We start from the raw sequence: 72,089 nt of genomic DNA, 5'->3' as shown, positions 1-72,089 counted from the left end.
ATGGACTTTATCACCAAATTGCCAAGGACTGCGAGGGGCGTCGATGCAATTTGGGTGATTATAGACCGGTTGACGAAGAGCACTCATTTCCTCGCTATTAGCGAGAGCTCTTCCGCAGAGAGGTTGGGAGAGATGTATGTGAGGGAAGTGGTAGCACGGCATGGAGTACCGATCTCGATTGTCTCAGACCGAGATGTGCGTTTCACCTCTAGATTCTGGAAGAAATTCCATGAGGAATTGGGTACTAGACTGCTTTTCAGTACCACGTACCACCCCCAGACTGACGGACAGAGTTAGCGGACGATTCAGACGCTCGAGGATATGCTCCGGGCATGTGTGTTGGACTTCGGTGGGAGTTGGGACACGTACTTACCCTTGGCGGAGTTTTCCTACAACAACAACCATCATTCGAGCATTGGTATGCCACCCTTTGAGCTGAGGAGGTGTCGGACAACCATTTGTTGGGGAGAAGTGGGGCAACGTGTGATGGGTAGTACGAAGATAGTGCTTCAGACGTCAGAGCAGATCTAGCAAGTCAGGAAGAGGTTGTTGACCACTCAGAGTCGCCAGAAGAGTTATGCTGATAGGCGACGATCCGAGCTCGAATTTCAGGTCGGTGATTTGGTGCTTTTGAAGGTATCTCCTTGGAAAAGAGTGATCGATTTAGAAAGAGGGGCAAGCTGGGACCCCGGTATATTGGGTTGTTTAGAGTGATCGCGAGGGTGGGCAGGGTAGCGTATCGCTTGGAGCTACCTGCAGAGTTGGGTCAGATTCATGACACCTTCCACCTGTCGCAGTTGCGAAAGTGAATAGCAGATGAGTTGGCAGTGGTGCCATTGGAGGATGTTCAGGTGGATGTGAGCCTGAATTATGCTGAGAGACCGGTGGCGATCAGGGATCGGAAGATCAAGGTTTTGAGGAACAAGTAAGTGCCTCTGGTTTTGGTTCAGTGGCAACATCGAAAGGGGTCCGAGATGACTTGGGAGTTAGAGTCGGAGATGCGGGGGTAACATCCAGAGTTGTTCGAGGAATGAGACTTCGGGGGCGAAGTCTGGTTCGAGTGGGGGAGAATTGTAACACCCCGAGATTCAGGTATACTTCTTTCATCCTGGTTCTTTGTGTTTGGCCATGTTTAGCCCTTGGGTGAACTTTTTTTTAGCAAGTGAGTACGTTGGACGTACCATAGGCGTACGCTGGACGTACCATAGGAGTACGCTGCGCGTACTCAAGCGCTTAAAAAGAACGCGTTATTGCCAAGGTACGTTGGGCGTACCAAGTGTTACGCCGGGCGTACCCGGCCCAGGTGCAAAACCCTAATTCTGTGTTGTGCACTATTTAAAGGGTGCTAAGGCTCATTTCTTAGCCTCCATATCAGTGAGTGAAACCCTAAAAGAGAGCCCCCATCGACCTTAGTGTGTGAGAGTGTTGTTTTGAGCTTTTTGTGCCTTGGTGACTTAGTGAAGAAGAAGGAAAGGAGTTTTTGGAAGCTAAAGCTTGAGGTGCCATTTTGGATCTGAGATCTACAGAGCAAGGGACTACACTTAGAGGTATAAAGTTCAAAACTTTCCTCTTCTTTTGATTTGTTGTTGCATGTGCTTTTGCTATGGCTAAAAACCCCAAAGGTGGAGACTTTATGATTGTAAAGTGCTCCATGGTCCGAGATCTGTCCCTATTCAGTGTTATTAGCGATTTAGAGCCATAAAGCTTCCATCTTTAGTGATTCGTTGAGGTCATGCTTGAGTATAAGCCTTCTAGAGTTAAAGGATAGAACATTGTGAGAGTTGGTGACTTATCTAGCCATGCAAAGGCATAAAGTCATCAACTTTATGGACTAAGAGGCTTTGATGTGGACAGATCTAAATTTTGGACGTGGGTCTTAACCGTTTAAGACCTAAAAGAGTTAAGGTGCTGAAGCTGGGGGTACGTCGGGCGTAATCCCAGTATGCGCCGCGTACTGGGTAGCGTTCCCCGATCCTAAAAGGCAGTCGGGTACGCCCAGCATACACATTTGGTACGCGCAGCGTAACCCGGAAAGTTGACTTTTGAGTTGACTTTTAGGGTATGGTCTATTGTGGGGCCTTTGAGTTGTTAGAGGGGTAAAATGGTCTTTTACCCTTCTGAGAGTGTCATAAGAGGACATAGTCTAGCCTTTGAGAGTTATAATAATTAGGGTATTTATCTTTATTAGCCGGAGGTTAGACCAGCGTTACCGAGTAAGAGATTACCGAGATACCAGAGGTGAGTCTTCCCACTATACTTTACCTAGTGTGGTAACAGAGTTACGTGATAGAGTATTTTAGAGTTATATGCCAGTGTAATTGCATGTTATTTACGTGCTATGATTTATTGTGATACGTGCTATGCATGATTCAGAGTTACAGAGTTAGGACCTTCGGGTCCACAGAGTTAGGACTTTAGGGTCCACATAGTTAGGGCCAGAGGGCCCATATAGAGATGGGGCTGGAGGGCCCTACTGAGACACCTAGACCTGAGGGTCAACAGAGTTACAGCCTCGAGTGACTATTATGTGTTAGAGTGGTATTTTGGGGAACTCACTAAGCATTTATGCTTACAGTGTTATGTGATATGTGTTTCAGGTACCAGTGATGATCGCGGGAAGGCGCCGACATGATTCGTACACACACACACCGGAGTTCATGTATTTTGATCTTGGGTTTTGTACTGATACAATGTTTTTATTTATGATTACAAATGATATTTATTGTGTAACGACCAAAAATTTAAGACCAAAATTTTCTTTTAATAAAACATTACTTAAAGCAAATTCATCATTCCAAAACATAATATGAGTATAAGTTTTCAAAACACATGTTCATTATCAGAGTAAACATTCCCAAATTGTCTAATCTATGGTGTGTGCCATGCGATCACCCCGAGCTCTTCCCTCCGCTACCGGAAGTACCTGAAACCAAAACTGAAAACCGTAAGCACGAAGCTTAGTGAGTTCCCCACCATACCACATACCATGCATAATCACATACTGTACATACTGGGCCACGCCCACTATCTTAGGTCTCGCCACCTACCTCGGGCCTCGCCCGCTACAACGGACCCGCCGCTCCAGGCTCCGCCTGGCTTCGAGTCCGGCTCGGATACATATCTATTTTACTTAGGCCTCGCCTGCCAACAAATAATAACACATAAACATATCACAACACATAACTAAACACATGCAACTGGTTCTGTCCTAAGGCCTCGCCCATGTCTTGCTACTGATGAGTCATGGAACCCCATCCACGCCTCTAATGGTAGTGAGATACAGGCCCAACCCACTCTCACTCATGTTCTAGTTTGGGCCTTGCCCCTGTTCTGCTACTAATGAGACATGGAACCTCATCCACACTCTGCTATTGGTGAGATACAGGAACCCGCCCATATTCACCTCCCTACCAGGCACATACATGTATCACACAGACAACAAGTATAATCTATCATATAAACAAATCCTTAGGCACCCGCCCGCTATTACTAGACCTTATCCTGAATATCATACTAGTATATTGTGCCTAGGGCTAACCCCCGGGTCTTCTACTCATAACTACATGAGCCGGTATTGTGGCCTTAGACCCATTCACACAAAGGGAAACTCACCTGTACTGGCTGAACTTGCTGATGATCTTACTAGCTGTTGCCGGCAACTCACTGAACTCCTGCTCCCCTTGCTCCCCGAACTACCAATATCAAAGCAATACAGAGTCTAACTGACCCCCGAAAGACAACCAAGTCAACCCTGGTCAAAGTCAACCTTCCAGGTCAACCCTACTCGCCGAGTCACCCTACCGACTCGCCGAGTTCAAAATGTTCAGATTCCTTCCATTCGCGTCTCGACTCGCCGAGTCTACCGATTTCTGAGTCCTGACCTGTCCAACTCACTGAGTCTCCACCCGACTCACTGATTCGAGTCTCAACTCCAAGGGTTTGGGGTTTCGCAACCTGACTCGCCGAGTCCAAGAACAGACTCGTCGAGTACAAGGCAATCTTCACCTGACTCGACGAGTTGTTCATCCCAATCGTCGAGTTGCTCCACACCTTCATGCTACTCGCCGAGTCCACTCAAAGGACTCACCGAGTCCATTCAAATCCCTTTACATGCAGAGGGCTTTTGAGTCATGCATGGACTCCAAACTGTAGATCTACCCTTCCCAAGCCTATTCCTCACGTAAAGTTGCAAACTTTACGTGTAGGGAAGGAGATCTAGGCAATATACACCATAAACTAGGGTTTAAGACAACCATGCTCCACCAATATACCAAGAGCTGATACTTTATGGGATTTTAGACCAAAATAAGCATGGATCTGAGGTAGCAACCTCAGATCTGAACCCCTAGCTCGAATGGTTACTCATATGCCAAGAATGCCCAAAACACACACATAGATCTAGGTGCAAAGAGGGGAAAATAGCAGCTTGTTACCTCCAAGATGATCACAACTGAAGTAGATCTTGGATCTACACCTCCCCCTGTAAAGCAACTTTCTTGATCTTCAAGTTCCTTCCTAAAGTTTCCTTCCTCCAAGCTATTTCTCTCAATTGATGGAAGCCCTCACGAAATGAAGGGTTTACAGGTTCTCTAGGGTGATATGGGGGCTGAGGGAGGGACATATCACCCTTTAAATAGGATACAACTCCCGGGATTAGGGTTTTTCCTCGTTCAGACCAGACTCGTCGAGTCACCTTGGCCGACTCGCCGAGTCGGTCACTTACTCCTCGACCCGGATCCCGCTCGGACTCGCCGAGTTCATCCTTGGACTCGCTGAGTCGCCCTTAAAATTAGGGTTTTCTTTCTTTTCTTGGCCTTCCAAACTTTGGGTGTTACAACTCTCCCCCACTTAAACTAAACTTCGTCCTCGAAGTTTGCTATGATCCACTGACTGCGATCTGCCTCCAATACCCCACCGTTCATTCTAACACCAGCTGCCTACCTTCGCTGGCCTTCCGCTCAGTCATTCAAACTAATGTCAATCCTTATAGGTAATAATCTCGGGTCCATCCTAACCCTGAACATTCTGGAAACGCAACTTACTCAACCGACAATCTTTCTGATAATCTCCAAATACTGCGCTGACCCCGTAAGGGTTCACCCCTTCTTTCCTAGCATGATTTCCTTGCCTTCCCAAGGCGATGCTCCATAACCACCTATCTCCTCTACCACTGTGAAGACCCTGCCTCCACCAAATCTGTTACTCCCGTTACTCCCAGTACGGGTCATCGTCACCAGAATCCACTGGGAATTCTTTCTACTACCATTTGGTGTCGTGAACCCCACGATCAACTGACTGAATCCTACCATACGCTGCATACTCGCAATGCTACTGACTAAAAATTCTGTTATTCCATATCTGGCTTCCGGATGAACTGAGACCACCTTGGTCCCTACCAACCTATCAATATCTGCATTACCGGCTCTCACCGATCGCTGACTCAATACAACCACTAGTCGCTCCCAGCGACATTCGAAGAAACTTCTGCCACCTATGCTGCTCAATCTATTCTACCATTCTGGCACTACAATTTCCTGGGATCCCCGATCCCCTTATCTAGACACTAAGATCCTTACCAGGTCCCACCTTTGCTGCTAAAACTCACGGGCCTCGCCCACGAGTCTCACCCAACCCTACTACTGAGCAACCTTGCTCTAGGTCTCACCTATACTACTATTCTCATACGGGCCTCGCCCACTGGTCTTACTCGACTATATTCTAGAGCGGCCTCTCCCAAGGTCTCACCTCTCAAGGGCTATACAGGCAACTCCTCACCATTCTCACCCATTCCCGATCCCTATCTGAATGCTAGGAGATAAGGGCCTCGCCCTGACTCCGCCAACGAAGCTACTACGGAATGCTATGGCTGCCCCGTAGTCTGACAACACTTCCCACCACTGACTGCTAGTGAATGCTACGACCGCCCCATAGTCTTACATCACTTTCTACCATTGACTGCTGCTGAAGAAAGCCAAGGCTCTCCCGCCACTCTTCCATGCTCTACATGTTGCTTCTGCCATTGACTTCTAACACGAAAGCATCCCATGCTATTTGACCTCAAGATCTCCATTCCGACTCACACGAGTCCTACAGGCGACCCTTCACCGGAAACCGAACCACATACTCACCATTACCATTTACACGCACAGACTGATGGGGAGTTTCTCAACCCCCCCAACCCTGAACTACTCAATCCATCCAATGCTGAACTACCTCTTTTCCTTCTCAGAAATCGCGTACTCGTTCTGGATTTGCGTGCTCTTACCCTTGTACACTCGGAGGATTCTCCCCCACTTCGATCCTGCTTACACCTCGATGCTCAATAAAGAGAAATCGCAATCCTTGCTACCATTCCATAATCAATTCGCTGAGGAATCCCAAGCTTACCATAGCTGGGGATATAACCTGTCCATTCCAAAACTCATACGACTCCGAACTAGAGAGACATACCGAGTCCCTCCAAGGCATGTTACAGTTACTGCACCCTAAGTAACCTTCTCCAATAGAACTCATCCCTTAACCACTATCCAAATATCCAAGGTATGCAGATAGCATATAACTCGATCCCAATCAAACCGCTCAAATGAAATGCTCATACAGATAATGATGCAGAACCATAACAATATAACATCATGCACAAACAGAAGAACTGAAAACGGAAATCGCATACCTGCAACGTCCGGCGCTGCTCGCATCTCCAAGGTAGCCATCTGAAAAGCCATGCCTCCTACCGTAGGCGCCTCCGCACGGCCCTGACGGCCGTCTGTGATCCTCAAGGTTGCAGGGGTAGGTGCCATCACCCGTCCTGCTGACAACAAACTGGGGCACTGGGCATTCTTGTGGCCCCGCTGATTGCAGTGAAAACATATCAAGTTTGATCCCTGAGTGATGGTAACAGTACAATCTCTGCTAAAATGACCAGTCCGATCGCACCTCAAGTAGCCAGACTCACCACCACTACCACTCCTGCACGTGCCCCCGTGCGCCCTGCCACACTTTCCGCATCGACTGCGGTCCTGATAGTCCCTCGATCTCGAATACGATCCCTTGGGCCTTTTGCCCGAACTCGCGGCTACCTGAACCTTATCCGGTTTCCTTTTCCGGATCTGCTCCAAATCAATTCCATCTCCCTGGCCCGAGAAATCATATCTTCCAGCGTCTTACAACCGGACCTGCTCACGAATTCCCTGATGTCATCCCTCAGCATCTCGTGATATCGGGCCTTCTTCATCTCCTTATCCACGACATACTGCGGAACAAGAAGGGCCATCTCCCTGAACTTGGCGGTGATCTCCGCCACAGTCTCAGTGGTCTGCGTCAAATCCTGAAACTCCCGGGCCAACTGTTGTACCTCAATAATTGGTGAAAACTCTGCCCTGAACCTAGCTGAGAAATCACTCCAAGTCATCGCGTCCAACGCGGCATCATCAGCCAAAGCATGACCAATCTCTTCCCACCAATCCCTCGCTCTGTCCTTCAGAAGACAGGAAGCGAGTTTGACCTTGTCCTCCTCAGGACATCGGCTCGTACGGAATGCGTTGGCAACATCAGCCAACCATCTGCTGCTAGCGATGGGGTCCCTAGCCCCATGATAATCTGGTGCCCCGCAAGCCCTAAACTCTCGAAATGTCAAGGTACGCGCTCCCAACAAAGCCATCATCTCAGTACAGAAGGCTCCCAACCTCTCATCCAAAATCTCCAATATACCCTCATTGACCGTGCCAAAGATCATAGGAGTTTGAGCTAGAATACTGCGCGTAACCTCGGCTGATATCAACTCTCTCATTCGCTCCTCGAGGTGCTTGGCCCCTAAACCCAAGCCCAATCCCTCTCCGGCGCCTGATCCGCCCGTTGGTCCCTCTTGCAATGTCACCATACTGAAACATATAACATAACCATTATCAGAATACTCCTCACTGTTGTGAGACTAAACATACTCACTACCAGGTTCTCGGTCTTGTCTCGGCCTTTCCCGAATCGAGTACGGATCCTCTGTTTTCAGTAGTACGGGACCATACTACCTTCCACATCTATCCGTACTTTCCTCAAGAACTGGTTTGACTCCACCAGGTCCCTTTTCTACTACTACTGCACCCAGCACTACCTCATCCTAGGCTTACCCTAAGGAAACCTCTGACTCAACCCAAATCAGCCCTCAGCTCCTGAAGGTCTCCTTGTGATGCCAATTAGCCATCACCTGGATACCATCACATGTGACGAGGCTCAGATAATCCTTCAAGTAGAGGACTCGTTCCTACAACGGTTGGACTCAAACAAGAGCTGCACAATAGGACCAAACCCAACACTCTGAGATTATTCAACCCTGATCACATGTGACGTACCGTATCCACTTAATGGCTAACTCCCATCACTCAGAATCCCACAATGCACAAAGCAAGCAACATTCAGACAAAGGGAAAATCTAACCATAACATACTCAAGCAATCATATCCACACAGCAAGAATCTGAACTAGCATGCAACACAACTCATAAACTCAGGCATAACCTAAACAGGCTATCCTGCTACTATCTATTCAGCACTATCATGCAGATCAAAAGCACATATAATAGGCACATAAGGCATCATCCCTAAATCCTCAGTCCTAATCTAGCATGTTGTTCTATTAACTGGTAATCAAAACATAGACTTGTATGGGTATTTTGGGGTACTTACTTGAGCTCGGTTGATTGCATGCACCACACCTCTTTTCTTATTTCAAAGTTCTTTTCTTTCTGAATTCTTTTTACTTTTCTAAAACCGTTTTCTTTCTCAAAACTCTCTTTTTACAAAACTGTCTTTTCGTTTTGAAAACTCCCATACCAATTCCTCAGTTTGAGTTCAGACACACCCGAGGGCATGTCCGAATCCCTCAAACCAAGGCTCTGATACCAACTTGTAACGACCCAAAATTTAAGACCAAAAATTTCTTTTAATAAAACATTACTTAAAGCAAATTCATCATTCCAAAACATAATATGAGTATAAGTTTTCAAAACAGATGTTCATTATCAAAGTAAACATTCCCAGGTTGTCTAATCTATGGTGTGTGCCATGCGATCACCCCGAGCTCTTCCCTCCGCTACCGGAAGTACCTGAAACCAAAACTGAAAACCGTAAGCACGAAGCTTAGTGAGTTCCCCACCCTACCACATACCATGCATAATCACATACTGCACATACTGTGCCACGCCCACTATCTTGGGCCTCACCACCTACCTCGGGCCTCGCCCATTACAACGGCCCCGCCTGGCTTCGAGCCCCACTCGGATACAGATTTTTTTAACTTAGGCCTCGCCTGTCACAGGGCCTCGCCCGCCAACAAATAATAACACATAAACATATCATAACACATAACTAAACACATGCAACTGGTTTTGTCCTAAGGCCTCGCCTATCGTGGGCCTCGCCCATGTCCTGCTACTGATGAGTCATGGAACCCCGTCCACGCCCCTAATGGTAGTGAGATACGGGCCCAGCCCACTCTCACTCATGTTCTAGTTTGGGCCTCGCCCCTGTTCTGCTACTAATGAGATATGGAACCCCGCCCACACTCACCTCCCTACCAGGCACATACATGTATCACACAGACAGCAAGTATAATCTATCATATAAACAAATCCTTGGGCACCCGCCCGCTATTACTAGACCTCGTCCTGAATATCATACTAGCATACTATGCCTAGGGCTAACCCCCGGGTGTTCTACTCATAACTACATGGGCTGACATTGTGGCCTTAGACCCATTCACACAAAGGGAAACTCACCTGCACTGACTGAACTTGCTGATGATCTCACTAGCTACTGCCCGGTAACTCACTGAACTCCTGCTCCCCTTGCTCCCCGAAATACCAATATCAAAGCATTACTGAGTCTAACTAACCCCCGAAAGACAACCAAGTCAACCCTGGTCAAAGTCAACCTTCCAGGTCAACCCTACTCGCCGAGTCACCCTACTGACTTGTCGAGTTCAAAATGTTCAGATTCCTTCCATTCGCGTCTCGACTTGCCGAGTTAGTCCATGACTCGCCGAGTCTACCGATTTCTGAGTCCTGACCTGTCCAACTCACTGAGTCTCCACCCGACTCGCTGATTCGAGTCTCAACTCGAAGGGTTTGGGTTTTCGCAACCTGACTCGCCGAGTCCAAGAACAGACTCGCCGAGTACAAGGCAATCTTCACCTGACTCGACGAGTTGTTCATCCCACTCGTCGAGTTGCTCCACACCTTCATGCTACTCGCCGAGTCCACTCAAAGGACTCGCCGAGTCCACTCAAAGGACTCGCCGAGTCCATTCAAATCCCTTTACATGCATAGGGCTTTTGAGTCATGCATGGACTCCAAACTATAGATCTACCCTTCCCAAGCCTATTCCTCATGTAAAGTTGCAAACTTTACGTGTAGGGAAGGAGATTTAGACAAAATACACCATAAACTAGGGTTTAAGACAACCATGCTCCACCAATATACCAAGAGCTGATACTTTACGGGATTTTAGACCAAAATAAGCATGGATCTGAGGTAGCAACCTCAGATCTGAACCCCTAGCTCGAATGGTTACTCATATGCCAAGAATGCCCAAAACACACACATAGATCTAGGTGCAAAAAGGGGGAAATAGCATCTTGTTACCTCCAAGATGAACACAACTGAAGTAGATCTTGGATCTACACCTCCCCCTGTGAAGCAACCTTCTTGATCTTCAAGTTCCTTTCCCAAAGTTTCCTTCCTCCAAGCTATTTCTCTCAATTAATGGAAGCCCTCACGAAATGAAGGGTTTACAGGTTCTCTAGGGTGATATGGGGGCTGAGGGAGGGACATAATACCCTTTAAATAGGATACAACTCCTGGGATTAGGTTTTTTCCTCGTTCAGACCAGACTCGCTGAGTCACCTTGGCCGACTCACCGAGTCGGTCACTTACTCCTCGACCCGGATCCCGCTCGGACTCGCCGAGTTCATCCTTGGACTCGCTGAGTCGCCCTTAAAATTAGGATTTTCTTTCTTTTCTTGGCCTTCCAAACTTTGGGTGTTACATATTGGGTTCCAAAAGTGAAAATTTGTTCAAATTTTTACGGTGTTACAAAAGTGCAAACGAAGTAATAGAGTAGGGAGAAACATTTAGCAGCCATTTCAAGGTTGATCCTATGAGGGTTGTGTTGGATAAGGTGTCTAAGGCAATAATTGAATTAGTATATACTTGAATTATTATTAAAGTCATTTTGGTTTTCCCTCAAACCTAGTAATTGAAGAATATGACTTTTAGAGAGAGAGAGAGAGAGAGAGAGAGAGAGAGATACTGATTTATTGATTAAATATATTATTAATAAATAACAATAAATAAATTTATTAACATATTTTTTTGGGCATACCGAACAACAACACGAGCGGCGACAAAGGAAAGGCCCTATAGTTTAGTTTATGGGTTAAAAACAGTACTGCCATTAGAATTGATCGTCCTAACAAACAGAAGAACAAGCGAAGACATAGAAAATAATGATGACTATTTAAGATAAAAACTTGATGTATCATGGAAAGGAGAGAAGTAGCTGCAATACGACAAGAGAATTATAAGAAACAAATAGAAATCTATTACAAACCAACGGGTCAAGTGTCGTTGTTTCAAGGTAGGTGAGAAGGTATTAAGAAATAATAAGGCCAACAGACAGGAGTTACAGGGAAAACTGAGAACAACATGGAAAGATCTATACATAATACACCAGGCAAACAGGGACGGATCATATGTCCTACAAACAATGGAAGGTGAAACAATACCTAGAACATGGCATGTCAAAAACCTAAGGAAGTTAAATGTTTGTAAACCTAAAGAGAAGAGTATTGGCTGATACGAGAATGAAGGGAGTGAAACAAGTTATAATTAGAAATTATATATACCATGAGGACAATAAAGAAAACCAAAGAAGTCCCAGCTATTCTATGCACAAAATAAATGTAGGTTGCTCGCTTAGCCAAAGAACACACTTATTCTTTACAAAACATGTAGCTTTACCCGCCGACTACATCCATGCATATGTCGAGTATCATTACTCTGATATGTGCTACCTGATTAGCCAAAGAATACACTTATTCCTTACAAAACATGTAGCTCGGCCCGCCAACTACATCCATGCATATGTCGAGTATCATTACTCCGACACATGCTACCTGTTTAGCCAAAGAATACACATATTCTTTACAAAACAAATAGCTTGACCCACCGACTACATCCACGCATATGTCGAGTATCATTTCTCTGACACATGCTACCTGCTTAGCCAAAGAATACACTTATTCTTTAAAAAACATGTAGTTGGTTTACCGACTACATCCATGCATATGTCGAGTATCATTTCTCCAACACATGCTACTTGCTTAGCCAAAAAATACATTTATTCTTTACAAAACATGTATCTCGGCCCACCGACTACATCCATGCATATATCGAGTATCATTACTCTGAAAAAGGCAACTCGTTTAGCCAAAAACAATACACCTACTCCTTATAAACCTTTATCCTACCTAGCAGATTACAACCACAAATATGACGAATATCAATATTCTGACATAATCTATCAAGTTTTCACAAAAAATATATTTATGGGGTACATAATCCAACTGGTTAACCACAACCTTTATAATCATTTAAATCCATCACCAAATTAACAATTTCCATCAACAACAACCATACATGACAATAGTCACGCAAAACAATGACATTTCATACAAACAAAATGTTGTCCTAAAAAGATCAATCACAGGACACGAATCGGTTAGGCACACAAGCAATACAATAAGTTCATGCTTGCCCAAAAAACCAAAAAAAGGGGCACAACCAATCCATATAAATAGCACAATTAGGAATTAGAGACAAGCTAAGCATGAAGTATGTCGTTCTCTTGAAGGAAAGTTTTGTAGTTAGTTTTGGACAAGAGTCTTCTGATTTTCCAGCAAAGCAACCTTGGCCATAGCGTTCCGATGACGAATTGATAGGTCAGCATACATTTCCCCGACCTTCACCACCATCTCTTCACTCGCAAGCTTCATACCCTAGGCAACCCATAGATTCACCTCAGCTGCTAAAAACTGATCTGGTACGGTCAACAACCCATCAAAAAACTTAAAATCCCGCCCAAGCATGGTAGAAATGATTTTTTCAGCACAACTATAAAAAGACATGGATCGTCCAATTCTTCCTCAAATAGAATGAAAGATGGGAACCCATCTACAGGAACCAGGAAAATAACATTAGCGCAACAAAAATATCATAACAAAGTCTAAACCATAGGTGTAAGCACATATAACAATGGCATACCCATAAAAAAAGAGGGGCAAAGTGTTTACATACCATCCGATTTGGGAGCAGTATGACCCAAGGGAGACACCACAAGGTCCTACCTAGGAGACTTCATGTGAAAATTGCTCAAACGGGTAGGATGTAAGAAGTCGCATACGCTTTCGATCAGGAGATAAATTATTTGTGGGCAAACCTCCTACTGAGCTGGAGGAACCACCGTGTGAAGAACCAATCGCGGGACAAGAAGTCTCCAAAAGTTGATCAACAAAAAAAGCATTTGGTCCAAATCCCGGAAGGCTAACAGGAGATTCAGGAATCACAATCAATGGGTCAACATCCTGGTTTGGAACTACATCATCCACCATAATAAATTCTAGAGAAACGTCACCAACCAAATATGATGTCAATTGAAATGAGCATTTACTTCCATCTACAGCAACAAATGAGCATATAAACAAAAACCATCTGCAGGCAGCATTTATACCAGGAGATTACATGCAAAGGAAAAGACTTTGTGACGGTGCAAGCATTTATTGTGCCCCATGCGACGGACGTTCCAATACCCAAGGAGGATCTCCAAGTTTGAACGGAAAAAATATGTTGGCAAAATTCTTTCACCCTTCAGACTGTGGGGCTTAATGGTGTACACGGCCGGTAGTCCGATAAAATCCATTATCAGCCTAGTACTTACCAAGTCAGCGATAAAAACACCACAACCTTTCACGAACAAATTTTAATTCAAATAAATCATACACAAGTATCGGAACGATATCCCAGGAAACATGCACAAAAGATGGTATGTAAAAATAAAATAACAAGGACGGGACAAGAGATGTGGCTACCTGTAGACCGGATAATAGATGAGGGACCTGACAAAACTATAAACCTTTCTAGGAACGAGCAGCCTTTAAATACCCCAACGATAAGATGTACAAAGGAGAGCAAGGTAGGGCCAAAAACATTGTATATCACATTAAGACAACACTAAAAATTTCAATCTAACTTAGGCATTGGAAAGCTATGCCGGGGTCCAACCCTCTTTATGGTTGTTTGACCTAGCACTTGTTTTACCTTATGCAGAACGGATTCTCGGATGCTTATTACACTAAGTGTAACACCCATAAAATTCATGCCAAATTTAAACTTTTAGAACATTTGAAAACCAATGAATATTAGAAAGCTTGTTTCCAAAATAGTATAATGTTAGGGTATCCCAGAATCAAATCATAAAATCATAAAATGTGAGGAGTTGTACGATCACGCCTTCCCCTTCCTGCGATCATTAGAAGTACCCGAAACATAATCAACAATTGTAAGCCCGTAGCTTAGTGAGTTCCCCCAAAATACCAACGACATACAGATATAACCATATCATATAAACAAATACAACATGCATGATGAGCCATCAATCTGACTGGACCGCCTCACAGGCCATCAGTCTATCTGGACTGCTCTTCGAACCTTCGACACGTTTGGACCGCCTCTCAGGGCCTTCAGCCTATCCGGACTGTTTGCCGAGCCTTTGGCCTGACTATATTCCCTTTCGGGTCTACAGTCTATCTGGTCCGTCCTAGGTATCTTGGCCTACAACACAAAGTAGGACCTGCCTCAACCTAATCCCCCAAACCAACAAACAGGTACACATACATATAAACAAATAGTCATACAAATATAACATATCACTAATCATGGAAACCATCCTATAACCAGGATACCGATCTAACCAATCTCTAGCATAGCAACCATCATATTACCAGGATACTAATCTAACCGATTTCTAACGTAGCAACCATCCTATAACCAGGATACTAATCTAACCGATCTCTAACATAGCAACTATCCTATAACCAGGATACTGATCTAACAGATCACTAACATAGCAATCATCCCATAACCATGATACAAATCATAAAGCATATCGTGCAATAAACCCGGGTACAAACCCGAAAAGGGTCGGCATTGGTGCCTTCGACCCTAGTAGTATAGTGAGAACAACGCACCGACACTACTAAAGTCCCGCGGATAAAACTCCAGCTGTTGGTTAACAAATTCCCGAACTGCCAACATCAAACAATACCCAGTTAATAATTAGGTTCCAAGCCCAAGGTCTAACTCACACTCCAAAGGCCCAACAGTCAAGTAATGGGCCAAATCCCATCATATGGACCAATTTTCCAAATTGGGCCCAACCCTTGACATGGGCCTTACCTTAAGGTCCAACCACGTATCCTAGTCTAAACACTTGGCATTCCAATTGTCTAATATATCATAATCATAAAGGCCCAATTATGGCCCATCTATGACCGAATTTTCCAAATTTGACCCAAGTCCCCCACATGAGCCTTACCCTAAAGCCTATATAAATATTTTAGCCCATTTACTTATTCTTGGAAAGCCCATCAATAGCCTAATCACCAAAGCCCAAAAGAAAGGCCCAACTCAAGGCCCAATTGAGATTAGGGTTGTCACATGAAATAACAATTAGGGTTTAAGTGTTCCTACTTAACCCATTAAGGACCTAATCCATTAAGTCCAATATTGCCTTAGGTTAATTACAAATGATTATTAATTAATATTTTAAGTTTAATAAATAACTCCCGTGTGGGTTCCAATAAATCCCTAAAATTAGGGTTTTCCAAACCCTAATTAAGTATTCCAACCCACATACTAGCCCATTAGTTAAATGGTTAGGCTTTTAGGTAAATTAGGGCTTCATTAGGCTCATTAGGGTTAAACAAGTCGGGCACCACCTAATACCACCTCGGGTAGTGGAGGTCAATGGTGGCTCACGGCGGTGGTCACCACCTCACGGTGGTGGTTATGGTTCTAGTCCTTTTTTTTCAAGCATCCCAAACGAAGTCTAAACACAAACAAAGCACACTGCCACCTAACACAGCGGCTGGTAGCGGCAGCCACCACCTCACGGTAGTGGTTATGAGTTTTCTTTTTATTATTCCTATCCGATTACAATTTACAACACAAAACCCCGAATAAACACACACACACGGACACCCTTGTAGTGGTCGGTGATGGCACATGGTGGCAGCCACCACCTCACGGTGGTGGTAGTGGCTTTTTCTTGTGGAATTCGGCCAAACAACCACCTCTACGGTGGGCTCTCTATGGGCAAAAGCACACCCAAACACTTGTTCGGAAAAATAAACCCAACCACCCATCTGGTGGTTCACGGTGACGGCAGTAGTAACACAAACGGAAATAGCGATGCCTACAATAGACTTTATCGGCGGCGGATGGAGGTGGAAGGCGGTCACAGCAACGACTAACAGCGACGGTGGCTTGTCCCTCCTCACTCCCGACGTCCCACCGTCGGTCTTCGTCCTCCGCCTCAACAGAAACGGCGAAAACTTAGTCTTCAACGGAAATGGTCAGTGGCGGTAACGATAGAGTAAGGAAATAACAGAGAGAGATGAATAGGTAAGGAAGGCGCCATTACCGGAGAGGATGAGGTAGCAGTGACCCCTCTCTTCGCCGATCTTCTTTTATCGCCGACAACAGCAATGGTGATTGGCTTCAGTGGTTGAGAGGCTCCATGATGACGACTGGAGAGAGCAAGGTTGGTGGCTCACATCTTCAGCGCCAACAGAACGACGTCGGTGGTGGAGGCATAAGGGTGGCAGCGGCGCCGGAGACGAAGGTATATAAGGTGGTGGCGGTTGGATGTCTCTTGGGTTAGGGTTTACCGGTGTGATGGGTTACATACCCCAAGCCTCATACAAATTTATCCCATATTACCAGAATTGGTCCCTCTTTCCCACGTTTCTTTCAAAACTAACCCATAACTTACCCTTTTAGCCCCCATCATTAAAATCCATTTCAAATTAGGTACAATACTTACCAAACAACCCTTCATTTTCGAAATTCTTTGCAAAGTCAATCCAGAAATTACCCTTTCAACCCCCAAGATCTTGATTATGACATATTCAACCCTTCCTTCTCTTTTTCTTTCAAATTACCTTCAAATTTACCCAAATAGCCGATCCTCTACAAAATATTTTCAATATAAGTCCACGAACTACATAACGAGCCAGATTGATTATCTTTTAGCCGTATGTTCAACTATTCTTTCCACTACAAACCTCGAAGGCACTCTTTAGTCCTTCTTAACAAATTATAATGCCAATTACACACTTTTTCACCAATATCTTTATTTAATTATATTCATATATCGGAATAAAATAATACATAAAACACATCTTTAGCTTTTAGATATTTTCTTGGAAACGGGGTGTTACACTAATACCTTTTGTAACGCCCCGATTCTCAGGTATTGATTTATATAAGAATTTTATTGATTTGAAGGTCTACTCGACGAGTTGGTTGCCTTACTCGTCGAGTAGCAGCGGGTTGGTCCACGTGTTTTAGTGATCTACTCGCCGAGTCCAAGAAAGGACACGAAGAGAAGGAGCTGGCAGATGAAACCCTAAATTCCAGGGTATTACACCCTATTTAAAGGATCACTGGCCTCTCCCAGACTCCCCTTTACAGCTCCTTGGCACCCTTAAACCCTAAATCGTGTGTGTGTTTCTTTGCTGAGTTAAAGCTTGGAAAATACATCTTGGTGACGAACTCTTGGGAAACAAGTAAATTGGAGCTAGGAACTCGTGGGAAGCAAATATCTACTTCAGTTGACACTTTCTGGAAGGTATTAGGTTGTCTCCTTGGCTCATCTCATCTTTAATCTATTTTTGGGTGGGTTTTAGGAAAGGTTTATTGTGTTTGAGCCAGAATCTGAAGTTGCAACTTCAGATCTGGATTTCCCTTGGCCTTTAGAGCCATAAAGCTATCAGATTTGGCAAGTATGAGCCTTCCCTCAGTGTTAGACTTCATTGCAACCTTAGTTTTTTCATTTTAGGGCCTTAAAGATTTGCATGCACGTAAAGTTTGCAACTTTACGTGATAAGCATGTCTGGGAAGGTTGGATCTACAATTTTGAGCCTTTACATGGCTTAAAAAGCATCTGTATGGATGAAGGTATGAAGGGAGTCGGCGAGTGGCTTAGTCGACTTGGCGAGTCCGATGAAGATGGTCATGAGCTCGGCGAGTCGGATAAGTGACTCGGTGAGTCCATTGAAGATTGCCTTGGGCTCAGCGAGTCAGCTAGGGTCTTACCGAACCTTGGACAATGCACGAACTCGGGGAGTTGTAAGGGAAATAGACGGGTTAGCAAGAGAGTTATCGATCGTAAACACTAGGAACTTGGCGAGTCGCTCGGGGGACTCGACGAATTGACAAGCTATGCATGGACTCGGCGAGTGGCTGGATGCACTCGACGAGTCAGGTCAACATGGACTGTTGACATTGACCTTTGGCATTGGCTATAACCTAGGATTGCTTATGTGACTTCTGGGGGTATCTTGGGAATTTATGATATTTGTGATGTGTTGGATATAGGTGGTGGAGTGTGTGGCGGTGATCTGAGAGTTGAGCTTTCTATTTTCAGTCAACAGTTGCAAGGTGAGTTATCCTCACTATACTCAAGGATCTAAGGCACCAAGGTCGTCCCTTTGGATTGTTATCTGGTTATGTATGCTATTATGATCTGTTAGATCGATATCCTAGAGGGTAGGATAATACTATGTGGTATGTGGTATGATCGATTAGATCGGTATCCTGGTAGATAGGATTGTATTATGTGCTATGTCGTATGATCCGTTAGATCAGTATCCTAGTAAATAGGATGTTATATGTTGCTATGATCCGTTAGATTAGTATCCTGATAGATAGGATGTTGCTATGCTGTTATGATCTGTTAGATCGGTGTGCCTGTTTATAGACTGTCATGTGATTATCTGTTATATATGCGCACATGTTTGTTTGGCGGTTGAGGCTTATCTGCTTTGTGTGAAAGCCAATAGACCTGGGCATTCCAATTAGTTGGTTGTCGGCCGTGAGTATTCCATACTGAGGATGATAGGACTCATAGCATGTGGGCATTCCAACATGTTGATTGTGGGACTGGGGTATTCCATCCCGAGGATGATTGGACCCATAGTACGTTAGCAAGCCAACCTGTTGGTTGTGAGCCTGGGGTATTCCAACCCGATGATTGACTGGACCCATAGTATTTTGTTTATGATTATATGCGTATTGTTGTGGCTACAGGTATTTTGGGGGAACTCACTAAGCTTTCGGGCTTATAGTTTCAATTTATTGTTTCAGGTACATCAGGGGATCGCGACAAGGCAAAGGCGTGATTGTACATCTCCTCACATGTTGTTATGGTTTCTGGGAAAACTCTGATATAGACTATTTTGGAAACAAATTTGTAATAACTATTGGTTTTAAATGTTTTCGAAAAGTTTAAAATTGGATTGAAGTTTATGGGTGTTACACCTTTCGGTGATAGAGCTAAACATGCACCTGAAGTTTGCCGAAACAACAGTTAGTTTATGTGACATATAGCCAATTCAATTTATTTAGTAATCAAACATTGGTATATCATATCCCTACTTCTTTAAAATAAAAAGTTATATTTTAAAGTATTTAGAACACATGCAACATTGAAATCATTAAGACACACATCGATTTCATAGATTACTATGACTTAGTTAGTGTTATGGAATATATTTGATATATTCGTGTCATGGTTTTGTTTTAGTTGTTAGCTTGAGTTTTTTAGAATTTAAGTATAAATATCAATCAATAACTTAGATAGTTTAAGGTCATACATAATATTTTCCAAAATATATGATTTCAACCCTCTTCATTAGGTTATCACGGAACCAAATTTGAGATAGTCCAAGATTCATACACAAAATACCATGCTTTGTTTTGTTGCCTCTTTGAGACATAAATTTTGCACAATAACGATAAGAGACGTGTAACATCCCAAGTTTAGAAGCAGGAGTTTAGGGGTGCTAGGTGTAAATAAAGGAGCAAACTCGATGAGTAGGTGTCTTAACTCGTCGAGTCAGAGCGGGTGTTGGGCATGTATTAAGTGACCAACTCGACGAGTCGGCGGCTGGACTCAGCGAGTTGGTGCTGGAAAGAGAAAACCCTAAAATTTAGGGTTTGCACCCTATTTAAAAGAATTATGTCCTCACCTCGGCCCCCCTTACTACCTCTTGACGGCCAGAAGCAACCCTAAACGAAAGCCCCATTTGTGAGTGAAAGAAGGGAGAAAGTGTGTTTTGAAGCAATTGTAAGAAGAAGGCTAGGAGGATTTGATCATAGAAGAGCTGGAGGATTCGACTTTTTTTTGTTGTGGGCATCAGTTTGAAGGTAACAAGTTAATACCTTGACTCTATTGCATTTAGAACTATTCATGAATGAGATTTGGGAGTGGACCAGGTGCCAAGGCTCAGAGAGTGGACCAGACAGACTGAAGGCTCGGTGCGGGCGGTCCAATTATACTGTAGACTTAGGGAGTGGATCAGGTGGACTGAAGGCCCGGTGCGGGCGCACCAACCACACTGTAGACTTGAGATGCAAGGGGCAGAGCCCCTTTCAACAGTCCTAAACATCTCATGTTTAGTACTTGTATTAACCAGGATTAATACGAGAGTTCAAATTTGTATTGTAGCTAACGTTGAACTCTCGTATTAATCCTGGTTAATACAAGTACTAAACGATTTGATGATATCAAAATCACCAATAATTTTTATATCATTAATTATCAATTTACGACTAATTTTTCGTCGGGTTTTGTTCATACTTTCTTCTTTGGTGGATGCAATTTTGCCGTGTCTTCTTAGAGATACATCTTCCTTGAATCAAAGGATTGTGTACAAGGAACATGGACATATAGAAAATTAGAGATCTATTTTTGATGGTAGGGGCATCATGGGAATATGGACTTTCCTCTAAAAGTGAAAAATCACCCAAAGTTTGTATTAGACAATGTCACCAAATTATTATGACATTTGACTACAAGCGGTATTCCATTTTGACCTTCCAGTCTTGTGATTTATGATTTATACCTTAGACAACTAAACTTTTTTTACCCTATTTAGAAGCATTTACGTTTTTAAAATTTAAATGTGAATAATAGTGTGAGTTGGTCATGAAATAATTACACCTATCTACCATAATAATGAAAATCTTTTTGCCATAAATCACTTTCTTCTTTATTTTGATACATATCATTTTATAGGAGTTTTAAAATTTTTATTATCTATTTGTCATTATTTTAAGATTTCTATTTTCTTAAAATAAAATTTCATAAAATTATAATGGGTTTCATAAGGAAAGAGAGTTATTCTATATATTAATTTGATAATATACTCTCATAAATGCTCCAAACAATTTGATTTTTTTATAAATGTTCCAAAAATTTATATTTTATTATGTAAAAATATTAATCATTAAAATATTTAATATTTATATATTAATATTATTTTTTTTATTTTAATAAATCTGTATAATACACGGGTTTCATATCTAGTGTATAATAAGTCATTTGAAAAAACTTAAGATGGCATAAAACTATATAGAACAAATGTTTTATTGGATTTAAAACCTTAATATTAATATTAATAAAAGCTAATACTTAGCACTTAACATATGTTTTAAAAAACAATTTTTGTAAAATCATAAAAGAAATAAGTTTCTTATATATTCTTAAAGTTTGGGTTGCATAACATACAATATTCCAATATTAAAAACGCTTGTTAATGTTTGTTTATAATATTTACATTAAATCAATAAATTAACACAAATATATAAACAAACTGATTTTTGTGTTAGTTAAGATGACAAACTAACACAAACGAATAAATACATTTGAGATGGTGCCCACGAACATATTCACAAGCGTATTAATCTACTATAATAAATAAACGTTTTTTTTTGTCACATGTCCTCTTCTCCTTCATTTGGATACATGATATTTTCTAACATTTTTAAATTATATATTTTTCACTTGTCATTTATTGTATTTTTCATTCTATTAAATTAAAATTTTCACATTTAATATGTAAGGTAATATATATATAAGGTATTTATTAAAAAGGGTTTATATATGTAATGTATCCAATACATTAAAATCTTATTAATTTTAATAATTCAAAAGATTTCTCATTTTTTTTATAAATTTTAATTTTTTTCAAATTGTTAAAATTGTATATTTAATATTTTTTAAATAAACCCATGTAATACATGGATCTCACACCTAGTAAATGATAAACAAAAGTAATTAGCAGTGTATTCAAACTTTTGGAACAATCATAATATGAAAAATATTGAACACTATAATTGAAATCCGAAAATCTCAGTTTTAAACAACTTTCCATTATTGATCCCAATAGAGAATTAGGTAATAAAAAAAATTGTAAATAGCATCTTCCATAGCAACATAGACTATTCCTAACGAAAAAATGCGTACCTTAACAATATGGACAAATATTAACGAACAAGTTACCAAACCTTCACAAACGAGACATTTTTTGTGTACATTTATTTACAAAATAAATGAACATAGTCATTTGCATATATTTGTTCTGTCCAACAAATAAAAAGGCAAACAAACTTGAAAAGACACAAGGATTGGCTTTTCACACGGCGAATTCTTTGTTGTTCATATTTAAAAAGGGAAAATACATTGCCTATATGATTTTATTTTTTGATGATATTAATCCATACAACATATTTTTATGGATCATATGTTGATAACATTATCCTTACTACGTCTTCTATGGATAATTTGAGGCATATCATCACAACGTTGTTACGAAGTTTGCAATGACTGATATTCTTATCTTATTCTTGGTATTGCGGAAATTAAGAATAAATCCGGTCTTCAATTGTCCCAACGCAAATATGTCATTGACTTACTTCAGCACACTAATATGTTAGATTGCAATCCTTGCCGGACACCAGTCGATACCCAATCAAAACTTGATCTCTCGGGTTCTCTAGTCTCATGCTCTCCTTTATACTGCAACCTCGTTAGTGATTATATATATTTAACCTTCACCAGGTCAGACATTACCTTTGTGGTTCAACATATATGTCTCTACATGTACAACCCATGAGAGTCTCAATTTCATGCTTCAAACGGATTCTCAAATGCATTCGAGGTACATTTGACTATGACTTTCAACTTCACGCATCAACTACTTCTTGCCTGATTGCCTATTATGATGTTGGTTGGGGAGGTTGCCCCGCTTCCAGACGACCTACTAGTGGTTATTGTGTTTATATTGGGGACAACCTTATCTCTTCATCATCCAAATGACATGTCACAGTTCCCCACTCTAGTGTTGAAGCCGAGTAAAGAGGGGTGGCTAATACGGTTGCCAAAACTTGTTGGCTTCATAATCTTTTACATGAGCTTCATTGTCCTCTCTCGAAAGCTACCATTGTTTATTGGTACAACGTTACTATAATGTATCTCTCAACCAATCCCATCCATCATTAACGAATGAAGCGTATTGAGATTGAAATGCATTTTGTTCAATACAAGGTCGCCACTAGGCAAGTTAAAGTTCTACATATCCCTTCAAGTCTCTAGTACCCTGACATCTTCATTAAGGGACTTTCGTGTTCACTGTTCATAGACTTTCATTCCAGTTTGATTGTTCGTCTTTATCTTCACGCTCCAACTACCAAGTTAGTGTAGGCCCAATGTATATCTTGGAATGAGACATCAACATATGTTCCTACACTTTTATATTGTTCAATGAACATTCAATCATCATACAAGCTTACTTTATAATGTTCATCCACAAAATTTTGTTAGTCAATTTCTTTTGTTCCAAAAAAAACAATTGTCATATATACCTTCTTTTTTTCTTTTTCCATCATCTAGTTTTTAAAACATTATTGTAAAACAAAAATAAATTGATGAAGGAGGGCTGATTTTGTCTCTAAGTTTTGAATTATAATATCTTATTATAATAGGAATGAAATTTGAAGGACGAATACTAGCTACCAATATGCTTAAACCATAGTGTTTTTCCATCAACGATGGTTAGGAAGTAACAAGCTCCCAACAAGGAAGGTATGTGATAATTACCACATATGTTGTAATGTATTAAATCAAAATAATCGAAAATTTTTATTGATACATATGGAAATGATAATATGGTGTGCTTAGCTTTTACATTAGAATCACAAACTCTACCACTTACAACATGAGAAAACTACCAAAAAGTCAATATGATGGATTTACACTTGAAGGCATATGTCAAACGTTGATGTTGGCCGTAGCCATAATTGCCCTAAATCCATTCGATAAAGGCCATATTTGCAATCACCAAATCCTATTAGATTCATCAACTGTAAGCCTTGTATGACATAAGAAATAGAAAATGTCACATAATAATTTAAATATTTTGTTTTTTTTTTAAAGGGAACTTTCCTAACGAGGGTTTCCAGGCTAACTTTCGCGCACTGATTAATTCCCCGCTGCAAACATGAGGCTTTGCCTCATGTCTTGGAGTCACTGCAAGCCGACCTTCATGATTAATAAAAGAGTACATTTGAATTTCGGGATATGCAAAACACTTTAAATTATTAATCCATTCGACAATGTAAAACTATCGGATCCCTCAACTTATGTTGCTTCCCTATTAGGTATGGTAATCGACATTCCATGGTTGCACCCTCGTTTGGTTTTGAAAAACTCATAATCAGAAGCCATGTGATCGCTAGCACTAATGTGTATAATCCATGCATTATTGAAATTAGCCTTACTAGCCATATTCATAGAAGGAGATTGTCCCGAGTTAAGTGGTTTCCCTTAGAGAAGTGTTTTACTACTATGAATATCCTATTATCTTGAAGTAATTTCCATAATTTTGTTCATTTTCCCACATAAAGTGCATCACTCGACTTCTTCCTCGTCACCGATTACCTTTGTAACATTATATTGCGTTGAATGTTGGTGTCTGTCCCAACCTCCTAGCATCCATATGTGTGCATCTGAAAGGTGATTTCCTTAATGGTAGGTTTCTTTATAATCGAGATAACTCTTTGATGTACATCTTCCGCAAAGATGATAGTTCATAGATGTATGTGTCGTTTCATTGCCAGGATTTGAGTTCCTTATGGTCTTGAAGTTGCTATTTAGTCCCATCATGAACTCTTGATTCAATTAATATTCTCTTAGTGCTACGTGTGTAATTGCCATATGCATCGAGGTGTCAAGGATACCAACGGTATTTCATCCCATAAGGCATGTTTCTTCGTATAATGCGGAAATGAAACCCTTCTTGTGTTGTGTTATCCTCACTACTTTTTTTGGCTTTCATGGACTTTCCAAAATACTAACATTTTGATTCCATAAAACTCAAAAAAGATGACATTTATAATGCAATTTTTTTTTATAAATGTGCAATAGATCTTATCCGTTTATATGTCTTAGTAATTTAGTTATTAAAAAAAATTAAAACATGTAAGATGAATTTGTGAAAAAGTGATAAAACAACTAATATTTTGAAATCCATATAAAAAACACTTAAATAATTTATATGAATATATTATATATTGAAAAAAAATCACTATTTGTATCAATACATATAAATTTTTTAATATAAAAATATAGTTATTTGAACATGGTCTCGTGTATCTTATTGCATCTTATTTAAATAACAATTACAAATGTATCATGACTCTAAAAAAACGATGCTTTTAAGCATGTTATAAAGAATTAAATATTCGTAGATATTTGGGGTATTAAAAATGGCAATTTTTTAATTACATTTATTATCACTACAAAATACAAATTATCGCTGAATTCTATATACTCGTGCCCTATATAGCTTTTTTAAAGTCACAAGTGGGAGAAATTATCTCTCTTCTTCTTCTTCTTCTTCTCATAGGCTCTCAGTTTCCTTTCTCCGACTACAAGATAGCTTCCCTAGGCCACTGTATATCTTATATATACATACACACATCTATATCTATACCCCTTCCTCTCTCCATCATCTCTGAAACATCTTTTCCTTTCTTTCCTACGATCTTTAAACCCCATCTGATCGGCTCTGAACATATGACAGATTCTTGATTTTCTCAAGCTCTCATCGGAACCCAAAAAGGTAACATCAAGAAAAGCCAGAAAAGATAACCGCTTTGTAATAACAGCAATGATAAAACCCTATCTATAACGTATTTAATACTCTGATAAGTCCTGTTTGACTTTTTATTTTCTAATTTTCATGACATGGGTTTCCTGACTTTGCTCTAGTTTTCTTGAATCTTTATTAGATAGATAGGTACAGGTCTGCAATCTAATCAGATCCCAGGCTTCATATTTTGTGGGGTTTTCAGTTTCCTCAAACTTCATTAAATTTGGGAGTTTTGGGGTTTTATGGCGACGATGGAGATCTGGGTTGCTTGCAAAGTTTTATGCTTTTATGCATCTTTCTTGAAAAGGAGTTACTTTTATGTTATTCTGTTCTATATACAACTTTCCTCGATGCATTTAATATATCAAAAAAATGCATTCTTATTCCTTTGGAGTGGGTTTTGTAGAGCGATATAGTATATTATATCTCCAGATTGTAACATGAATCTTTAGTTTTTCAATTCGCTATAGAAATGTTTCATGCTTTTGATTCTTTTTAAAGCTTTCACTGAATCTTGATTCTTTTTTTTTTCAGTGGGAGTTCCTATTATGTGACGTTCTAATCGATCATCAGGCGACTCCAAATTTACAAATTTTTGTTACAAAAGTTTCTGAAATGGACACGGATGCCCTAATCTCAAAACCCAAATCCAGCGTCCTACAGAGACTATTTCCTGCTGTTTTACCCGTACTTTTCATCGCAATTACATACATCGATCCTGGAAAATGGATTGCATCAATCGAAGGTGGGGCCCGTTTTGGGTACGATCTAATCATACCCATGTCTGTCTTTAGTTTATCTGCTGTTCTTTGTCAATACCTCTCAGCTTCCATTGCAGTGGTCACCGGAAAAGACCTTGCGCAGGTATAAAGTGAATTCTTGATTTTTGGATCATGTGATTGTTTCATAATTTCTTGAAGTATGGAGTTAATAAAGTTATCTTGATTCTTTCTAATTCTTTCTTCTCATGTAGATATGTAGTTCAGAGTACGATGCATTAACGTGTATCTTCTTAGGGATCGAAGCCGAACTTTCCATGATTGCTTTAGATCTTTCTATGGTATTACACCCTTTTTATATATAAATATCCCTCTCAATTATTACGGTTTCGCCATTCTACTTGCTTAAATGTTAACTTATGATTGCTTAAATACGCGTATTTTGATAGATTTTGGGCGTGGCACATGGACTTAACTTGATGTTCGGCATGGGGTTGTTCACTTGTTTGTTCTTGACTTCATTCGATGCTTTTCTATTCCCTATTTTCTCCAATTTGTTGGTAAGCATTAGTCAATGAGTTCAATCTTTTGATTGAACCAAAGAAACCAGACGATTTACAATTTCACATGTGATTCTTTCAGAATCACATGTGAATCGTCTGGTTTCTTGGTTTTGTGTGATTTTTACAATTTCTTATTGAACTTTTTCCTTCAGATCAATCTTTTGTTTTATAACTAATTTGGTGTGATTTTTAATTTAGGAGAGTGGTAAAGCTAAGTTTATGTGCATGTGTTTGGCAACGGTTGCGTTACTTTCTTATCTTTTTGGTGTGGTTGTGAGTCAACCGGATACATCACTCTCCATGAGTGGTGGCATGTTAACAAGATTCAATGGGGAAAGTGTTTTGGCATTGATTAGTCTTCTAGGTGCAAGTATTATGCCTCATAATTTTTATCTTCATTCATCTATTGTGAAGGTAACTCATCTTTTTCTTTGAGTTGCATATTTTCATGTGGAATAATCTTTTTAATGGAGTTATTTGTTTTTTTTTTTCAGCAAAGTAAGGGACAAGAACATGTTTCAAAAGGAGCATTGTGTCTCGATCATCTTTTCGCCATTTCGGGTGTTTTCAGTGGTGTTTTTCTTGTAAATTATGTTCTAATGAACTCAGCAGCAAATGTTTTCTACAGTTCTGGGCTTGATTTGCTTACTTTTCAAGATGCCTTGTCTTTAATGGATCAGGTTTGATGCTATTCAAAATTTTACATTTCGAAAATCCACTTTTGTTCATCCCTGTTTTACAGATCACGATTTTATTGCAGGTATTTAGGGGATTGATGGGAACTTTTGCGTTAATACTCATCCTGTTGCTTTCAAATCATACTACAGCGTTGACCTGGAAATTCGGTGGTCAACCTATTCTTCATAATTTCTTCAAAATCAACATCCCGGGATGGTTTCATCACTCAACAATCAGATTCATCGCCATTATTCCAGCTTTCTTGTGTTCATGGCAATCTGGGGCCGAGGGTACATATCAGCTCCTAATCTTCACTCAGATTTTGGTGGCTCTTTTGCTTCCATCATCTGTGATTCCCCTTTTTCGGATTGCAACATCAAGATCAGTAATGGGGGTGAATAAAATTTCTAGGGTTCTCGAGTTTTTTGTGTTGATCACGTTTATTGGGATGCTCAGTCTAGCAATTGTGTTTGTGGTTGAAATGATGTTTGGAAACAGCGATTGGGCGAGTAATATCAGATGGAATTTAGGCAGTGGTGGATCGATTTCAAGTCCTTATTCTGTCCTTCTTCTCACTGCGTCTCTTTCATTCTTTCTTATGCTTTGGCTTGTTGTAACACCTTTGCAGTCTGCAAGTTCGAAACCAGAAATAGTTCACGATTCATCGTTGAATGAGAGAACCCAACATGGAATTCAGCAGGAAACATCACCGGAGTACCATTCGGATTCACAAAAATCCACTCGTCAGCTTGATTTGCCTGAAGAAATCATGGAACCTGAGAAAGGTTCTCGTTTGACTACCATCGATGAACATTCATCTGATATCTTATTACCATCATCGCCACCAGAGGAATCAGGAACAGAAACAGGAACAACTGTTCCAGTCGTTGAAGATAGAAGCAACTTGAAGAACCAAGAATCTGAATCGATCGAAAAGACATTGAGTATAGACGGGAATTCACAGAAAGAACATCCAACAAATCCATGGCAGATAGAAGAATCACCCAAAGTAGTCTCTGAAACGAACCATTTAGCAGTATCACCCGAAGGACCAGGATCGTTTAGAAGTCTCGGTTTGAAACACGATGATGTGGGTTCCGGCACCGGAAGTTGGTCAAAGTTAGCCGGATTGGGCCGGGCTGCAAGGCGCCAATTAGCTGCAGTTCTTGACGAATTTTGGGGCCAACTTTTCGATTTCCATGGCGAACCAACGCAGGAAGCAAAAGCAAGAAAACTTGACAAATTACTCGGAATAAATTCTAAGGTGAACATGAATTCGAAGGCAACACCACATCAGAGTGTGCAAACGAATACCGATTCGATTTACGTGGTTCACCGGCGCCCAAGCTCGTCTTCATTGTTATCGAACCAAAAGCAAATACTAGACGCTTATGCACAGCGATCAAACCTCAATGTGATGGACCCTGGTGAAAAGCGATACCATAGCCTCCGTCTTCAATCATCTTCTAATGGTCTTCGAATTCCTCAAGCTTCTGTTGGGTTCGATGATCAACCAGCTACTGTTCATGGGTATCAAATCAAGTCTTATATGAATCAAATGGAGTCATTAACCCCAAAATCACCATCGTTTGGTTCTTCAGCAAACTATAAAGCTCCGTATTCTTTAACGAAAGGTCTGCAAAACGGGGTGAGTCCGGCAAAGCCACCTGGGTTTCCGGATCCGGTTGTGTCCAGGAACATCTCAATGCAACCAGAAAGGTCATACCAGAATCAGTATCCTGAAACAATGCATAGCACTGTAAACGAGAAGAGATATTACAGTATGCCCTCCCTTCCTCGTGATGGAAATCTTGGCCGGACAATGCATGATATGACGATTTATTCAGGCCCTTCGTATAATAGATCCGGGACTCCTTCAGCCTATACCGGTTCTTACCAGTTAAATTCAGGAGCAGATACATGGTCCATTTGGTCCAGACAACCTTACGAACAATTTGGTTTAGCTGAAAAATCAAACAGTAGAATGAGTTTAAACAGTCAAGAAATTGGTTCTGGGGTTGATTTAGAAGCAAATCTTCTGAAATCTTTGAGACTTTGTATCGTGAAGCTCTTGAAACTTGAAGGATCTGATTGGTTGTTTCAGCAGAACAGTGGTCTTGACGAAGACCTTGTTGACCGCGTAGCCGCTAGGGAGCGGTTCCTGTATGAAGTCGAGAGTAAGGAGATGAACGGGGTGGCTCACGGCGGCGACTCGGGGATGAAAATCGATCTGGTGACCTCGATTCCCAATTGTGGGGAAGGTTGTGTCTGGAGGGCTGATTTGATAACAAGCTTTGGTGTGTGGTGTATACATAGGGTTCTTGAGCTTTCGCTCATGGAAAGCCGGCCGGAGCTTTGGGGGAAATACACTTATGTTCTTAATCGTCTTCAGGTAACGCTTTCTTTTTAACCCCGATGATCTGATTTTGTGTTGGATCGGATTTTTGAGTTTATTGTGGTGTGATTGTTTTAGGGTATACTGGAGCTGGCGTTCTCTAAACCACGGGCGGCGATGAACCCATGTTTCTGTCTGCAACTTCCGACTTCCTACCAGCAGCGGAAGGTGTCTCCGCCTAAATCAGCCACCAGTCTTCCGCCGCCGGCGAAACAGAGCAAGGGTAAATGCACAACGGCCGCCAGTCTGTTGGATATAGTGAAGGATGTGGAGATTGCGATTTCTTGTAGAAAAGGTCGAACAGGGACTGCGGCGGGTGACGTGGCGTTCCCGAAAGGAAAAGAGAACTTGGCGTCTGTTCTAAAGCGATATAAACGGCGGTTGTCGAATAAGCCGGCGGTAACTCCAGATGGATTAATTGGGCCCCACAAGACTGCCTTGTCAGCATCTTATGGGTTGTGATTGTGATTGACCCGAAATGCCCAGTTTTGTTTGGGTTTGGGAGTCGAGATTAGAAAGGAGGTTGTTGTCGTTATGTGGATTGTAAATGTTTTTACGTGGACGACAAAAGGGAATCGATGGTTGATTTTCTTTCTTTTGAGTTTTGATGTTGTTGAAGGGTTATTGGTGGAAATGGAATTGGAAACCAAAAATTATGCCAATTATTCCAAAATTTTGTCATTGTTTTTTAGCGATTAATCCATGATTTCTTAGTTTTTACCTATTGTCAGAATGTATTTTATTTAGTGATGTAACCTAATCGAGACAACTCCTGAGATATTTGTGATTTGGGACCGACTTGAAATCAATATTGTTCAAGTCGAGCTTGAGCTACACATCTACATTATCGAGCCGAGCTTGAGTATTGGAATACTCGAATAATGAAATTCATGAGCTTAATTGAACATTGCTATATTTATATTTTTACCATTTGTTTTTTTCTTCATATTTACATATTATAGAGACGAATTAAATCAAGTTTACGAGCTTAATCCCATTTCTATTTGTAATTTAGTTTAATGTAATTTTATTTTTCTAATAGCTAACCATGTTGAGCTCGAAAATGTTAATTACTTTATTGAGTTCAAGTTCGAGCTTGAGATTAAGGCTCCGATCGAGCTTGAGTTTTTCAATCAAGTCGAGTTTTGAGCTTTGACAACTTGACTCGACTTCGCTCAATTACCCCTAATAACTATTCCATAATCCAATGATTAATGAAGTGAATAAAACAAAAGGAAAAAGAAAATGCATATGGATATAACAAACTATTGGTAGTGTCGTTAGCCGTTTTAAATTATAGAATATATCAAAAGATCATCCATGTATATACATAATGTCAATTTCGTTAAATTTGGTCGAATAATGTGAGTAATTAGTTATTTAGTTTTACCAATTTCTAATTTTCTATGCTCTTGGATTCGGTTTTAAGTGTATAAATTTATTAGAAGAAACTAAAATAGAGAAGAAAGATATTGTTTTACATTAATTGTGTAAGCTGAATCTAGAGTTGGAACCCAAATATGTGTTTTCTCCGGAAATCGCAAAACTCCAAACACCTTTACATGGATCCTATAACAGATTTGGAACCACCATAAGTACGAAACACATTTTTTTAATTATACTAATATAAAAAGTCATCTTCAACATAATACCGTTACAAAGTATGATAATTAACATCACCTTGTACTATCGTATTGATTGTTCGAATACGTTATCTTGTATACATACCTTGAGAAAGATGATCAAAAGGGCTCGGGGAAGTTCGTAACAACACCGACTAGATACTTAGTATGGACTAAACCATAAAGCCAAGAGGTTCAATTGTCATTTGTGTTAATTGTGCATCAACGAAGTTGACCTTGAGTTTGTAAGCATTCAATACTCTTAGAGAACCAGTTCGCCCGTGTTTCCCAAGTGACCATTTTTTGTGCCAAACATGGGAGTTTTTAGGGTTTAGCTAACATTTTATGATTTTATTTTTATTAGTAGTAGTTTCCTTGATTGTTATGAGTCATATTAGGGTTAAAATATTATAAATAGGGTTAGTTATCTTTGAATTATTCATAAAGGTTATGTCAAAATGAGTTTATAAAAGCTTTTATGGAAGAATTAGAGGTTAATTCTGTTAGATTAAGGTGTCTGAACCAGAAACTAAATTGGTATATTCTTGAACTAGAAGCGAATTTCTTTTTGGGTTGCCCTCAAGACCAGAAATAGCTAGAATTGATATTGAGAGAGAGATGAATAATTTATAGATTATTATATAATTAATAAACTAATTGAAAATCCCTAGAAAATAATTTGTTAATATATTATGTGATTAATATATTAATTGAAAATAGATAGATGATTTGTTGATTTATTATGTGATTAATAAATTGATATGAGATCAGTTGTTAAATAATTGATTTATTAATTTATATGATTAATAAATTAAGGTGAAGTCAATTAGAATTGCTTAACTATTAATCAGAATTAATTTGAAATTAATTCGAGATTAATTGGAATTAACTGAATGTGCAATTAGTGAATTGTAATTGTTCAATAGTTGAACAAAAGAAGCAATTCTAGAACTCTCCATGGTGTGGACAGTTTTGAAGGGTTTTCTAGGGTTTCTGGAAGCCTTCTGGTTGTATATAAGGAAACGATTTGAATTATAATTAAATCTATTAATTAATTAATTTAAATCTTGTTTTATCTGCAAGTTACCTAAACTATAAATAGGATCTAGCGGCTTGCAATTTTCGTTCACCACATTACTTGTAGGCATACGAACGAAATTCCATTCATATCTCCTCTCTGCTCCTCATTCTAGGGTTTTTGGTTTTAGGTGTGAGCCATTAGAGGCATCATACTTTCGGTGCTTGCTTTCCAAGGAACTTCATGCTATAATAATCAAAAGGTATGTAAACCTAATCTTTATGTTGATTTCGAGTTTCATAGCCTCTCTTTTACGGTTCTTGATGTTCATAGGTTATTTCTATCAATAGTTTAAACATAGATCCTTTTTAGGTTGCATGTAAACTGAAGGGTTTAAGTGTTTTTTCCGCCACATGAATTTTTTTATAACCTAGAAAACCCATCAACTTCTTCACTAAGAACACAAAGTATTTCTCAAATGTGTTTTTGAGCGTTCCAACATCATTTTTGGATCTTTCCATACATTCATCTTCATTTGATATCACATATGGTTGATATAGTCGGTTGTGGAAGACCTTTCATAATCGTTCACTGTCATAACATCGGATGTGATGTTGGTATGGTCGATGCTTGAGACTCATGCATTCAAATTGAGAAGATAACTATAGAGCCCGGGAGGAAGATGTAATGAGGTTGTTAGCTCAGATTCTAACCGGATCCAAAGGGACATGGAATTCAATCGACTAGTTAACTCCAGGGAATTCATGGTTAAAATCCAATGCTTATCACCTTACAACGTGAGTTTGAGTAATATAGTGGGAGTGAATATCTGGTTGATAATCCTTGCCACAATTTACATGATGACATCTTTTCCATTAAAGCTTTTTCATCATACATATCACTATAGTTGGATGTGAGTGTATCCCACATCGATGTGACATGATCCCATAAGTGTCTATATATGTTTGATTACCCCTCTTCACAAAGTCGACATCCCGAAACCATGTGGCTCAACACATACATGTATATCCTTAATTCCTCATCGAACCACCATCTCTAAAATGTTAGTGTATCCCACATTGTTGCAACATAGTCCCTTAAGTGTCTATATAGTTGGAGTCCCCCCCCCCCCCCGCTCTCTCTATAAGGGCTTGTTTAGAGAGTTGAGAATCTACACATATCTTAAATTGAATTTAACTTATAAAAATTTCATACATGATTTCATTTTTGAAGATCAAACAACTAGAACACCTTTTCAGCCTAATGACTCAAGAAACGACTATTTCGTGGTGGTATTGTTTACAAATATAATCCAGATGATGACCTGCTTCTCAAACCATTCAAATTATAATAAATAATTGTTGAAGACTAGACAAAGCCTTTTGATGTTGATCTTGCTTATGACACTAGTGTCATCTTTGACTCATATCACTTTTATCCTCATCTATGATAATGATCCCCACTTCGAATGAGACCTTGCTTACAAAATCAAGGGCGAATAAAGAAAATTTTAGAGTAGGTACGTGGAACTCAAATTGCATCCATAAATTTCATTTTATATATGGACCTATGATGGTAAATCCATGAGGAGTTTTTAGGTATTAACATTTTTAATAAAAATGTGAAAATTATGCTTATTGAGCTACCATATATTGAACTTTTAGGAGGATTCATCATTTGAGGGAAATAATAACCGTCCCAACAACTCCCACAACACCATTCCACAATTACGATTTATTTTGTAACACTCAGTTTAAGATTTGCTTCGTTGCTTGGGGTTGCGGTCTAGTCATTAAATGTCATAAGGCTTAGGGCTTCGAGAAAGGAAAGATTTTGCCCATTTCGGATGTGGGTGTCATGGTATAAGTGATCCAAGTAGTCTATTGTGTCTTCGGAAGCCAAATGTATAATTGTAATTTTATATCTTGGCCTTTTATGGATTTAGGGTTTTCTTCGGTGGTTTTAAGGATTAAGTGTGTTGTTAGGAGCGTAGGTCTTCTCGCCACCTTTCGTGGATATAAGGTCTTTGGAAACGGACCAAGGATGAGGAAGTTATGGTATTTTGAAATTATTGGCAGTTTTGGTCCCTAATGGAAATAATTGGCAAGGCAGTCCCATGCATGTGTGTGCTTGGCTGGGTACGCCTAGCATAAGTTTGGGGTACGGCTAATGTAATGATGGATAAGTGAAACGCGTATGATGAAGATGTACGCCCAGCATAGAAAAACTACGCCCGACGTAGTGTGCTGAGTTCCAAAACCCTAATTTTTACGGTTTGCTCACTATTTAAGCACCTTAAGTTCCAAGTGTGAGCCTCCCTTTCATCCTCCATTGCCTTAAACCCTAATTTCGAGTGGTAGCTTCATCCAAGAGTGTTGTGAGCCTTGTATGTGCATTTTTGGTGAATTTTAGTGTATTTCAAGAGGTGGTAGCTTGGTGTAAGGTGGTGGTTCAAGGAAAGGCTTGTAGATCAAGACTCCTTGCTACATTTTCAGCTCATTGAATGTAAAAAGTTCTTAGCTTTATCATTATAAGTTGAGGTCTATGATTATATGGGTTTTGGTTTGATTTTGACCTCACGAGCAACGTCTAGTGGTTGGAGACCACTCCAGAAGCTTTGATTTGCCACTCTTAACATATATAAGGTTATAAGTTTATAAAACGGCTTGCTTGATGCTTAGATAAGGTGCCTACATGTTCTTGATTGGTTTTTGATGGATTAAAATGGTTATTGGGTCCCTTTGGGTCATGCAAATGCATAAAGGTGCCAACTTTATACGTTAAGAGCTTTAGTTGGAGGTTCCCTGAAGTTTAGACACAAAAGTGCTTAATTGGTAAAGTCAGAAATTGAGTTTGGAGGATCTACGGTTATGCCTCGTGTAACTAGAGGTACGCCCAACATACCTCCTCTTTGGTTGCGATCCAGATTCCTCGAGTACGCCCAACGTAAGCTGAGCATACGCCCCGTGCTCGTGGTTTTATAGTCCTTTGGGCTTGTTTCATGTTTGGGCTTCGGATTTGGGTTGGGTTTTATGTGTTGGGTTTTGGTCAGAGGAATTTGAGAGTTTTAGGACTTTTGGACATGTTTAGTTGGGCCAAGATTTTGTATTGGGCCTTGGTGGGCCCAACGGTTTTAGACTTTAGTGGGCCCAATGGGCTTGGACCTTTGGGCTAACGGAGAATTATTAAACTAGGAAATATTGGGCTTTTGGGTAAGGCCCATATGGGGTTGGGCCTAATTTGGAAAATTGGGCCATTAGTGGGCTTTTCTAGATCTTGCGGTTTTAGGCTTGTTTGGATTTGGGGCTTGGGCCTTGGGCCTTGGTTGTGAATCTTGTTGGACCGGGGGTAAAATGGTCAATTTACCCCAAGTTTGGATTATAGATCATGGTTTGGAATTCAATTGCTAATTGGATATCGTTTTGGTAATTATTAGCTTGGGAAGTCGTCAGGACAGCAACTAGGGATTTCTTGTAGTGAGCTTCAACATTCAAGGTGAGTCTCGTTACTGTTCTATGGGTATAAGGCACCAATATCGGCCTATTTGGTTTATGTATTGTAGGAAGACCTAGGGGGGTGAACCCTTGGCATTATGCATGAAAGACCAGGAGGCAGCTCCTAGCATACTGTATGCAAGACCAGAGTCTGAGCTCTGGCAATTATTAGTTAAGTAGTTGTAGATTGTATGCTAGTTGTCTTTATGATACTTGCATGGAATACCAAGAGGTGGCTCCTGACACTTGTCTGTAAGACCCAAGGTTGTGGCCCCCAGCCGGGCAAAAGGACCACAAGGTGGCTCGTGGCATAATGGCAAGACTATGTGCGACACATAACACATTTATTGATTATGATATATGAATGATATGTATGGCTCACAGTTATGTATGACTTGTATGGATCGTTGGATATGTATGATATGTGGTATTTGGGGAAATCACTAAGCTTCATACTTACGATTTTCAGTTTTTGTTTCAGGTACTCCGGTTTTCAAATGAAAGAGCTCGGGATGATCGCAGTGCATACACCCGTGTTTTCCGCAATATGTGATCTTTGGGAAATGAACTCTAATGATTGTTTTATTTGAAGTGCTTTCGATGTTTTGAAGAAAGTTACAATAGTGTTTTAATTATAATAAAAATGAAATTGTTATCCTTGATTTTTAGGTTGTTACATATTTCCAGTGTTTCCATCTATATATGGAAAAAGTAAATGTTAAAGTTCAAGAGAATGAAATATTTATTCGAAAGTTTTTTCAGTGAAAGTACACCAATAGACACCAACTTCAATGTTTAAAAACATTTCTAAAAGGACAAACGGAATTGATGTCTCGTACTCTCTTTCGTTTGTTGAAAAGAACATAATATACAAATATCAATAACCGATTAATGGTAATTGGTATGAATGAATCTAAATAATGCTAGATGTCATCCTTTTTAAATGTATAATGCTAGATATTAAGTCCCTTTTAAATGTACACCCCATTTGATATTTTACACTAACACACATGTTCAGAAGAACCCACAGGGGATGAAGGGATTTTCCTTGATGACACACCAATAAAGGGGTACCCTACACTAGTTTGACCTCAAGACCATAAAGGTCCCAGTTCTTGACGTACCGACCCAACTTAGGGTCTAGGTGTTCAGATTGTGATTTCAAGTGAGCCCTTTTATGTTAAATGTAAGAGCACTAAAAGTTAGGGTTGTTTCGGGTATTTTACAACATATTGATTCTTAGGAATTTTGTTAGGATTAAGCTATTATAAACATGGTTCTTAAAGTGTGTTCAACGTGCCACTATCATCTCCTAACTGTTTTCATTTTGTATATTACGTATTATTATCACTCACTTGTATTTATACCTAAGTGAAATCTCAAAGCTAAGTAAGTTTTTTTTACAACACTCTACTCTTTAATCATTCCTTTGAACACCTTCTAAGCTTAATGCTAACTTGCCATCGAATCCTTTCGCTCAAACCCGAGATACCATTAATCTTCCTTCATTTCAAGTGATATCGGACTCGAAGTCTTCATGGCACCACTTTACCTATTAACCATATCTTCCTTTCAAAGTGTATCATCAAAAAAGCATTATGAATATAAACGTAAAATGAAATTGAATTCATGTATCAATAATTTGTATAATACAACTTAGCAACTAAATAAAATCAAGGGTAATTTAATCTACTCTAATAAATAATTTTTTGGTTACATATCACATTATCATTCATTTTGGTACATGTTATTTTATAGTTATTTTAGATTAAATTTTTGTACATATCATTTTAGAGTTTTTTCCATTTTATTAAATTTTACATAGTATTTAAATGTATTAATTATTATAAATATAATAATAAATGAATATCAATTTAATTAATGCAACTTTCATTTTAAATTTAAAGTTTCTAATTGAAACTCAATTATTTTCTTTGTTTAGCTATTTAAATTATTTGTTAAGCAATTTAATTTCAACAATTCAATAACTTTCTTATTTTGTTATAAATTCAAAATTTCTAAATATTTATACCATTCATATTTTTCTTATACATCAATAAGAATTATATTTTGACTTTTGAGGAAAAAAAGGATAGGAATTTATAAGCCGCGTAACTGCACCGCACAGAAATGCATCAGCCCACAAGCATCTTTCCGTGACAATTTTCCTCTTCATCATTCATCACTCATCTCTCTCTCTCTCTCTCTGTCTCTCTCTCTCCGGTGTAGAGCTCTCAGGAGAATTTAGAGGTACGTCTGTGGAAATTTAATCCTCATAGTTTTCAGTAACTGAATCATACAACTACTTTCAAAGTTCAATGTTTTTCCCCTCTGTTTTTAGCGCGAATCCGGCAATTGTTTGATCTCAATTCTCTGCAAACTCGTCTTGGATTTCTTCTTATTTTTTCTGCTTATGTTTTGATTAATCGATCTGTTTTTTCCGATTAAAGTAAGTGAGTTTATATACAACTATATGCACTGATCCAAATCTAAGCAATCACTAAAACATAGTTTTCGTTTCACTTGTTCATCAACAAATTCATCGCCGGAAATAGAGTTTCAAATCAAAATTAATCGATTAATTCACAGGGAGCCCTTAATAAGTTGGAGAATTTATCATACGTTATTTGAAATTGAACCCGAAAGTGAAAGCTAGTTCGCTCTAGTGATGCACAGTTATTAGTATCCATCCAAGGGAAATTAACAAGTTGCAAATCTAAGTAAATCAAGGGTCAAATCTCGATTGATCTTCAACTAAGATGTGATTAGCCCTTTTAACTTGTTTGTTTTTGCTACCCTAAATTCTAAAATGGGAATCATTGCATCATTGATTAATAAATGTTGTTGATATGATTGCAGTTTGTTTGAGCAAGAAAAGGTTTGAATTAAATCGATGGGGTTTGTTATTGTGATATCGTTGCCTCTGATTCTATTGTTCTTGATTGCTGCGATCGGATGTTATCTGTTTGGAAGAAATCGTGCTCGCAAAGAAGCAATAACTCCTCAGTATTACGGACCTCCTGCACCACCATATGGAGTTCAAGTCTCTTCCAATAAATAAAATATAAAAAGTTTATAAATTATGATACAGATTCCAAATATTTCTTTCTATTTTCATATACGTGTGATTATTATATTATATGATATATGATATAGTTACTTCAACTCTATGTTTAGAATTGTTTCTTTTGGTAAATCTTACACTTTTATTGCAATACAAGTTACCAAAATACTTGTGTACTTTAGTGGATTTAAATTATCATGATTGTAGTAGCAATGTTTCTTTTGGTAAATCTTACACTTTTATATGATATATTTTTTGTTTAAGTTGTCCAAAAGTTTGGCCCAAGTAAACTCGATAAGTAATATGAAGGCCCAAATAAGGTAGTTATTGATTTTGAAATAGAAACTAAAAATCAAACGTGAATGGTATCTTACGATTTTGTATTAAGTTTGAAATCCAATAATAAAATGATATTAATATATGATAGTTTTTAACAAGTAAATATATTAAATATTGGCGTTTTCTTATTCAAGTCGTACGAATTTTTACTAGATACCACATTTTCATCCATTTTAGGTCATTTGCTTCGTCTTTTAACAAAATTTTTGCCAAATCTTATAAAAATATCATTTTATCTGACTTTATTTAATCATTGATATTTATTGAATCCAACGGCAACACGAACACACTTATCTCTTTTAAAAAAACACAAACACATTATGGTGTTGCAACGGTCACATTTTTTCCTTCTTTCTTTTTCTTTCTTTTTGAACAGATCGATATTGATCATATGGAATAAACTTGTCTTTCTTATAATATTATTAATTTATGAAACATTTTGAAGCAACATCCATCATTTAACTAGACCCTCTTTTTAAAGAGAACTAAACACCCATGTATATTTTCTTCTGCATCTCTTCCAATTAATATCGTATGTATATACATAATGATTCCTGAAAAAAGAAAAAAAAAGAGAAGAAATGATTGAAAACTTTCTCGAAATCTACTGAATAAAAATAGTTACGACCTATCATATATACATATAACATACTTAGAAAAAGAACTATCAATCCTAAGTGTCTAACTAATTCTAGCTGACTAACTAACTGTACTGACATGACAATCTTCATTATAAATACCAACATCCCCCTCCAGTTGGAGAGTGGGAGATAATCTTCATATGAACCAATTGTGATTGGGTTGGAACATATTGGAGAGAAATCAATCCATCTTTTAACTTTTCTCGTACAAAGCGGCAATCGAGTTCCGTGAAGAAAAAAACGGATTTTTAGCAATATATAATGCTGCTTGACTATTACATTTAACATGAATAAGAGTCACATTGGGTACATTTATCTCATGTAGGATTCTTGATAGCCATGCTAATTCAACAATGACACACCTCATGCTTTGATACTCATCTTCTATTGATGACAATGATATGGTTACTTGTTTCCTGGACTTCCATGAAATTGGACTTCCTCCCAACAAAATTAAAAAACCATTGATACTTCTTGTTGACTAAGGACATGCAACCCAGTCAGAACCACAAAAAGCTTGTAACTTGAAATCTTCTTGATTATTAAAGCCTAATCCTTGATTTGGATCATTATTGATGTACCTTAAAGTGTGCATAGCAACTTCAAAATGAGATAATTTTGGATTTGACATAAATTGGCTATGATGTTGAACTGGAAAAGCAAGATCATGTTGAGTGTAAATAAAGTTTACCCACAAGATGATGATATACTTCTGGATTAGACATTAATAGCCCTTCATTGATTAAAACTTTAATATTAGATGGAAAAGGAAAAATGAAATTTCATTGCATTGAAATTCTTTCAACATGTGCAAAATTCCTCTATGTCAAAATTACCCTAAAAAAGAGTAAAAAACTTTAATACCCAAGAAGAAATTAAGATGTCCAAAATCCTTAATCTTGAATTTGGAATAAAAAAATCCTTTAAAAACATATCTCTTCTTCATTATTTCATGTAACCATGATGTCATGATCGACTAAGCAACTACAAAAGTGACATGATGACCCATCTTTTTATGAAATAGAGAGTAATCGTCCTTAGAATTTTGATATCCATTGTCTTTAAGGGCCGAAGACAACTTAGCATACCATTGACGTGAGGCTTGTTTAAGTCCATACAATGACTTTTGGAGTTTACAAACTTGATTATATTTTTGTAAAACAAGACCAAGTTGTGGTTTCATATATATTTATTCGTCTAAATCCCTATGAAGGAACACATTATTAACATCTAATCGATCATGTTCTAGCCCTTCATAACAACAATTGCAATTAATGCACGAATTTTTTTCATTTTGACAACTGGAGAGGAAGTTTTTGTATAATCAATACTAGCTTTCTGAGTGTAACCCTTCACCATAAATCTCCATTTACAACAATTAACTTGTCCATTTTCTCTATACTTGATCTTATAAACCCAACGATAACTGATTGGTTTCTTTCCTTTAGGTAAATTTGTTATAATCCAAGTGTTATTAACAACTAAAGCTTCAATTTTTTTTATCCATAGCTTCTTTCTATTCAGGGATATTGACATCTTCTTCATACGATGAAGGTTCATGTAGCTTGTCAACATTATACATTAGTTTCTTGCTTTGATAAGATATTTAATGTCCCAAAACTATGGCCCAAAAATTTCATTTTTAGATTAATAAAACCAATATGTCAAAAACATCATCGTAAAAGCCCAGGTAAAACAAATGTATTGATCATTATATCATATCAGAGTAAATCATAAAATGTGGAATCGTGTGGTGTGTGCTTTACAATCATCCTAAGCTCTTCCCTTTGAAACCATAAGTACCTAAAACATAAACTGAACACCTTAAGCATAAAGCTTATTGAGTTCCCCAAATTACCAAATACCATGTATACATAAATAAACACATAATGCCCCCTCCCTCTCCGGGGGGGGGGGGGGATCGATCCCCGCTCGGTATACAGATCTGTCAATCATCGGGCCCTGCCCGATAACCATATAAACATATAAACATATAAACATGCAATAATCACAAAGATACATAACATATAAAATGGTCATCGGGCCCCGCTCAGTAAACATAAGAGCACATAACACATGCAAGAATCACGCAGACATCTACCATCCTAACATAACAAAACCATGGGCCGACATTGGTGCCTTCGACCCGCTAATGATAGTGAGGAAACTCACAGCTCAATCTGAACGATAGCTGAATAGGCCTCGACTCCAAATATCATCTCTACCCGATCAAATAGCAACCAATCCTCAGATATAACTCAAAATACCTAAAATACCCCTTAGGTTAAACTTGGTCAAAGTAAAAAAAAGTCAAAGTCAACAATCCATGTTGACTCCAACATGCCGTGGTATCCCTTGGCCACGCCGTGTTCCGTTATCATCCAACCAGTTGGGAAAAATCCTAGCCAACACGTCGTGTTGACTTAGAACCGCATCATGGTTGCCTGAGTCCTAACAAATTATTACATTAAGCTATTTTCTTCGATTCCAAGAGCCCTAAAGCTCATATCTAGTCCAAAATATGCTCTAGAAGGATAACGTTTCCAACTTTATCCTTTGGGACTACCTAAAAGGGTCCAAAACCCAACCCATAAAGCTTAATAATGCAAGGGATTAACCAATAAGCACTTAATCCTTAAACTCCAAACTTTATCCTTTCCTGAAGTGTTTCTAACACCAAAACCATCCCAAAGGTTGGTGCTTTATAGGCATACATGCCCAATGCATGTCTTGAACATATGTTAGGTCAAAATGAGGATTTATGACCTAATCTCTATACATGACATCAAATCTTGATTATAATCCAGATCCAAGACACTACTAGATCACCATGACCTGGAGATTCAGAAAGTTGCAAACTTTATGAAGTCTAACCATCCCAGTGATAAAAAAAAAAGATGCTAATGGAACAAAATTCAAGATCTAACAATTTAGAATGATAAAATCGAATCTTGGACACTTACAAAGGTCCAGAAGAGTGCCACGGTGAAGAATAGGGACTTACTTGCTTGATCTTTGCTTCCTTCCTCCTCCTCCTTCAAAAAGCATCAAACTAGCTCAAAAATGGTGGAAGGTGATTAGGTTTTGCTAGGAACGATTTGGGAGAATGGAGGTTGAAGTGAGGGAGGCTATGAGGGGTTAAAGATCTTTAAATAGGGTTCAAGACCTTAAAATTTAAGGTTTTCTTTATAATCCACCACCATGTCGTGATACAACACCACCACGTCGTGGTGGTCCATAAAAATCCGCAGCCCAAAAGCTTATAATCGCGTCGTGGTGAGATTTCACCACGTCGTGGACAACAAGAATTCATACATAAACGGAAATAATTTCATACCTAGAATCGAATGTTACAATTCCCTCCCACTTGAATCAGACTCTGTCCTCGAAGTTCACCGTTCCAAACAACCCTGGATAGTGCTCCCTCATCTCGTCTTTCTGCTCCCAAATTCCACACTAAACTATTGAGGTGCTGACATTGCACCTTCACCAACCCAACAACCTTGTTCCTCAAGGTTTCTGTCTTCTGATCGAGAATCACCATCGGTCTCTCAATATTTATCAGGCGGTCATCCACCTGGATATCCTCCAACAACACCACTACAGAATCATCCACCAAAGTAAGTGAGAGACATGGAATGTACTATGAATCTAAATGGGCTCATTTAGAATATACAAGCGATATGGAACCCTGCCCACCTTAGCCAAAAACCTGAATGGACCAATATACCTGGAGCCCAACTTGCCCCTCTTCCCGAATCGGATGACACTTTTCCAAGGTGACATCTGCAAGTGAACCATGTCTCCCACCTGGAACTCTAAATCTAATCGGTTCCTCTCGGCATAACTCTTCTGCTGACTCTAAGCTGTCAGGAGCCTACTCTGAACCTGCTAAATCAGCTTAGTGGTCTTGAGTTCCACCTCAGTACTCCCCATAACCCGTTGACCAATCTCGCCCTACAAATCGGGGTCCTGCATTTCCTCCCATAGAGCATCTCGAAAGGAGGTCATTTAATGTTGGCTTGATAACTGTTGTTATACGAGAATTCTACTAACGGAAGATATGTATCCCAACTCCCAAGAAAGTCCAAAACACATGCCCGCAACATATGCTCTAGGGTCTGGATAGTCCGCTCGCTCTGACCATCGGTCTGCAAGTGGAATGTTATGTTGAAATGAAGATGAGTACCTAAATCGTCACGCAACCTCTTCCAAAACCCAAAAGTAAACCGGAAATCTCTGTCAAAAACCACTAAAACCGGCACACCATGACGTGCCACAACTTCCCTGATATAAAAATGTCAGCCAATTTCTCTGCAAAAATACTCTCCTGAATCGCAATGAAATGCCCGCTCTTAATCAACCGATCCACGATGACCCAAATTGAATCCAATCTGCACATATTCCGGGGTAACTTCGTGATAAAATCCATGGTAATATCCTCCCATTTCCATACGGGCACCTCGAACGGGTGAATCTTTTCATGAGTTCGTTGATGCTCAGCCTTAAATTTGCTGCAAGTCAAGCACCGCTCCACGTACCAAGCCACATACCGCTTTATATATGGACACCAATAACCAGGACGAAGGTCCCTGTACATTTTCGTTGCCCTGGGATGAATAGAGAACCTAGACTTGTGTGCCTCTTCCATCATACCTGACGCACACCACCCGAATTCAGAATCCAAAGATGCGGATGCAGAGTCAACAACCTACGACTATCATAATTGAAGGAAGCGACCTGACCAAAATACGCTCATTCTTTCGGTGCTTTTCCTTCATAGCCTTGATCTGAGCCTCCCGAATCCGCTCCAGGAGTAGAGTAATCACAGTCATCCTCAAACATGTCTCTGATCAAAGTCGCAACCGCCTTGCGGCTGAGAGAATTGGCCACCACATTGGCCTTCCCTGGGTGATAAAGGATCTCACAATCATAATCCTTCACCACATCCAACCACCGACTCTGCCTCATATTCAGATTCGGCTGATCCATCAGATACCTCAGGCTTTTATGATCCGTGTAAATGGTACAACGGACCCCATAGAGGTAATGCCGCCAAATCTTAAGGGCGAAAACTACACCCCCAACCCCAAGTCATGTGTCAGATAATTTACCTCATGAGGCTTTAGCTGCCTCGAATCGTAAGCGATCACGTAACCTTTTTGCATAAATACTGCTCCCAAACCCGAGATTGATGCATCATAATAAACCAAAAAATCCTCAACACCTTTTGGTAGGGTCAGAATCGGTGCCTCGCACAACCGTTGTCTCAAGGTCGCAAAAGCCTCCTACTAATCAATCCCCCAATGAAATGTAACCGTATTATTTGTCAACTAAGTCAAAGGAACAATTATCTTGGAGAAATCATAGATAAATCTCTGGTAGTAACCAACAAGACCAAGGAAACTCCGACTCTCGAATGGAGACCTCAGAACCTCCCACTTCATCACGGCCTTGACCTTGGTGGAATCGACCAGAATACCCTTCTGGTTGACAAGGTGCCCCATAAATTGCACCTTGCACAACCATAACTCACACTTGGAGAACTTCGTTAGAAGTATCTCCCTCATCAAAGTCTCCAAGACCTCCCTTAAGTTCTCCTTATGCTGCTCCTGAGTGTTGGAATAAACCAAGACATCATCAATAAATACAATCACAGACCGATCCAACATTAGTCTGCACATGCGGTTCATAAGATCCATGAATGCGGCTAGAGCATTGGTGAGCCCAAAAGACATCACCACAAGCTCGTAATGACTATAACGAGTCTGCAAAGCTGTCATCTGCACATCTTCATCCCTAACCCTCATCTGCTGATAACCCGATCTCAAATCAATCTTGGAAAACTAAGATGCACCCTGAAGTTGGTCAAAAAGATCATCAATCAGGTTCTTCACCGTTTCCATATTCAGCTCCTGGTAGTCAATTCACATATGATGAGACATCATTTTTCTTTACAAATAAGATCGGTGCTTCCCATGGCAAACTGCTCAGTCGAATAAATCCTTTGTCTAACAACTCCTGCAGCTGTGTAGGAAACACCTATGTCTCAGGAGGAGCCAAACAATACAGTACGTTGGCTATTAGAGCCGCACCAGGAACCAGATCAATCCTAATCTCAACTTTCCTCTCCGGAGCCACCCCAGGTAAATCCTCCAGAAACACGTTAGAGTAATCCTACATAATAAGTACATCATCCACAGTCGGCTTACCCTTATCCTGGGTATCCATAACATAGGCGACGAATCCTGAATAACCCGTCACCATAAATATAAGCAAACAAATCAATATAAAATTAATAGATAAGGAGAAGATACATACCCGTCACCATATCTGGTATTGCACGAGCCTCCTCGGCCGTCAACTGGAAAGCCCTGCTCCTCGCCACAGGTGAATCCGCCTTGCCCTGATGGTCGTCAATAATACGAGAGCTGTAGGAGTGAGTTTTGACATGGGTCCTGCCACAGCCAAACTCGGACAATGAGCCTTCTTGTGGCCCCTCTAATTGAAATGAAAGCAAATCAGATCAGATATCGGGGTAGTGGTGGTAGTAGCAGTGCAATCCTTGCTTATATGACATGTCCGACCGCACTTGAAGCAGCCCAAACCACCCACCTTGCACGCTCCCTCTTTCATCTTGCCACACTTGCCACAATGGCTATGGCCCTACAGGCCTCTCAACATGGAATCAGATACCTTGGGCCTTGATATGGGCATATTTAGTTATAAAATTCATGCATTATCTTAATACTTTATGTTGATTTTATCTCATTTAATGAACAAAAGGTGCTTAATTAGTTTATAATTTCATTTTTCAGCAACAATGACATGCTCTGGTGGAAAAGGAATCGGAATTGGCGATTGGACGCTTGGATCTTGGATTTTGAAGAAAGAAGGACGTTGCTGGACAGCTTGACCCCTCGTCAGTGTTTTGGCCATATCTCATGAACCATAACTCCGATTCACGAGATTCAAAATGTTCTGAAAAGTAGACACAATTTCGGATGACTTTCGTGTTTTGAGAAAATGCTGATTCGAAACGTACTCGGCGAGTAGGGTCGATTACTCGCCGAGTTGGTCAGAAGTCTCGCGATTTTGGACGCGCTGACTTGCCGTACACGGGTTTTAAGTGATGGACTCGCCGAGTAGCCCCTGTTTTGTGAAAATCTATATAAAGGGACTTTCAGATCGATACCCTAGCATATAGATGAACCCTTGGAGGCCAATTGTCGACTAAAGGTGCTGCTGGAGCGTGGGACGCAAGGGAATCAACCCTACATTCAATTTTAAGAAGAATCAAGTCAAAATCAAGTTTACTCTTACCTAATCTCTTGTTTGAACTATGTTTTTACCAATTGATTTCGTTTTTGTGCTTGTTTCTACTGTAATCATGAGCTAAAAACTCATAACTTCTGTTTAGGTAGATGAATTTGTGAACATGGATTGATTATTTGATTAAGATTAATTTTAATTGGTGATTATGTTTTATTAAGCTTGTTAAAGAACCTTATGTCTTCACAATAACTATTCTTCTATTAATAAATCAGTAATTAAGTTGTATGAACATCTCTTAGTTATTAATTTCATATGATTTATTGTGACCACATAGTTGTATGTCTAGGAATAACGAACGTGAAACTAGAATTAACTAGAAGATAGGTAAGTTAATGTGTAAGCTTGTTGGATGAACATCGACAAGAGGTTAATTAAAGGGCCGATTTAGTTAACCACTACAAGTCTTACTTAACCCGAATCAATAATCTAGGAAACCCGTTAATTTAGACAACTGGCCATTGCTTGAGTTAATTTGTTTTCTAAGAATTAGGAATAGCGAACATGAACCTAATTATCTTAATCGGTAGCCAATGAAGAATTAATCCGATACATTAAAATCATCCATGGGAACAAACGAGTCGAACCTAAACAGAAGTTTATTATTGAATTTAGTTGATATTTATTTGCTTAGCTCTTAGTTTCTTAGTTTAAGTTTTAGTTAATTGCTTAAGTTTCTAGTCTTGCAAAACTAGAGAAAACCCCTTTCTATTATTTGTTTTATTTAGATAATATTAGCATTTATTTTAATTGTTTACCGTTCCCTGTGTTCGATACCCTACTTGCTTGAACTATATTACTAATCGATAGGTACACTGCCTTTTGTGTGTTTATTTTGTGTTTAAGTTAGTAGGATTAAAACTAGTTTATGCATGACATGCAATGAGGACATTGCATAAATTAAGTGTGGGGTAGGGGGTTGGTTATTTTAGTTAAAATTTTAGTTAATTTTTGATAAATTTTGAAATTTTTGCATTAAAATTGCTAGGGATAATTTAGAAAATTTTGGTAAAGCAATTAGGGATCATGCTAGTATTATATTTGATGATTGCATGAAAACCCAAATGTTTAGTTGAGCCTATATACGTTCTAGTGCATTTGTGGCTTCCTTATTCCAGTGAAATCATGGGACAAAAACACAACCTCGCTTAGTTTGAAGGATGCAATATGTTTAGCATCGTGTACCAGAAATGTATCCAGGAAAATTATTATCGTTAACCAATAAAGGTTGAAGTTGAGCGCCCTTGCTTAAGCATGTAGGTTTTGAGTGAAAAAAAAAGTGAGTTACATGTCAAAAAAAAAAAGAGAGAATTACAAGAAAAAGTTTGAAGAATTTTTGGAGCATCAAAGTTAAGTATGAAATTAGAAGATAAAAAATTCTTAAGAAATTAAAAAGTTGAAGATACTAAAAATCAAACAACAAGGTGGTGAATTCAAAGAAATTAAAGATCAAATGTCAAAGAAGTGAAGAATTCCAAAGAGCTCCAATGTGGTATCATAAATTGTAATTGTCTAGATTATGTATGCTTGGGTTGCTCAACCAAAAATACCTTGAGGTTAAGAGGTTTTCTGAGGATGGATTCGGAGGGATGCATAAAATGAGCATTGTTCGGAAAAAGTGGGCGAATGTTTATGAGGATTGTGAGTATTTGGAGTATGGGGGGTTATTAGGAAAATTTTAGAAACAAATGCATGCGTTGCAGTCTTGGCATAATGGCTAGGTTTCATTGGGATTGTCTTATGTAATATTAGTGTACTAAAATTCAGTTTTGCTTGGGGGCAAGCAAAAGTCAAGTGTGGGGTATTTTGATATGGGCATATTTAGTTATAAAATTCATGCATTATCTTAATACTTTATGTTGATTTTATCTCATTTAATGAACAAAAGGTGCTTAATTAGTTTATAATTTCATTTTTCAGCAACAATGACATGCTCTGGTGGAAAAGGAATCGGAATTGGCGATTGGACGCTTGGATCTTGGATTTTGAAGAAAGAAGGACGTTGCTGGACAGCTTGACCCCTCGTCAGTGTTTGGGACATATCTCATGAACCATAACTCCGATTCACGAGATTCAAAATGTTCTGAAAAGTAGACACAATTTCGGACGACTTTCGTGTTTTGAGAAAATGCTGATTCGAAACGTACTCGGCGAGTAGGGTCGATTACTCGCCGAGTTGGTCAGAAGTCTCGCGATTTTGGACGCGCTGACTTGCCGTACACGGGTTTTAAGTGATGGACTCGCCGAGTAGCCCCTGTTTTGTGAAAATCTATATAAAGGGACTTTCAGATCGATACCCTAGCATATAGATGAACCCTTGGAGGCCAATTGTCGACTAAAGGTGCTGCTGGAGCGTGGGACGCAAGGGAATCAACCCTACATTCAATTTTAAGAAGAATCAAGTCAAAATCAAGTTTACTCTTACCTAATCTCTTGTTTGAACTATGTTTTTACCAACTGATTTCGTTTTTGTGCTTGTTTCTACTGTAATCATGAGCTAAAAACTCATAACTTCTGTTTAGGTAGATGAATTTGTGAACATGGATTGATTATTTGATTAGGATTAATTTTAATTGGTGATTATGTTTTATTAAGCTTGTTAAAGAACCTTATGTCTTGACAATAACTATTCTTCTATTAATAAATCAGTAATTAAGTTGTATGAACATCTCTTAGTTATTAATTTCATATGATTTATTGTGACCACATAGTTGTATGTCTAGGAATAACGAACGTGAAACTAGAATTAACTAGAAGATAGGTAAGTTAATGTGTAAACTTGTTGGATGAACATCGACAAGAGGTTAATTAAAGGGCCGATTTAGTTAACCACTACAAGTCTTACTTAACCCGAATCAATAATCTAGGAAACCCGTTAATTTAGACAACTGGCCATTGCTTGAGTTAATTTGTTTTCTAAGAATTAGGAATAGCGAACATGAACCTAATTATCTTAATCGGTAGCCAATGAAGAATTAATCCGATACATTAAAATCATCCATGGGAACAAACGAGTCGAACCTAAACAGAAGTTTATTATTGAATTTAGTTGATATTTATTTGCTTAGCTCTTAGTTTCTTAGTTTAAGTTTTAGTTAATTGCTTAAGTTTCTAGTCTTGCAAAACTAGAGAAAACCCCTTTCTATTATTTGTTTTATTTAGATAATATTAGCATTTATTTTAATTGTTTACCGTTCCCTGTGTTCGATACCCTACTTGCTTGAACTATATTACTAATCGATAGGTACACTACCTTTCGTGTGTTTATTTTGTGTCTAAGTTAGTAGGATTAAAACTAGTTGGTTTTACACACATCAGGCCTCTTGTCCGAACTATCTTCACTCGACACATAATCTGGCTTCCTTTACTTCTCCATCTCAAGATCAATCAATCTCTCTCTCTCTCTCTCTCTCTCTCTCTCTAGCCTTCATATATCATATCCTTGAAGGGTTTTGAGCATTCTAACACTCCAAATGTACATGCAACCCTAGAAACATTGGATCTATGTTTTACTAAGATAAATGCAACTTTGATTTTCCAAGGTTCTTAACGTAACTAGGATGACATGAGGAACTTTGAATCATAATAACTAGTAGAAGAACATACCTAATGTTGCTTAGATTCCTTGAGAACCTTGTGAGCCTTGCACCTCAAATGTGATGCCTCAAATGTCTCACACAACACCACAACGCTTAGAATAACTATCAGAGAAGTTCACAATCCCTCAAAATCGTCTAGCCCTCTAGTTCTTCACTTGTAGTGCCGATTTTTGCTAGACTTGGGGTCTTTATATAGTTGTGTCACAAGTAGGGTTACATCATGTAGACCCTAATTGTCATGGCGTTCCATATTCCATGATCCATGGCTTTACAACCTCCATAGACTATCCATGGAGCACCTTATGGGTTTAGCCCAATTCATATAAACCTTGGATCATTATCCCACTATACAATAATGGATGATTTACACAATCAACCCCATATATTTAATTAGTCTCTTTTTGATCACTTAATTAATTCCAAATTAACTCTTTGATCAATACTAATTAACTAATATTATTAATATATTATAACTTATAATATATTAATAATCCTTACCCATTACAACTCTTTATTAGTCCTAATTAGTGTGATGGTTAACCACACGTGCTCTACTAACGAATTATAAAGCCTAATGTGCAATTTTATGGGTTAGCATACTTTTCACATTTTTTCCTAAAGTAATTAGAGTTCGGATTTTATAAAATAATGTTCTAGTACTTAATTAATTACATTATACTTTTAATAAGATTAAGTCGTTCTATCAAATCCGTTCTACTAAGGACTCTCCACTAATCAAGGAAGCGGTGGGTGAGAGTGGACACCCATTCAACTACCATTTTATAGGCAGTTTCCATATAACCCGCCCCCCTATAGACCAGCTTCGTGAATGAGGCATACTAGCGATTTGACTAACATTTTCTTAAACATATATAATATTTAACTTTCAATTATAATATATATATATATATATATATATATATATATATATATATATAATGTGTGTTTTAAACTTTTTAAAACTTTAGGGTTTATATAAAATTTTCGAAAATTAAACCATTAATTTTTAAATTTAAAATAAACAAAATACTAGATTTAATAATTATCTATTAATTAACTTTTAATTAATTTATTAAATCTTGTGAGGATTATCTAATGAAATTAAATTATTAATTTAATCATAATCCTTATCCCTCTAGATTTTGAAAATTAGGTTCAAGGATAATTTCCTTATTTTTCTCAATTATCTAGTTAGGCAATAATTGTCCAATAAGGCAATAATTATCCAAAATAAGATAAAACCCTAAAATAAGAAGCAAATTTCGAAATTCAAGGGAGGAGGCTAGGGTTTTTCGAAAAACCCTTTCAACCAAAAACCCTAAAAACGAAAATTGGACTTTTAGGGCTTAATAGCCATAAAACCTAATTTGCAATTCAACTATTGTAGAAATTAAATTGAAAAAACACAATGGTTCTGATACCACTGATGAATTTTAGTTAAAACAAATAAACTAGAAAAACAATTCCTAAGTTCACATTCAACCTACATTGGATCTATGTTTTAACTATTGAAAATATAACTTTGAATTGCAAAACAAGAACCCTAAGGAGAGAGGCTATTTTCGAAATTAACCAATTAGGGTTTAAGAGTTACATACCTTTCAATTGTTATAGAAAACAATTGTTAATCCTTTTGATCTTGATCTTCTTGGAAGCTGAGCACCACAAATGAAATACCTCTAATGGAGTTACACCTAAAAGCTAGCAAGAAGGAAATTTGAAGGAGAGAGGCTAGGGTATGCAAAAATCATCCCTAGGCTTTCTTCCAGGAAGGAGTGACCGATTTTAGGTGCCAGGAGGCTCCTTATATAGCTGAGGGATCTAGGGTTAAGGGAAAACTCAAATGTTCATTTGCTTGGGGCCTAAGCTTATCCAAAGGCTTTATCCGAGCCCCTTAGACGAAATCATTAGGGTTTCCCCTATAGATTTCGTCCACCCCCTTCCAAGAGATTCTGGAACCTTCCACTCAACTATTTGATAATTGCAAACTAGTCCATGTACTTTACAATTAATACAGTTAACCCCAAAACTAATTCTAATTAATTTCTGGCTAACTATTAATTAAACATTATGATTTCTAATTAATATATTAATCTTTTAACATATTAATAAATCATTTATATTAATTTATTAATCTTATAATAAATCAATATCTCTCCTTTCATAATTTCCTTGTTTAGTTGCTAGGTTTGAGCGCAACCCAAAAGGACTGTGCTGCTATCAATTCAAGTACAAACCAATTATAGTTATGGGCTTAGACACCTAATCCAACAGTCTCCCACTTGGATAAGTCTGTAACTATAATTGCTAGTATGACTTCTATATTTGACCAGCAAATTGTAGCTTCCAAAAGCCGCTACCGAACTCTGGCCCAGTCAGTTACATGTCCTAAGATAAGTGATCACATGACCCTTCGTTTTACTAGATATCCCTAGACATAAGACATGGAATATAATCAATCTCTTTATCCAGAATCTATGTTTCCTGATTTTCGATTTGTGATGATATAGGACTTCTAATTGAACACATCAATTTAGTCTTGGCTGGGCCCAGCACATAAGTCAACACCAAATAATCGAGGGGCCCACATATATCGCTTTTCTCGTTAGGGTAAAAGGAACGAATAAACATTGACTCATATGCGTGTATCTTTCACTTATCAAACCATACATGACAATACATTTTATAACACCAAGTTACTAATGCATATGAAAACTCCGCAAGAGGCATGTAGGAGTCCCAGCTCCCACCAAAATTGATAACACAGGCCTGCAACATATCCTCAAGGGTCTGTATTGTCTGCTCACTCTGGCTATCGTTCTGCGGATGATATGCAACGCTAAAGTGCAACCTCGTACCCAGTTCCTCATGGAACTTCTGCCACAAACGAGAGGTGAATCGAACATCACGATCTGAAACAATGGAGACTGAAACTCCATGGTTATAAACAATCTTGCGAACATACACATCGGCCAACTTCTCGGCCGAAGATCTCTCCCGGATAACCAAGAAGTGAGCACTCTTGGTCAATCGATCCATGATGACCCATATAGCATCAAAACCCTTTGCCGTCTTCAGCAACTTGATGATAAAATCCATCGAAATCTGCTCCATTTCCATATGGGAACCTCCAGAGGCTGCAGGTTTCCATGCAGCCTCTGATGCTTAGCCTTGACCATCCTGCAGTTCATGCATCTCTCAACATACCAGACTATCTCTCTTTTTATACACGGCCACCAATAGCTCAATCTCAAATCTTGATATATCTTGGTGGCCCCCGGATGAATAGAAAAACGAGACTTATGAGCCTCCCCTAATACAATCTATCTGACCCCACCAGACATCAAAACCCAGACCTAACCACATCGGATCAACAATCCACGACTAAATGAGATAAATATGATAATCTCACCCATGATCCTCTCTTTCTTCCAATTATCTTCCCAATTAGCCTCAGCCTTAGCCTCCCTGATCAATCCCAAAAACAGGGAATCTACTGATATCCTCATACATGACACCATATCTGAAGACCCAGCCGACTTGTGGCTCAAAGCATTTGCCACTACATTCGCTTTACTCTGATGTTAAAGGATCTCACAATCATAATCCTTGACCACGTCCAGCCACCTACGCTGCCTCATGTTTAGGTCCGACTGATCCACAATATGCCTCAGAGTCTTGTGATCCATGTAGATAGTACAACAAACCCCATACAAATAGTGTCTCCAAATCTTGAGGGAAAAAACCACTACCCCTAACTGCAAATCATGAGTGGGATATAGTGTCTTGTGTGGCTTTAGCTGCCGTGAAGCATAAGCAATCACACACCCCCTCTACATGAGGACTGCCCCAAGCCAGTGATGGAAGCATCACAAATTACCTCGAAATCCTCAATTCCCTCCGGGAGGGTCAATACCGGGGCCTCGCATAATCTCTACCGAATAGTCTCAAATGTCGACTGCTGCTCAAGGCCCCATCAGATATCTACTCCCTTCCTTGTCAGACGAGTGAGGGGTACCACAATCTTGGAGAAATCCTAAATAAATCTCAAATAGTACCCTTTTAAACCCATGAAACTCCTGATATATGAGGGAGATTTCAGAACCTCCCACTACATTACGGCCTCGATCTTGGCCGGATCGACCAAAATCCCGTCCTGTTTAATGAGGTTCCTAAGGAACTGAACCTCTTGTAACCAAAACTCGCACTTCAAAAAATTAACATAAAGTTGTTCTCGCCTCAAAACCCCTAGAAGCTCGTGAATATGCTCCTCATGTTGCTCTCTAGTCTTGGAATACACAAAGATATCATCAATAAACACAATTATGAAACTATCGAACATCGACCTGCATACCCGATTCATCAAATCTATGAACACCGCAGGCGCATTGGTGAGCCCGAATGGAATCACCACGAACTTGTAATGCCCATAACGAGTCCAAAACACGGTATTCTCCACATCCTCCTCCCTCACTCTAACCTGATGATACCCAGACCTCCGATCTATCTTGGAGAACCAAGATGTACCCTGCAACTAATCGAAGAGGTCATCAATTCGCGAAAGGGGATAACGGTTCTTCACCGTTAAGTTGTTCAACTCCCAATAATCAATGCACATCCGGTGTGAACCATCCTTCTTCTTGACAAACAATATCGGCGGTCCCCATGGAGAACTACTCGGTATAATGAACTACTTGCCTAGCAGTTCATGCACCTAAGACGACAACTCCTGCATCTCAGGCGGTGCCAAACGGTACGAAACCTTGGAAATCGGGGTCGTACCTGGCACAAGGTCAATCCTAAACTTGACCTACCTCTCAGGAGGTACACTGGGTAACTCCTCCGGAAACACATCTGCAGACTCCTTGACAACTGGAACCTCTAAAATTGAAATATAATCCCCAACACGCATATCCACCATATAAGCCAAGTAACCCACAAACCCATGTTCAATATACTGATGGGCCCTAGCTGCTGAAGAAAACCCTAAACCCATCATGGTTCCCTCCCCATAGATAACTAGTTCTCCCCCACTTGGGGTTCAAACTACCACTCACTGGCCCTCACAGTCAATCATGGCACCAAACCGACTCAGCAAATCCATGCCTACAATCAAGAAAACATTCTCGGTGCCCTCTCGATAAATAACTAGTTCTTCGCCACTTGAGGTTCGAACTACCATTCGCTGGCCCACACAATCAATCATGGCACCAAACCGACTCAGCAAATCCATTCCTATAATCAAGAAAACATTCTCGGTGTCCTCTCAGTAGATAACTAGTTCTCCCCCACTTGGGGTTCGAACTACCAATCGCTAGCCCTCACAATCAACATGGCACCAAACCGACTCAACAAATCCATGCCTACAATCAAGAAAACATTCCCCATGGGGATAGGGATCATATCGATTGGATAGGGCACCCCGAGGATCTCCAATACACAACCCTAATACAGTGATGGCATAGTAACCCCATGTTCATTGGTGATAGAAACCTGTAATGGACGCTCTAACTCCCCAATAGGCATATCTAACCCACTACTGAATGGGTGAGATACAAAAGACCGACTCACACCCGAGCCAAACAATGCAAGAGCAGGCAAGGAGTTAACTAGGAATGTACCTAACAGAGGCACATATATAAGCATAACACAAAATACAATCAACAAGATAATTGATACAAATATACCAGTCACAACATCTGGAGTTGCTCTGGCTTCCTCGACAGTGAGCTGAAAAGCGCGACCTCGAGCCCTCGGGGGCTCTACCCTCCCCTGGCACCCATTAGTGATCCTCAAAGTAGTTGGCATCGGGGCCTGCGTCGGCTTGGTGGTGAGAAATGGGAAATTGACCTTTACATGGACAACCTGATCACCATGATAGAAATTCATGGAACTCGGAGCTGGGGCTAGCTGAAGGTAGTCCCTCGCATAATGCCCCTCCTTGCCATATTTATGGCACACACCTCCTGATCGACAGGCCCCATCATGAACCTTATCATATTTCCCACAAGTGCGGCCTCTCTGACTTCCAGATCTAGAATCAGTGGCCTTGAACCACTTCAGTGTTGGCTGCGATTGCGTCAGGGCTGGTCTCTACTCTCTCTTCTGAAGCTTTATCTCAATCTCACGCCACCTGGAGGCCTCCTGCATCTCCAACAAAGAATCATACCATTGGGTAAAAACAAACTGCCTTATCATGCTTAAGTAACGGATCATCTGAGCCTGCTCGTAAGCAAACTCAGGGTAAAACATGGCCCTCTCTGTGAACACCCTGGTGATCTCCATCACTAACTCAATCCCCTGCCTCAGGTCCAAAAACTCTTGGTCCAACCACTCATGCTCCACCTGCGGACATATTTAGTACGAAACATCTCCGAGAACTGCTCCTATGATACAACAACTCTTTTCTTAGTAGAATATGATCTCGTAACAAGTATCCACAAATCCTTAGATCCAGACCTCAGAAGGTTCAGAGCTCACCCGCCTTCTAGTCAGTTGGGCAAGAGCAGGTGAAAAATATCCCTCAACATTAGATAGCCACATCATGGCTATGATCGGTTCCTGAACTCCATCAAAAGTTATGGGCTTTATATTATCGAAGTCCCAATACTGTAAAATCCTCCCAACACCAATCCCTGTAGCCGTAACGGCTGCGGTGGCTGCAGTAGCAGTAGTCTCAGGCAAATCAATGTATCTGTCATCAAAGAACTCCATCATTGCGGTATTTATAGAAACAAAAAGCTCTGGTATCTGAACCCGGAAAATAACCACAACCTCCTTATGGAGAATCTCCCTAATCCCAACCTCATACATAGTTGGCCCACCCTATATGCCAGCTCCCGATCCCAATCTAGATACAACCTCAATTTGCCTCGTCGTCACCATACTGAACATATACTGGGGAAATATCAGATAACCATGCATAATACCAGGGGAACTAACTCCCCATAAAGCCCTAGGGGTTGTGATTTCTTTGTTATGCGTACGAGTCATGTGCTTATAATAGTACGGGCCTATACTATCTTCAAGACCAACCCATATTTATCTCAAGGATCATCACAACAACCCTAACAATACATACTAGCATGCTCATAAACTCAGGCTAAACACTTGACATACGCATGCAATCCATCATCACTTCCTAAAGGAACAATAAACATAATGTGACTGGCCGGTTGACCCCACACAACTTATCCTACCACTAACTGCCACACCACCCTCCATTGGTGCTAGATAACTATTGCATGAATACAATAACATGCCAGGCAGTTTAAACATTCTTAGACTAAAATATTCAATCCTACAACGGTTGGACTCAAACAAGAGCTGCACAGCAGGACCAAATCCTTTATCCTAAGATCATTTAAACCATGTAGCATGTGACTTAGTGTATTCACTTAATAGCTAGTTCACACATGAAAGAGTCATAAAACAATCAATCAAGGATTCTATAAAAGATAATGCATCATACATCAGGCAGTTCTATCATACAATTCCTGAAGATCCACATCCTATTACTATCATGTTGTTCTAACAGATCAAAATGTAATCTCAATTAACTGTGTGGTAATTTGGGGTCTACTAACTAGTTTCGGTTGATCGTACACATCGCATCCTCCTTGATTATTCTGAAAACGATTTGAAATTTGTTTGTAAAATCTTTTTTCTTGTTTTGAGACTAGATTCACACGAGTGTTCCTCTAATTCACTCAAAACAAGGCTCTGATACCAACTTGTAACACCCATAAAATTCATGAAAAAATTAAACTTTTAACACTAATACACAAATCATCATTGTTTACAATTTAGTTTTCAAAACATGTTTAATATCATAGTTTTCCCAAAATCATAAATCTAAACACGAGGAGGTGCACGATCATGCCTTTGCCTTCCTGCGATCATTTGAGATACCATAAAACATAACCCAAAACTGTAAGTCCAAAGCTTAGTGAATTTCCCCCAAAGTAACAACACACCACATAATCATAATAATAACAACAAAAAACATGCATACATAGCCTTCAGTCTCACTGGAACACCCTACCAGCCTACAGTCTATCTGGTACTCTCACAAAACCTTCAACATGACTGGTATGCCTCACCGGGCCTTCAGCCTATGTGGAACATTCTCTCGGCCTTCGGGCTGACTGGTACACCCTACTGGCTTGCATTCTATCTGGGACACCCTAGGTCTTTTAGCTGTGAGCACATAGCAGGACCGCCTCAACCCAGCATACCATCACATATCAACATATACCATATCAAACCTTAGCAAGCATATACAGACAATCATACAGATCTAACAGATCACTAAGCATAACATCATCATATATACCAGGATATAGATCTAACATATCACCATAACATACAAGCATGAAATAAGTCAGGATAACAAATCAAAGGGGCCGACCTTGGTACTTTTGACCCAAAAGTAAAGTGAAGAAAACTTACCTCACAAATTCGAATAGGTAGCAGAAATAATATTGCTCCACGAGCCTACTCTATAGATCACCTATACACATGGAAAGACCTAACCCTAAGCTTCACAACAAATACCCAAAATTCCCCTAGGATCAAAATAGGTCAGAATTCAATGGAAGTTAACGATCAATGAAAAGTTAACCCAGCTGAGTACGCCCAACATACTCAGCTTCTAAGCCCTGCATACTCCGCCCTTGACCAAAAGCGGCCAGTTGACCTCCTACGCCTAGCATACTCCCTGGTACACCCAACGTATGTTGTGGCCATGCAAACCTCTAATAAGCTCTTAACACAAGTAGTCCAAACATCTCAAATCAGATATGAGCCTAAAAGGGTGTCCCAAACCATAAATTTTACAACTTTATGGTTATACATGCCTTATTAAGTCCTAAAACCCAAAACCCTAGATTATTTTAACCATTTAAGACCTCTATATCATGCATGCAAGCACTAAATGAGCCAAGATAGCATTTGTATGACCTAATGTACCTTAAATCTTCTGAAAGGACAAATCCTTTGGTCTTAGAGTAGCTCATACTCATCAAGGCCAAGAAAAGGGACTAAAGCACATAAAACTTCCCATGGAAAGATCTTAAGGAAACACAAGTAAAGGTTAGAGTTTTATACCTTCTAGATCTTCCCAAAGAGGCAAGGATCTCAATCTACAAGCTTGCTTCCACACCAATGCTCCTCAATGAATCTTCTTCTTCCTTCTACACACCAAGAGCATAAACTTAAGCTCAAAACACACACTCACGGGTTAGGGTTTGCCAAAAACGTCTCAAGAAAAGGGGAGGCTGAAAAGGTGAGGGAAATGACGCTATAAGGATGATTATATAGGGGCTTGGACCTAAAATTTAGGGTTTTCCACACCCGACGAGTACGCCCTGCGTACATTGATGTTCGCCCAACGTACTAGGGCATGCCTTAGTACGCTAAGCGTACTAGGGCATGCCTTAGTACACTAAGCGTACGCATGGCGTGCTCCTACTTCTCCAAAATTACAACTTTGCTGTTAGGGTTTCCAACGGGAACTTCTTTCTACATAGGTACCGAAAGGCAATATAAAAATATTCCAAGGTTGATTTTAGAAGTACCTGAACACTAGGATGTTACACAAACATTAAGACCTTTATTAAGCTCTTTGTATGCTTTTGAGTCCCTTTAATCCATGCACAAGTGTAAAGTTGCCACCTATACGTGATAGGTAGCCTTAAAGAATCAGATATGAGAGTTTGGCACTTTGTCTTAGTCGATTAAGTCCTTAATGAGATGGATTGGTAGTCTGGGGAGTACATTGGGCGTACCCAGCTGGTATATTGCACGTACTGACCCCGGACGGGGTATGTTTAGCGTACAAGCAAAGTACGCCCACGTACTCAGTAGATGGAAGTTTGGGCTTGGTATTATCAGTTTGGGCCATTGTTTGGGTTTTCTTGGTTTGGGCCTTGTTTGGCCATTAGACTTCTATTTTGGGCTTCCAGTTATTATTTTTTGTCTCCTTTGGATTTAGGCCTATGATGTGTTTTGGGCCCAATTTGGAAGATTGGGCCATATTAGGCTTTGGATTCTCATTTGGGATTTGGGCCTTGGAAGTAGTTGAGTTGGGACTTTGCTTTAGGCCAAGTGAGATAAAGGGTAGAATGGTATTTTACCCTGTTTATGGGCTAAGTAACTGGGACTCTTGGTTATGGGTTAGAACCCAATTAATAATTGGATATCATTTGATGTTGATTGCGTGAGAATTCTCCGTAATAGCAGTTAAAGATTTATTCGAGTGTTTCAGCAGCTAGAGGTTAGTTTCCTCACTGTTCTCATGGTTCGAAGGCACCAATGCCGACCCACTAGGTTCTGATATGTTAGATGTCTTTGTGACTCTTGCATGGTATGTTGGGCTAGACCCATAGTATGACGAGCTAGGCCGATTTGTATAATGGGCTATATCCAAGGATCAGGAAGGGGTAGGCCCATTTTATGTTATGTAGGTGCTTACTGTATTTGTGAATTTTGCATTTGTATATTAGGTTGGGCCCAATGTGCGGGCTAGGGCCAATGGTATGTTGTATTTTGGGGAACTCACTAAGCTTTGTGCCTACCATTTTTATGGTTATGATTTCAGGTATGTCCAGTTCGAAAGGGAAGGGCTCGACATGATTGCAACACATCCACCCATGTTTTCGCATTATAATGATTTTGGGATTGTACTCAGATAACTATTTTCTTTTAAAGCACCTTTGAATATTTAGAAAAAGGATAATGATTGTTCAACTTAAAGTTAATTAATGTTTTGGTTGAATCAAAAACGAAAATTTTATCACATAATTTTTGGGACGCTACATTGTGATTGATCAGAGATTTCCTTCTAAATTAATATAATTTCACTCCATTAGATTGCCAAATCAATCATCTAAATCATGCTAAATTTCGAAAGTAGATGAGGAATATAGAAGTGATTATGTGATATCATTGCTTAGAACACTGAGAATCCATGAAGTAACGATGTCATTACACTTTTTCGATAACTCAAATTTAGGGTCATTACCTCCTTGTTTTGTGATTTTTCCATTTACAATCCAATTATGATCTTTAAAGACAGAGAATTTAACATCGCCTTGCTCCATGATACAAAATTGGATGCATCAAATTGTTTTGAGAATATAAGCATACCAGGATGATCCAATGGATAAAGGTAAATAGGATCAAAGAAGTTTGTTTGATATGTATCTTGATTCATGTTATCATCTTGATTCTCCATGCTAAGATGATTGGATGATGAATGGAAGAATTGATTACAGAAAAAATAAAATAGGAATCAGAAATGCTCTGATACCATCTTGATTCCTGAAGAAATAAAGAGAGAGAAAAAAGGAGTGAAGAAATGGTTGAAAACTTTCTCTAAATTGACTTAATGATATATATATATATATATATATATATATATATATATATATATATATATATAAACGTAGAAAACTAACTATTAATTCTAACTCTCTAACTAATTCTATTTGACCAACTAATTGTGTTGACATGGCAATCTTCATCATAAATACCAACACACCTTAGTTGTATGGGCGGAACATTAGCATCATGAGAATTTAATGCCATGTGATGTACCCACTACTACAACAAATATGGTGGGGTATCATGTTATTGTTACTTCATCACCACAAAAACACAACATTCGTTTGGTATACACACTACCACACATCATTTTTCAATATAAAAAATTAAATAATGAAAGTGTAACATGTTGATGCTGAGGTATTTCCATTTTTAACCTAAGTATGTGAATTAATTGCATTTGAGCTATTGTGTGAGAAATTGTTGCAAAATGGCCCATAATGGTGTTTTTGTAATTTTTGTGCAGGGCACACGTACACTGGGAGTACATGCCGAAATCTAAAACCCTAATATTTAGGGTTTAGACCATATATAAACATCATTAAATCACCAAGGGTCATTCCCTCTTCATCCTCCAACCCTCATTTCGTCTATAGCAAACCCTAATCTTTTGTGTGTTTATTTGTAGCTAAAAAGTGTGTGTTTTGGTATCTTTGAAGCCAAGAGGAGTTTGATGAACCACCTTGAAAGATCAAGACCACTTAGATTCAGAAATAGCTCACCTTCAAGCTTCATTTGAGGCATAAAGTTTTGAACTTGACGATCATATCTCTAGATCATGATAATTTTAGAAGTTTATGCATTAGTAGCCCTATAGTCTTGGTCCTTTAGGGTATGAGACACTGTAGACCAAACAAGTTGTCCTTTTGGACGTTTTAGGGTGGTTTAAGTGATAAAAATGTGATCTGAAACCCCTTTTCCCCTCTACGCAAGTGTTGATATGTCTTAATGGGATAAGAAGTTAGGGTTTTAGCTTTTAGGCACTTGTTAACCCTGTAAAACCATAAATTTGGAAACTTTATGGTTTAGGACGTTAGCTGTGGACTAGATATGGGATTTGGGCAAAAGAGATTAAGGATTAAGCTCTTAATAAGAAGGAAAATAGGTCATGTGTCTATGTTGGGCATACCAGAGCGTACGTTGCGCATACGCGGTTAACGTCCCACTTTTGGTTAATGAGTGAGTACACCCAACGTACTTAACTGTGTTGACCAAGTTTGGCTTTGTGACTTTGACCAAGGTTGACCTAAGGGTATTTAGGATAATTTGGGTGGTATTTGAGATTGCTCATTATTTGATTAATAGGTGATCGATTGAGCTGACATTCGGAATTGTGTCTAGTTTAACGATCTTTTTCAGACTGAGAGGTGAGTTATCATCATTGCACTTGTAGCTTGAAGGAACCAATACCGACTCACTGAGTTATGTATCTTGTTTTAGAGGATGTTGTTATGTTGTATTGATCTGTTAGAACTGAGTCCTGGTATATAAGATGTTGCTATGCGATGGTGATCTATAGATTTGCATGTGAGTTTGTTGACTAACTAGATGATTATCTGTTTGCTAAGTATATGTTATATGTTATATGTCGATATAATATGGTTGGGTTGAGACTGTACTACTTTGTGCGGTCAGTCAACAAACCCGGGGCAATCCAACCGGTAGGTTGTGGGCCAGGGCAATCCAACTGGGAGATTGTGGGTCAAGTCAATCTAACCGGGAGGTTATGGACCTAATATACTATCTGCAAGGCAATCCAATCAGGAGGTTGTGGGCCAAGGTAAGCCAATCGGGAGGGTTGTGGACCTAGCATACATTATGTATATCTGTTTGATTATGCTAGGTGGTACTCTGGGGGAATTCTCTAAGCTTTGGCTTACAGTTTTAGTTTACTGTTTCATGTACTTTAGATGACCGTGTCAAGGTGAAGGAATGATCGTACACATCCTTCAAAGTAAGGATGATCAGTTTTTCTTAAATCCCAATGTCGTACCGGAACCGGTACTGGTACCGAACCGAACCGTATCGAATTTGAAAATATGGCACGATACTCGGTACTCCATATACACAAAATGCAAGATTTGGTATTATTGGTATCGGTACTTGAACCGAAATCCGATACCATTCTCGGTACCGATACCGATGATGTCAATTCAGTTCGGTACTCAGGATTGACTTTTAATTGAATTCGATTTTCAGGAAATCAGGAATGGTACGAGTAGGTGTCGGTTCCGTCCCACTCTCATTCCTACTTCGAAGATATGTTTTGGGTGATTTTATGATGACTTGATCTTGGGGAATATTTGTAATAGACACTTGACTTTGTATGGTTTTGATTTTGAAAACAATGGTCTCTTTTAATTTAAAAATAAATTTTTTTATCGTGTTTGTGAGATGTTACAGATATGTTTTATTACTTGGTCAAAGGTTAAATGAATGCAAACATATTGTTTGGTTTTGATTTTTTTCAAAAGCTAAATAACTACACTTAGCTTGAAGGGTGTACTCACCTCTCACCTCTCACTTTTAATTTTCCTACCACCTTATTTTTCCATTCACTCTCCCTTTACTCATTAAAACCTAAGAAATTTTCATCTATCACTTCCTTTCATTTTATTTTTTTAAAAATAAATACTAAAATCTAATAAGTAAAATTAATAAAAAAAAAACATTAATAAACACAAATTTAATAAAATACATAATTAAAAAAACAAGAAACTAAAACATAACATAAATTTTTGGTCTTTTTATCTTCGGATATGTCGACCCACGATTTTGCCAACACGAATTCTTCCTATGGGTTCCATGGTTTAGGCTATGTTTGGTGTATTAGCTGAAAAGCTGGCTAATAGCTGAAAAGCTAGCTGTTAAATAAAAAGCTAGCTGATAGCTGAAAAACTAACTGATAAAAAATAATGTTTGGTAAAACTAGCTAAAAAGCTAGCTGAAATATATAAAATTACATAAAATGATATTTAAGAGTAATTGTTTCTATAATTAATTAAGGGGTATATTTGGAAATTTTTTTAAAAACCTCCTAAAAGCTAGTCTAAGTAGCTTTTCAAAACGCTAGCTTATAAGCTACTTTTTGGCCTGTCAAACACAACAACATAAAAAAGCTCGAAAAATAAGTTAGCTTATCACCTAGCTGTGGCACACCAAACACAGCCTTAGAAGTTGCTTTAACTTTTCCTTTGCCGTCGGGTGGGGTTGGTACTTGAAGATGTATTGGGCGATGAGGTTGACTTTCTGGTACAAAGTCATCATCCGTCTTGTCGGAGGTTTGGTTTTGTGGTTCGGTAGGGGATTGGCTTTGTGGGGCTTAATGGGGTTGGGTTTGAACATGATTGAGAAATGTCATAAACTTGATGAACATGTTTGGGGTTATGCTTCACATAAACATATGGTGATATTGTTGAATATTTTGCACTTGAAAATGAAGGGGGTAATTAATAGGGACTCTAATTGGGGTCCATAAGTTGGTATCTACAGATTGAAAAGAAAAATATTTATAATTGATGTGTTTGAACTAGTAGCATGACATTTCCTTTGATAATCTAGGATGTGTTTATTTGAATCCATCTTAATATAAAAATGTATCAATGAGAATATATATATATATATATATATATATATATATATATATATATATATACTAGTTTATAACCCTTGGGAACCACGGTTATAAAATTAATTAAACTTTTATAATAAAAAAATTATAATTATTAATCAATTATTTTAAATAAATTATTAATTAAAAGATATATTAAAATTTTAAAGTTATTATAACTTCAATAACATATAATTAGAAAATGTAAATTTGAAATTTGAAATTAGTGAAACATGACATACTATTAATGACATAATATTAATGAAGAGTTGTATTATAATGACACTTGGCGAAAAAAGGTTAAAACTATTTATTTATTAGAATACTAGTTTATAACCCGTGAGAACCACGGTTATAGAATTAATTAAATTTTCATAATAAAAAATTAAAATTATTAATAAATTATTTTAAATAAATTATTACTTAAAAGATATTTTTTAGTTATATAAAATTATAATCGCTGATTTAAACAAATACGTGAAGTTATATCACCTTATAATTTGTATTGATTTTATTTTGTTTTTTAATCTAATGTTATTAATTTAATATAACTAAATTTAAAAATATTTAAAATTTAAAATTTAAATTAATTTAATTTAATATAATTAGAATGAGAAATTTAAAATTTAAAATTTAAAATAGATAATTAATAGGTTGATAAGTGGTATGATAAGAGACATATAATATTAATGATGAGTTCTAATATTATGACACTTGTCAATAGGAGAATAAACCTATTTATTTATTAGAATAGGGATATATATACTACGTTATAACCCGTGGAAACCACGGTTTGTAAAAAAAATATAATAAGATAAATAATTATTTAATTATATAATTGATAATTAATATATAACTAATGTGAAAAATAAAATAAACATAATATTTTAACATATATTTTGAAACATTTATTTTTATACAACATTGGAAGTTTTATATGTCAAATTAACATCCTTATCCAAAATCCACAACACCAATCATTTTCTGCTCTATACATACAAATTAAACGGTTTGTGTTTAAAAATATACATAAATGATGTGTTTAAATAAATGAATAAATGGACATTTTTACACCAAATTTATATAATTGATAGCTTATATAATAAAATTACAAAATGAGTATAATTAACTTTGTTTACAGAAACTAATGTCTTCTCGACATATGATGAATATTATTCGTTTAATGAATAGTTAAAATTCAACAATTAGTTTCATTTAGAAGATATGATCTTTATCACGATTACACCACTACTAACATTAATTCTACTATTATTGACACAATATTATGGTCTTTTATGAAAAATACATATTTTAAAATTATTAAGTGACGGTCTAGGAAACTAAAATAATAGTTTAAATTGTAAAATAAGTTAATGTTGGCAAATAGTCTCTTTTGGATACATGTCTAAAGTGAACAAAAAGTTCATCATTTTCAAAATGGGTGATCTAAATAAAAATGGACATTAAATCGAAAAAATGGACATTAGACACCTACTTATATGCATATACACAATGATAGATACTTTATTATTATTTTTTTTCACATTTGATATGTGAAACATTTGTGGCACACTCCAAATCCTCAATCTAATTTATTCCTATGGAAACCAAATATAATATTCTTCCAAATGTGGTCTCACCTCTATATATAAACGTATATTTATATAAAAAAAAGTACATGCAAACTAAAAGCAACTCATGCTAAGAGTTGTGGTCTATAGCATTTACTAAAACAAAAAAAAAAAATCAAAAGTATTTCATGAACGAAGATGAAAATGAATATTCAAAACAATACATTATTTATTTCATAATTAATTTAAACAACGACAGCACACTATATATATATATATATATATATATATATATATATATATATATATATATATATATATATATATATATTAAAACCGTAAAAGATACTAATTAACCTCAAGATTCACAACAGGAATGACCGGATGATATATACTCCTTATTTTTCACATATGCCAACCTGAAAGCCAAGTTAAAAGCAAAGTTGCTAGCATGGTTTCCAGTAAAACTGAAGTTAAAGATGCATTAAAAACATTCACATGATACTTACATTTCACTGTTATTACGGGTAAAAAATGTAAGTATATTTCTATTATGTGTAAAAGATAAATTACTTCATATGTATAAACCACTAAAATGAATCTATAATCATTAACATGATTATTATGTTAATCACTTACACACTTATAACCACCAAGATAAAGCAAAAAGAAAGAACTACCAATGAAACGATGATCAACCCGTTTGCTTAGTTTATATGATGAATGAATGATAAAGCTATAATTGTTCCTCGTTAAGATAGTAAAAAATCATATTTAAGTATGCTATTGATGTTCTATTAGATTACCTTCATCAATACCTGAAACACCTTCATCAATACCTGAAATAGGAAACAACGTTTTCATATATTTATGAAGAATGGTGTATTAGTTACAACTGATAACAAATAAATAAATGTTGATGCAGATAGAATCATTGTAGAAACCAACTAATATGAAGGACATCATTCTACAACAACTTGTATCTTTGTTTACATTTGTTTCACCTTATTTATATGTGCTCGTGACAGAGATGGACATGCGGAAACTGATAATACAATGTCTCATTTTGATAATATCTAATAACAATTAGCATATATAGGTAAGGAAGATACCTTTAGTATAGGGGCTTTCTCCAAAAAAAAAAAAATCTCATCCTCTGTAGCGTGTCCATCATCCATTTTTCTGAAGGAAAAAAATAATAATATATAAACCTACAATTATCACCCAATAATCAAAAACCATTTCAAACCAACCTCCCAGAAAATGAGCATGCTAAGACGGCGCCGCCATATCTAAGAAGAGCGAGAAGAGGCATAATGATTTATCTTTGTCAAAAAATAGCTTCAAATGAAAGTATATTGTCATGCATCGTGTTGTACATACTAAATTACTAATTCATGGTTCACTTAGGCTTTTTATCGAACACATGGCAGGCGAAACAAATTTTACAAGTTAGTTGCATCAATAACTCAAACAATGACATATGCAAACAAACAAAGCAATATGAATAGTCTATACAACAATATGAATAGACAGGGAAGAAGAATTTTAAGAACCAACTTGAAATCGATGGATATAGCTAAATAATCTTTAATTCCTTAGCATATATCAAACGTATCTTCGAATAGTTGCGACTGAAATTGAGTTTGATGGGATGCGACTGAAATAGAGGTTGATGGGTTGGAGGTATATATGAATTGGAAGCCTTAGACGTCGTTGTAATCTTGAATATAATTACAATCCTGATTTCTTTCCTAATGTAAATGAAATTCAAATCTGTTTGCTAATTTATTGGGATAATATATGGCGATTAAAATGGATTGTAGGATTAGCTATACCAAATAAGCCGGAAAATATTTATGAAATGGTTGTAGAGGTGACACGTGGTAAAAAAGGGCTTTATAAAAATGACATGTGGCAGCTAAAGGATTCATTTATTAGAAGAGAAGATATATATATATATATATATATATATATATATATATATATATATATATATATATATATATATATATATATATATGGTGTTAAAGGTTTAAAAACGTTACTTAAAAAAATGTGTGTGTGTGTGTGTGAGAGAGAGAGAGAGAGAGAGAGAGAGAGAGAGAGAGAGAGAGAGAGAGAGAGAGAGAGAGAGAGAGAGAGAGAGAGAGAGAGAGAGAGAGAGAGAGAGAGAGAGAGAGAGAGAGAGAGAGAGAGAGAGAGAGAGAGAGAGAGAGAGAGAGAGAGAGAGAGATGAACACGTGCATCTTCTCCATTCTTTCATCAACACGTCGTTGAATCCTAAAATTATCACATGTGTAATATTTAATTATTTATAAGAAGACAAATTCCACATATTATTATGTTGATATTATTAATTAAATTATTATAACTTGTATTAGATGTTCTAGTTATCAGCAACGATTACACTTAGAATAATGAATAAATTTCAAGCTAAGATCTAATAATATTAGCCCACTATGAGTATAACATATTAATTTGTTACTTTTGCACATAAAACAACGAGGTTGTGTAATTCCTAATATATCAAGTATTTTGTAGTTCTGTTCAAGTTGGAGGGTGTAATTTTTTTTTTTTATATACAAAAAGAAATCAAGAACAATAAGTTATAACATGATTAGTTGGGGCTATAGCTAAGATGGTGTTTAATCAAATGTTTCTAACAAAGAGATGTTTTTAATCAAGAACAATAAGTTATAACATGATAAGTTCGGGCTATAGCTAAGATGGTGGTTAATCAAATGTTTCTAACAAAGAGATGTTTTTAAGAGGGTGTTTCTAACAATAAGTATATGGCTAACATGATGTCTAATAAGAATGTTTAATCTCACACATATACTAACTCGACCTTCTATAAAAAAAGATATAATATGTTTATAAGTTATGAGACTCATATCTTATATGGGTTAATTATAAAAAAATTAAATATAAATGTCAAAATATTTAATAACTTTGAATTTATAAGAAAATAAGAAAAATTATGAATTATTATAATGTAAATATTTTTTTATCGTTTAAATTTAAACAATAATTTAAATAAATGAAAGAAACTAAGTGTAACACCTCGTTCTTAAAATATCTATTGGTGGGTTCCTGAGATCAAGAGTAAGGGCGTTTCGGTCTTTCATGAGCAATGGGTTATTATTCGGGAAGGTTTCGGATCGGGGTGTGCTGCTAGAAGCGAAGATCTTCTCGCCACCTTTTTGTGGATATAAAGTTCAACAGAATCGGATCTAGAATGAAGGAGTTATGATGCTTTAAAGATATTGTCATTTTTGGCCCATAATGGGAAAAAGTGAAGAAAAAGACCATGCATGCAAGATGGGACACGCGTGGGTACGCCCAACGTAAGCTGGGTTACACCCAACGTAATGGGGCAAGTTGGACGCGGATGTTCAAGGCGTACGCCCTGCGTACAAGGAGTACGCCCAACGTACGCTCAGAGCCTCAAAACCCTAAATTTAGGGTCAACCATTATATAAGGAACATAATGGTTCTCACCCTAGCCTCCATAAACACTCTCTCCTCCTCCTAAGCCCTAGATAGCCGTTCCACCTCCATTGTTGGATGTGTTTGACCTTGGAAAGCTTGTTTTGGCTAAGGAGAGCCAAGAAAAAGAAAGAGGAAGTTGTCAAAGAAGGAGTGGGGTGGCTGGAGCTCGTAGATCTGGAAAGGGATCATCTTCTAGAGCCCTTTTGAGGTAAAAAGTCTCTGGCTTGACAATCATATTGTGGAGA

The 72,089-nt window shown here is 38.2% G+C and overlaps 1 protein-coding gene and 1 long non-coding RNA gene across 2 annotated transcripts; both read left to right on the top strand.

Moving 5' to 3' along the window:
* Positions 1-26,017: 26,017 nt before the first annotated feature.
* On the top strand, positions 26,018-31,398 carry LOC145032666 (ethylene-insensitive protein 2.2-like). The gene is made up of 8 exons (XM_078981562.1): positions 26,018-26,289; positions 26,854-27,183; positions 27,293-27,379; positions 27,488-27,598; positions 27,800-28,015; positions 28,096-28,281; positions 28,362-30,671; positions 30,753-31,398. The coding sequence occupies exons 2-8, from the start codon at positions 26,935-26,937 to the stop codon at positions 31,134-31,136; spliced, it is 3,543 nt and encodes a 1,180-aa protein (XP_078837688.1). The 5' UTR covers positions 26,018-26,289; positions 26,854-26,934; the 3' UTR covers positions 31,137-31,398.
* A 7,483-nt stretch (positions 31,399-38,881) lies between these two features.
* LOC145032676 (uncharacterized) lies at positions 38,882-39,978 on the top strand. The gene is made up of 2 exons (XR_013677184.1): positions 38,882-39,058; positions 39,668-39,978. It is a non-coding gene; the product is annotated as an uncharacterized LOC145032676 (long non-coding RNA).
* Positions 39,979-72,089: the final 32,111 nt, after the last annotated feature.

Source organism: Lactuca saligna, chromosome 2, assembly GCF_052625555.1.
Source record: "Lactuca saligna cultivar CGN05327 chromosome 2, ASM5262555v1, whole genome shotgun sequence".
Lineage (NCBI taxonomy): Eukaryota > Viridiplantae > Streptophyta > Magnoliopsida > Asterales > Asteraceae > Lactuca > Lactuca saligna.
This window is presented reverse-complemented; position numbering and strand designations above follow the sequence as displayed.

Excerpts from the sequence above, each read along its gene's own strand:
- LOC145032666 (XM_078981562.1), top strand. The coding sequence starts at position 26,935 with ATGGACACGGATGCCCTAATCTCAAAACCCAAATCCAGCGTCCTACAG. Across the intron at positions 28,016-28,095 it reads TTCATTCATCTATTGTGAAG|CAAAGTAAGGGACAAGAACA; the intron begins GTAACTCATCTT and ends TTTTTTTTTCAG. Across the intron at positions 28,282-28,361 it reads CCTTGTCTTTAATGGATCAG|GTATTTAGGGGATTGATGGG; the intron begins GTTTGATGCTAT and ends ATTTTATTGCAG.